Genomic DNA, 72,089 nt, shown 5'->3' on the forward strand with positions numbered 1-72,089 from the left:
TGGCTTCTACATTTCTTATAGTATTCTTAACCTCCCGCTGTCTATTTTCTACCTATCATTTATGCTACTTATTCCCTGTACCTTTTCCCCCATTCCTGCCCTGCCTTTCCCCATTGATAACTCTCCAGGTGATCTCTGTTTCCATGATTCTGTTCCTGTTATAGCTGTTTGCTTGGTTTGTTTTTGTTTTTTTAGGTTTGGTTGTTGATGGTTGTGAGTTTGTCGTCATTTTACTGCTCATATTTTTTGTCTTATTCTCTCTCTTAAATAATGTCCTTAAACATTTCATATAATAAGGTCTTGGTGATGATGAACTTCTTTAATTTGATCTTATCTGGGAAGGACTTTATCTGCCCTTCTATTATAAATGTAAGCTTTGCTAGATACAGTAATCTTGGATGTAGGTCCTTGCTTTTCATGACTTTGAATACTTCTTTCTAGCTCCTTTTTGCCTGCTAGGTTTCTTTTAAGAAATCAGCTGATCGTCTTATGGGAACTCCTTTGTAGGCAACTGTCTCCTTTTCTCTTGCTGCTTTTAAGATTCTCTGCTTATCTTTAATTTTGGCTAATGTAATTATGATGTGCTTTGGTGTGTGCTTCCTTGGGTCCAACTTTTTTGGGACTCTCTGAGCTTTCTGGACTTCCTGGAAATCTATTTCCTTTGCCAGATTGGGGAAGTTCTCCTGTATTATTTGTTCAAATAAGTTTTCAATTTCTTGCTCTTCCTCTTCTCCTTCTGGCATCCCTATGATTGAGGTGTTGAAATATTTCAAGTTTCCCCAGACTTTCCTAAGGCTCTCCTCAGTTTTTTGAATTCTTGTTTCTTCATTCTGTTCTGGTTGAAGGTTTATTTCTTCCTTCACCAAATCATTGATTTGAGTCCTGGTTTCCTTCCCATCACTGTTGGTTCCCAGTACGTTTTCCTTTATTTCACTTTTCATAACCTTCACTTTTTCCTCTATTTTGCAACCATACTCAGTCCATTCTGTGATCATCCTGATTACTAGTGTTTTGAACTTTACATCTGACAGGTTGGCTATCTCTTCATCACTTATTTGTATTTTTTCTGTAGCTTTGATCTGTTCTTTCATTTGGGCATTTTTTTTTTGTCTCAGTGCACCTGTTATGTAGCAAGGGGAGGAGTGTTAGGTATTTGCCAGGGCAGGGCAACACATGTTGTTGTGCTGTCTGTGGGGAGGGATCTGAGAGGGAACAATGCCTCCTGTTCAGCACTCTGCCAGCTTTCGATCATTTCTGCCATTACTCACAAGCAAATTGGGCCCTTCTGGTGCTGATTCCTGGGTGGGTGGGTTTGTGTACATTCTAGGACCCTGTGGGTCTTTCTAACATACTCTCCTGTAAAGCTGGGAGTTTCTCTCACCACCTCAACCCCCACAGGTTTTTTTCAGTCAGATGTTTTGAGGCTTCATTTCTCTGTGCTGGAACCCTGGGTGGTTCTGTCTGTCTCACTCCCTAGTTGTTCCTCCCAGTTCATCCATACACAAATGTGGGACTGCCCACTCTGCCAGCCCCCACCTTACCCTGTCCACCAGCCAGCTTGCAATGAATCCTCTCCACCCAATTGCCCATCTCCGTCCCTCCTACCAGTCTGAATGAATGTTTCTTCTTTAACTCCTTGGTTGTCACACTTGCATATGGTTCAATTTTCTGTCACTTCTGTTTGTTTTTCATTTTTTAAATTTGTTGTTTGTCCTTCTGGTTTCACGAGGAGGCACAGTGTATCTACCTATTCCTCTATCTTGGCCAGAAGAGTATTTTTGTATTTAGTTTCATGGCAGGACAGTGCAGTTCTAAGAGATGCCCCAGATATAACCTTTATTACAGACATACTACCTCCATTGGTAATTTCACCTTGGTAATCAGGATAAATTCAGTACAGTAACAGATTTTGATTCAGAAGTATGAGGAGCCCAAAATGGCCAGGTGGCCATCTTACTTACTAGTTTAATGTAATCATTATTGTGTCTCCCAGTGGAAGCATTTCTCTTTTTGGAACAAAGACCTGAGGCTACAGGACATAAAGGTTATTTCAGGGGAGGCATAGAAGCTTTCAGTTCATTTAAATGTAGTTTAGGCTAGAAATTTGAATCCCCATCACCATCTTTCTCTTTCCCCACCTTCTCCAACACGGCTGGGATCAACGAGCCAGTCTTATTATATTCCTTAGTTTAACTAAAATGTTCCAAGGTATCAAAACCATGATCATGAGAACCTTGCCTTTTGTAAATATTTTGTTAGTGGTATCCACTGGTGATATTCTGTGTATCCTTATTGCAATATCATGCTCTGGACTCCTGTGCCCTCTATACTGTTGGTAACAGGGTCAACAGGACCTTTTCAGCTAGTAATATTAGAGAACCAATTCCAGAAAATACAGAACAAATTCACAAACTCATCTTTCAGACTCTGTTCCTCTAGAACCAATCTTGGTACCAAAATCTGTATTAGTCAGGGTCTTATCTGAAAAACAGAAGCAGTAGTATATATTCCTGTGGAGGGAAAAAGACACACCCAGAAGGAGGTGCTCACTGAGCCAGTGGGCAGCTCTCCTGCCTCACTTATCTCCCAGCTAAGCAGCTAAGCTTAGGAGGGACACATGGAAGTCAAGCGGGTGCAGTTGATGGAAAAACTGACTGAGTACAACAGGGCCGAAAAGGATTCCCAGCACCAAAGGTCTGGAATGAGAAGGGGAGGAGAATCAGGTACCCACTCATCAATTTACTGGAGGAAAATCTCATGAAAATTTGGAACCTTGAGATCTTCACAAGGAAGAAAACATTGAGTCAAGCATGGAGTGTGGGATTCCCAGACGAGACTTACAGATAAATGGAGTGTGGGCGTCAGCTACCCAATTTACGGTATGAGCCCAGGAAATCTCCTGACATAGTGCTCTGAGCCCTTTGTTCTCTGGAGGGCCATCCCACTCCCAAGAACACGCACCCCTCGGCTGTACAAGGCTTGGGAAAATCAGACTCACAGATGTTCAGGAGGCCAAGGAACTGTCAATACTAGAATGGGTGGGTATAGGGGAACTGGAGGGCCAGGGTTACTATCTTGTCCAGACTCCCTATTTGCTGGATCTGTAATGGTGACAGATGGCCAGACCACTCAGGAACCCAACATTACCAGCCATGCTCTGAGTCCCTCAGCCTGCCCAGGAAGGTCCAGGGAGCCCCCTCTCTCCTCCTACTCCCCCTTCCTAGCCTGTCACCCAGTCCTATCCATCTCTGGCCTCAGTTCCCTCTCTAGACACAGATCCACTGCTTTATGTCCAAGCCACCTCATTGTACCTGAGTTAGCTCAACAACCCCAAACTGGCCAACCTGCAGCCACCTAGTGCCTGCCAGTAGCCCTCTATCTACACTGCACCCCCCAAAATTCTTTTCATAATTAAAATATTTTGTTAAAAATGCAATAACAACTTGTCATGAAATTTTATAACACCTCAATTCTACCACTGTTAAGTCATTCCATACATGTTTATTGAAGACCTAATAAGTGCAATTTACTATCTACACGTCTCAGGGGAATGAGACAGACATTAGCCTGCCCTTTCATTCTATGGGGAAGACTGATAAGAAACAAGTAAACAGTTAAGCAAAATAATGCTAGTACATTCTAAGAAGGAAATAAACTCTGTTTTATAAGAGAGACTAATAGGGAGGGCCTGCTTGGATGAGTGATCCACATGGCCTCTTGTTGGAGATGACTTTTAACGTGAAATCTGAAGGATGACAAGGAGATGGTTATGTGAAGAGTAAGGGAAGAGCATTCCAGGTTGAGGAAACAGCAAGTACAGAGGCTCTGGGGTGGGAAACAGTGTGGTGTCTCCCAGGAGTTGCCTCTTGGTAGGACAGTGGCCTGAGAGGACATTGGGGAGATCACTCAGAGGGTGGTGTGTGCTATGATATTTTGACAGGGTTATTGTAAGGATGAAAGTAGATAATATATGAAAGCTCTTGGTACCATGTCAGCACGTAGCAAATATTATAGAAAATAAATGATAGTCAAATTGTACAAAATCTGGAGTTAGAAATTTGCAGTGATGGTCCTAACTATAACATTTATTTGTTTTGTGATCTTAAAAAAGTCGATCAGCTTCACTGGGGCTCAGTTTTCTCATCTGTAAGATGAAGTTAATAACACTTGTAGAGTAAGGGGGAGTTGTGATCGTTTTTTGGAAAAGTACAAGCATTAGGCAAATTTTGAGGAGACATTTCTTGTAAAATTAGCTGCAGGACAGCATGGTGCATGGTCCTGAGTACTTTCTCAAAATTGTCTCTGTATCTCATTTCAGGTAGGAGGTAGTGATACAGAACATCCCCAGCTGAAAATAAAAATGATAGTTTTGTGTGTTCCCTTGGATAAGAAAAAAAAAAGCAAATATTTAGTTTTAAAAGCCTTTTCCCTGGTAGATAGCCTGTAGAGGAGCAAAAATAAACAAAATATGATAAATAGCATCAGCATAAAACCCAAGTTTATCAAATGTAGAAAACAAGAGGTTCCTGGGGCCACTGACCCACAGGAGTAATGCTTCAGGGGCTGCTGTGGGGATTGACACCACACCAGCTCCTGTGCCTTTCTGTTGCCTATAAGCTGAACCAGAAAAAATCTAGGAATAAAAATAGTGATGTCCTTCTAAAATATGGCAGCGAAAACTGTCTCTAGTCTGTTTATTGTGGTGACTTATGCAGTCCAATGTTTTCCTTGGTCCCTCCTTCCTTCATTCATTAGTCAGTGTTCATCAGGTCTCATGAGTGGACACAGTCCTCTGGTCCAGGCTATGGGAAGCATGAGGACATAGAACACCTAGTTACCACTTTCATGGAGACCTTGATCAGAGTGGCAGGATAGCAAATGAGTGAAAAAGATACTTACTAGTTAATAAATAAGAACCAAGGCAAGCACAACTTTCTAAGAGGTAAGCTGACAATTGACAGACACTTGCACATTTTGTTTTGATCACTTTGTTATAAGTTTCTCTCGCATTATGAAAAATTCTCCATGAATACCATTTCAATGACTGCTACATCTAGTCACACGGTTTACCCAACCCTTTCCCACAAAAGCTGCCCTGGATAGTAAGGCTTGCATTTATGCCACTATGTGGAGTTCATGAAATACTCATCTGCTACTCAGAAACACTGGATAAAGCACATGAAACATGACATGCATTCTAGGAATTTTGGGGACTGGTAGTAGGGTCTGATATCTCAACCCCCAAATCATCTGTTTATGTTAATGGTTGACAGCAGATCTCTGAAGCCAGGCTACCTGGCTTTGAATCCTGCCTCTACCCCTTGCCAACTGGGTGACCTTGGGCAGGCAGCTGACCTCTCTGTGCCTTTCTTTGCTCACCTAGAGTTGTGGGATATAAAACAGTATTTTATGGAATTGTTATAGGAGAAAACATAAATCCTTTGTTCAGTGCCGAGAACATAGTAAGTGCTCAGTAAATTTTAGCTATCACCAAGCGTTATGAGCCTACCTATGTAAAAGGAACAGAGGACTCCACTGAAAAAGAGTTACAACTAAAATTTACATCCGGATGTTCTGACTCCAAAGTCCACTGCTGCCCCTCATGCTGATGGTGAAAAGCTGGTGCTGAACCAAGTAAGGGAGAGTCAGGGTCCAGGGGTCCCCGGGGTTAGAGCCAGAGGGGTGGAAAATAACCACAGAACTGGGGGAAGGAATGGGTGTAAAAGGTTACATACCCAGGCCCTTGTGTCTGGACAGGAGCCCAGGATCTAGGGTAGAAAGTGAATGAGTTGTGTTGTGTGAAGAGTCATCTGTCACAAGGTAGGGCAGGGAGGAGGGTGTTGGGAGTAAGAGTGTAGACAGGTGAAGGAGCAGGTCAGGAGGAAATGGGTCCCCTTAGGAGGCTGGCAGCCAAGGGATTTTTCCAAATATATTTTGTTTTAATACCCAAATTATAGGCCTTGGATTTGATATTGAGGGAGAGAATTATAAAAACAGTGAGGGAAACAGATTAACTTGCCCCACACCTTTCTCTTGTATAGATGATCATGACAGCTTCAGTGCCCATCCCCCTGTCTGGCACTTTCCACCTGATGAACTCTTATTAATTCCTGAAGACCCCATTCACTTCCTTTAGTTTTTTCTTCCTCTGAGTAGACCCAGACCACCGTTCATTCCTCCAGTAAAGGCCTTATCATATTTGATTGTACTGTTTTCCGACCTTACTAGATTGTGTACTCTAAGACATATTTGTTGAGTGACTAAATGATTGAATGCATAAATGAACATTCCTATGATGTTTTTGGGAAAAAGATTATTTTCCACCTATGAAAGGAGAAACCGAGGCTGAAAGAGTATCAGTTGCTGACTTCATATGCAGTGGGCCAGACCTGGGGCTGAATCTCCTGAGTGTAAGACTGACCAGCACAATCCCCTTCAGTCATAACTGAAAAGTGGACTAGGACAAGTGTGGGGAAAACTTTCAATGCAGGTAGGCAGGCAGTTTTACAGACAACACAGAAGGATCCTAACCCCAGCCCAAACTCTCAATGACCACTTTCCCTATCTGTAACTACTTTGTATCTCTGCAACAAATATAATAAGGAAATAACCACACCTACAAAACATTTGGTGAACTGTGATTTCTGAAACTCAGGATTCATGTGTGATTTGCTTGCAGCTGGGTCATGACACCCAGCACACCGGCTGGCACATAATAGGTGCTCATTACACATTTTTTAGGAACTCATGAGTAGAAAGTTGAAATGTATACAACCATTATCACTGTCAGCTAAAAAAGCTTTCCTTCCTATTCCCCAAGTTGGAACCAGCCCAGTTAATCAGCTCTGGTGGCTCTAAGTTCTGCCCTCACTCTCTACCCTCCCCACAGGTGGGAGGGACAATATTTCCAGACTTGCTTGATGTGGTCAGAGACAGTCAGCCATCCAGAAGTCACTGCACCATGAGTGTGTCTGTGCTGAGCCCCACCAGAGCCCTGGGCAGCATCTCTGGGCTCCTGCAGGTGGCCTCCCTGCTCTGTCTGGTTCTGCTGCTGCTCAAGGCAGCCCAGCTCTACCTGTGCAGAAAGTGGCTGCTCAAAGCCCTCCAGCAGTTCCTGTGTCCTCCTTCCCACTGGCTGTTTGGGCACCAGCAGGAGGTAAAAGCAAGTGGGATGGCAAGGTGGCCAGGGGATTGCCAAGCATGGTCATGGTCAGCAAGTTTGTGGGACAAAGCCTTGGTGTGTGAGAAGCATGTGGTATTGAGGACAAAACCCAGTTAACCCCTCAGGTGGTGGCTCTTCATCCCATGTGCTGGTGTGCTCAGTCTGCCAGATCCCCCTTCCTTTGGGAGATCTGCAGGCTATTTTGGCAGCCAAGCACTTTGAGAACAATATCTGTTACTGAGTCTCTCTGCTACAGGATCACAGAACAGAGCTTCTAGATGCTTCCCTGCCTGTGTCCACTCATTTCCATCCCCTCTGACAAGTGCTAAGCTTCCTGGGACATAAATGTGGGTCTCATGGATCTCTGCCTGTGGGGTTTCACAGAATGTGGAAAAGTTAGATAGGGATTTAAAAAGGTGTCAGGTCATAGGAAGAAAGACTCACCCACAGGGTGTCTGTGGAGAAGCACAGGAGTGGGCACCCACCAGCTTGGTTGGCCTGCGACTATGTGGTTGTTCAGGCTGGTGATGGCAGTGTTAAAACCCTGACAAGTTACTGGCACATATAAGCAGGAAGACTTCCAGGATGGTCCAAGGTAAGGAGTACTGGCATTTGAGTTGCACCAGTAAAAAGAATGTCTTTCCCTCCCAGCTCTCATACCCCAAACCGCTGCCCTGTTGAGCTCCTTTTGGCTGAGGATATCATCCCTCTTTCTGTACCCTCAGACCCAGGACAGTGCCTGACACAAAGGGATGCTTGACTCAGTTGTGCAGACTAACAGAGAAAGGAGCAGTTTGCAGGATGGGTGACAGACAGTGCTACCCAACCAGCTGTGTTAGCACTAGTCCCTGGGGGAAGGGTGCAGAGCAAGGTGAGGGGCTTGCTTGTAGGGAGACTACCCTAGGGTTTGTGGATTGAAACAAGCCTGAGGAGAAAGGGAGGACAAGTGATTATCAGCAGAGTGGAGCCAAAAATGGGAACTCCTCATGTCAACCACAGAGGGACAACCAAAGCCCAGTTTGTTCACGCAAACTCTGTACTAATGACTTCCAAATTATTTATTGATTTGGAGAACTTGTGACTTGTGTTGATGCAGTTCTCACCTTTCTGAGATAGGATTTGACAGAGGGCACCAATACACTTTACTCCTGTGACTTTCCCACTACACTGAGGGCCTTAGATGACATATAGACTCAGAAAGAGAATATTTACATAGTCATAAAACAAATACACTTCATGCAGCCAAATTTTCCTTGCCTTTATAATACATCCTGATATTTTCATGTATTAAATATCTCTGTTATTGGCTAAATCATGAATTGAATGCCAGATGTTCCATCCACACTGAAGCCAATCTTTCAGACTAGATGACAACTGACAAGGTGGGCAGGTAACATATGGACGATGTTACCAAGCTACCTAGATTCCTATCCCAGCTCTACTACATATTTCAAATGCCTTCCCTATGACTCAACTTCCTCATCTGTAAGTTGCACATGATAATGATACTTATAGCACACAAGTGAGTTATTAGAATGGTGGCATTGTGCACAGACCAAGGGCCACCATTACACTCACTCTAATTGTATGAATTTAAAATAATTTTAATGCTTAAGAAGGGCAACCATGTGGAAGGTACAAACTCTCTGCATTAAGTAGAATCCAATAGGGACCATAGGAAGGGGAACTAATGTCTTTGGGATTCAAACAACCCAAACTGCCTCATTTCCTTCCATGTCCTCCCACCAACACAGGCATACCTGCCATGCCAGCGGAGCCCACATCTGACTGTTGCTTATGTGGCCAAACCATTACCTGTCCATCTACACTCTTTGTATCTCCCTTTGGGGAAATTGCTTTGTGGCTGCAGTTCCCAGGATCAGTCAGGTGAGGAAAACTCCAGAGCAGCACTACCTGTGTGGAGTGGGTGAAGCCTGGGGGCCAGGTTGGCACTGGGTATTTGCCTACAGGTTTGTGACCCCTGTCACCATGGGCACCATCCTCTCTACAGGAGTCTCTACTGGCTCTGGCCACAGACACTCAGGGACACCTGGGAGTCCCAACTGGTGGTCAGGAGGGCAGACACACTAGTGGATGCCCAAATGGGCTAGAGAGAAGAATGGAAAGGCAGAACAAAGTGTAGCCCCTCTCAGTCCCCAAAGGGATCAAAGGAGAGAGCCCAGGAGCAGAATTTTTGGGAAGCTTGGGCACCAAGCAGTTGGAAAGAAAGCATGCTACTGTGCTGAAACAGGGTCTCCCAGATCCCTGCTGGGCCAGTAGGAGGGGACCCTAGAAGACCAAGTAGCATAGCTGGGGTGGTAAGAGGCTCCCACTGGTCAGTCCCCACCTTGAATCAAAGGTGAAGGGCAGTGCCAATAATGCACATGATTTGGAAGCATAAAGCATCCACCTTAAATACTTCAAGCAGGACATTTCTCAGCTCATGGTGGGACTGTCTGCCCAGCGGCACTGCCACTTGAACATAAGCTCCATGAGAGCAGACCTCCAGCAATTAGGATGACAATTGACCCAAAGCGCTCAATACATAGTTATGAAATAAGTGAATGAGCGAATGCATCTACTCATCTACTCACTTGTGTATTTGCTCATCACTATAGAGAAAACCTTTTGGGATGTCTTCGCAGCCCACCTGCTCTGAGATTCCTTCCCCACAAAGGGTGGACCCCTGAATATCCTATACAACCCCAGCCACAGTTGATTATAGCAGGTGAACACCTTGGTCATATTACCATCAGATTCTCCTATGGGATTCCTAGTGCCCCTCAGACATGACATGTGTTAGAATGGTGCCAATCAAGAAGGGTACAGGTGCTCTTTCCTCCACATGCCCTCAGCTCCTTGAAGATGGGGACTGTTGTCTGTTTATCTGTGACTGTATTGCCAACTTCTAGAGAATTCTCACGTAGACCCCACTAAACACTTGGTAAGAGAATGAAAGCATGTATGTACATAGGAAGAATGAGAGACTCAGTCCTGGCCGCTGTCCAGTTCCCAGTTCTGCCCCTTCCACACCCTGGCTGCCTGCTGCCCTAAGCTCTGTGAAATAACCTGGGGCCCTCAGCCTTCTCTTTGTCCCTTTTCTCTTTCTTAAATTAGCTCCAGATTATACCTGTCACTTGCAACAAGAATTTTAAACAAGATTCACTCATTCACTCTCCTACACATGCTCATTCATTCCTTCTCACACTTTTTTATTCTTATAAAAATAAGCCATAATTCCTAAAAGCCATGCTCTAAGGTGAGTACCCCAGAAATAGGGGAGGGGCCGAGCTGTATACCCTTGTGTTCCCCTGGCAACATGGGAGTTGCATGCTGGTGCTTGCTGGAGATTGATTTTTAAGAAGGGGCAGGGCCCAGAAACCCAGCCTCCTCCTTTGATCTCCCCTCCTTCCTGCCTTGGGAGGAAGTCCTGGGCCCTGGACCTTAGGGAGTGTAGGAGGGGGAGGGGACGAGGCTCCGCCTGTTAGGAGCAGGACCACGGACCCCCAGCTTCAACATTTAAAGCTCATTACAACACAGCACAGTACTGTCAAGGGCAGACCCTCATCCTCCCACACCGAATTGCCCCCACCTCATCAAAGGCCTCGGGGCCCAACATGAGTCCCATGGTGGGGTAGGTGGGTGTAGAGTTGGCCAGTGCCTGGCAAGGGTTGCCAGTGCAAGCCCTTTCAGTGGTGGCAGGAAGAAGACAGTCACTCCAGGAGTAGGAGCCCTGAAGGCACACACTCCAAAAGATCCCTGAAGCTAAACAGTGAGTAGGGACCAACTAATCCATCTATGTTTATGATGCTTTCAGGTGCGAGAAGAGGTTCCTGGCACAACCAAAAACTGAGCTGGAAGAGGGTGACAGGGAGATTTTTCTTAGCGTGACTTAGACAAGACTTAATATGCCTTCTTTAGTTGTACAGATTCTTGTTCTTTGGTTATTTTCCATTCTTGAATTTATGTAGTAGTTGCCATGACAAATATTTAAATAGCCTTTTCTTAATTGTTAAATAAAACATTCCTTTCTTTCCCACCAAACTCTGTCTGCAGTTTTGCCTCATAGGCAGTGAGCAGGAAGACCCACCCCATGGGTTGGGTAACACTACCACACTCTACCACACACATGCACCAGAGCTTAGGATCAGGGGAGGCAGCAGGGTGTGCTAGAGAGCTGGAAGCATGAAGTGGACTCATTTCTGGTGCTCAGCCTCTGTTCTCCCCTCCCACATGGAGCCTCCCCTTTCCCTCAGGCTCCAGACCTGTCAGCTCTGTTTCTCAGCAACACAAGCCCTCAAACAGAGTCAATACTACCTATAGAGCCTTGGTCAAAAGGGCCCAGAATCAGGAGCTCACTCAGGCTCCTCCCTGATGAGCATCTTGGCAGGTTCCTTCTCTTAATGTTGAAGAGGGATAATGGCCTCCTCCAACGCTGCCTCACAGGCCTTCTGAAAGTCCAAAAAGGAGACTTGGGTGCAACCCATGGGCCAAAATTATTCATGACCACTGGACTCAGTTCCCAGGTAAGAGCTGTTGAACCAATTTCTTCACTTGTGCAGAGAGGTCTATCCAGGGCCAGGACACAGGGGAATGTTGGTGTCATGGTGAACACTCTGACTAAGGTTTCCAAATTCCAGACTTAGGTGGGGAGTGAGTTCTAGGTCTTAACAGGATTTTGTAGGAGTGAGCAGGGGCCCAGGGCCAAGCTTCCAGTGCCATGGAATCCATAGGATGAAGGATGTGTCTGCAGGTGGTCCTTCCTCAAAGAAACATAGAAATATCCCCATGTCCCAGGCCTGAATTCTCCCCTCTTCCCTTTCCCTTGGTGTCAGCTGGTCTCTCTCCATGCTGTCTCATTCCCGGATTGCATCTCACTACTGGTGTTAGACCTTTGTCAGGGACCACTCTGTGTGGTTCCCAAGACTGTAGCCATGCAAGAGCAAGCCCTGCAAGAGGCTAGAAAGGTTCCCTGGAAAACCAGGTAAAAACACACATGGCAAACATGATGCCACTCTAACACGAAGGGTTTCCATGGGTTTAGGCCTGGTAAATACATTGTATCCTTTGAAGCTTGTTCTACTTTGCATAGCCCTGTAGATACAAACCAGATGTCTAAGTTCAAGGCATAAGGAGTTAACTCCTTATCTCATGAAATATCTCTTAAAGACCCTCTGGTGTCAGCATGACTACAGACCCTGACCTATGAAAGATCTCTCTGTTCTTTCAATTGTTACCTATAGATAATACCTGTTTTTGTCTGACTATAGCCTTTTGACATTGATTCATGAGTTATCCATGTATGCTGTATATACCCTACACATACCATTCCCAATAAAAAGCCTTTTGGGAAAAGGACTCCGAGCATTCTCCACTAGAGGGAATCGCCACCCTCTTTCCTGCTGAACAGCAAGATTGTGTCCGGGATGACTTATTCACCATCCAAGGCAGATGGGAGGATTCTGCAAACTGCAATTCCTCCCAGACCTTGAACCCTATTGGTATATGTACCCATCAAAGAGATGCTGCAGAGATGACTGGGGAAGGACCTCTGATTCATCATATATACCTCAGCTGAAATTTGCCCCCAAACTCCTTCTTTATATCTCATACTGCACCCTGCCTCAAGGCCTGATTCAGGCACCACCCTTCCCTAAAGCTCCCCTCTAGTGTCATTCTGCCACTTTCACCAGCCAAATTCCATACACCCAGGGCACCGGGTGACTCTGACACAGACATGGATGATGGCAGTAGAGCCACAGAGTCCCATCTCAGGAGGGTAGAAATAATACCTGAGAGTTCATATTCTATATTCCTTCACCTTGACAGTGGTTACCTGGGTGTGTACTTTAGAAATTCATGGTTTTGTACACTTTTGCTTTAGGCAAATATTCCTTATGCTATTTCCCAAACACATATGCAAAGTTAAAGAAAGACACCCATCTTAGTGAAGGGCCAACCCTCAAAACCACCCCTCTGTCATGTGGACTGGGCAAGTGCCTGATCATAACCAGGAATCCCAAGAAACAGCTTCCATTGTCTTCACTGTATCACTGAGACTGTAATGTAAGTTTCTTTTACATTTTAGAAAGATTGTCTATTACAAAAGGAAAAGGAGGAGACTAGAAGCAAGTGGGTTCTCCCATGTGTTTTCTGAGTGAATGAGTCAGCTCTAGAATACATGCACAGTAAGCATTCACAGACACACCTGTTCTCTGGACCATCCTCGAAGTGACTGTATAAGGGATGCTGACTCCCCTTCTATCATACAAGCCTCCCAAGGACAGGGAGCCACAGCTGCTCCACAGCCCAGCCTGGAGGGGGCTGTGCCCCAGGACAGGCCACAGCCTGGGCTGTCTGGGGCTTTACTCTTGGCAGAGCAAATTCCCAGAGCCTGGGCCCAGTGGGCTCAGGTGAAGGTGGATGCCATTCTTGGAACGCAGGACCAGCTGGGGCAGCTTGATAGGTGGCCGCAAGGGGTCCAGGGTGAACTCAAAGTCGAGCAGGCAGAGAGCTGTGACCACCTTCATCTCATTCATGGCAAACTGCTGCCCAATGCAGTTTCTGCAGTGAGCAACACAAAGAGGCATCAGGAATGGGGTGTCTGAAGTGGTGAAATCCAGTGTTCTCAGTGGCCAACAAAAATCAATAACTATTTTTGCATGACTAATTGGCTAATCAATTGATTGCTCTGGGCTTAAGAAACAGATCATAGGGTAGGGTCCTAGACTACTGGTAAGTAGATTCCCATTGAGGATTCTGGCTTGGGGGTCCCTCTTGCAATGACTCAGACACACCTTCCCCTGCTGGGGACATGAATGTGCTAATGGAAAGAAGAAAGTCCTTAGAACTTACCTTGTCTTAGAATCACCACAACCCAGCATGGCCCCCCTCATCACAGAGTTCCCCAAAGTGATGATTCCCCCACAACAGACTCCACCCCACCTCCCCAGACATCAGGGACTGGAAATGTGGGGCTTCTCCTTACCTGGGCCCAGCAGAGAAGGGTATGAAGGCAAAGGGGTGGCATCCTGCCACATTCTCAGGAGAAAAGCGCAAGGGGTCAAAGACCTGAAGGACAGGCCAGGCTTAAATACATGCTAGGTCCAGAGGTAGGGTGACTCCTCACAGCCTCCCTTCCCCTCTGACCACCAGGCCCAGGAATGGGATACCTCAGGGTCAGGCCACACAGCACTGTTCCTATGGAGAGCATAGATGTGCAGAGAGATCAGGCTGCCTGTGGGCAGAGCAGAGGGAAGGTGACCAGGTGGTCCTGGGCAACCAGGCCCACCTCCTCACAGGGCCAGGATCCCATCGTGTATGCCTAACTAGACACCAGCCTCTGCCTCAGCACTGATAGTGACAGAAGGTTCGTGACAACCCTCAACACATCAAGTGCTTTTGATCATCATCATGCCTACTCCCCATAGGCCAGCACTGGGCACAGCACCTGACACAGACATTTGTGAAATGGAACAGAAAGGGACTGAACCTACCCCCACCACAAGGCAGGACATGCAAGGACCATTACACGCTTTCGGGTCTCAATGAACTGACTCTCAAGGCAAGTTATTCATAGCATTCTGCTATCAATAGTGACAGCTACCAGTCTCTGCTTACAGACCATGTGCCCAGACCTGACCTTTCTTTATGAAGCCCCAAAATGGAGTTCTACAGGTTGGCACTGCACACATCATAGTCTTTGTGAATGATGCCCCCCTGAAGTTGTTCAGGGAACAACTTTCATGGTTATACAGGAAAGTCCTGATGATTTACTCCTGGCAGCAACCTTGTAAGGCAGGTCTCTCCTCAGACCCATTTTAGAGATGAGGAAAAAGAATTTAGGGGTAGAGGGGTTTACCCATATTATAGAGCCAGGATTGGACCCAGGCCAGCACAAAGCATGAGTTCTTTGCCATGAGTGCAAAAAATTCAGCCAAAGGCACAGAGAGTGGCAGGGAAGCATCCTGAAAGACCCAAGTGTCAGCCCCAAATGCACCACCCTCTCCCACCTGCAGGTAGAGTGCGGCCATCCACAAAGGTGACAGGCTTGCTGAGCTGGCAGGACACCTGAGGCACAGGTGGGTAGAGGCGGAGGCTCTCCTTGATGCACATGGTAAAGTAGGTCATCTTGGCCAGATCATCCCTGCCAGTAACACAACCAGACTTTTCTGAAGATGGGCTGCAATGGGGGTCCTGTGGGAAGACAGCCTCCAGCCCCATCTTCCTCTTCACCACCATGACACACCTAAGGCTCAGAGGAACACAATTGAGCCAAGTGTTCAGGACAGACTCAACATAAGGTAGCCACCCGAATCAGGGACTCTGACTCCACTTTTCTCCATCCTTCCCTCATCCTCACTGCTAGGAAGGGAAATCATAGGACCCTAGAGGAGCGAGTGCACCGAGTCATCAGAAACAAGGTCATTCTTGTGTCTCTGCAAGCCTCACAGAAGCCCTGCAAGAGACAGTCCCTTAGGTTCTGCTCATTTTCCCCTGTTAAGCTGGAATGGAAAGGAACAGAGGCTAATAGTGATTGCTGAATGCAGTAATGAATGCATTAATAATGACAAGCTCAGGTAAATATATATATCTGTATCTCTGCTGCCATTTGCCACTAGGAAGCTCAGACCCAAATGTGAGATCCAACTATAACTACTAGGCAACACCTTATTCCATAGCCCCTAGGTTTTCTGCCCAGTACTTTTTTTTTCGCTTGTGCTTTGTTGTTTTATTGAATCCATCAAGTTGCTTCAAGTTCTAGGTAACTTGACAACAGACAACATGGGCACAACCTTTGCCCAGAGCTGAGCAGGACAGCCTCGGCTACCCACAGCCTCACTCACCACTGGAAAGAGTCCCTGTCCTCCAGGATCTGACAGACCTCCTCCCGGCAATGTTGCTGGTGCTCCGGGTACAGGGCCATGCAGTAGAGGAACCAGGAGATGCCACTGGTGGTGGTGTCATGTCCTGCAAACATGAATGTGTCCACCTCAGCCCGGAGGTCTCTGTCAGACAGCTTGAACCCACTTTCATCCTGGGTTAGGGTAGACATAATGGAGCAAGTCAAGGCCTTCCGGGTAGGGACCAAAAAGTGCTCATAACAGCAATTGTAAAATGAAGGTCCAAGGGAGGTAGAGAAAGCTCTGTGTCAGATGGGAGGTTAGGACCTTCCCCCAGATTCCTATCTAATCTCCCAAACTCAGCCTGCATGACTCTTACTCCAGGAACTCTTCCCTGATCCTCTGAGCAAGTGACCTGTGACATTAACCAGGATAGACTCTGGATTCTGCTCATTTGTTACACAAACTGCCCCCAGACACAGGGAGAAATTTTGTCAGAATCCACCTCCTGTCCTGTCCACTAGACTGTAAGCATCTGGAGGGAAGTGCCAGGTCTTTCTCCCCGCCTGCATCCCTACCGGAGGAACTAACCCAGCATATGGCTCTATGAGTCAATGGACTGTGTGACTAAATGAATTAATAAATGAATGAATGAATGAAGTCTATGATTCTAAAATTTAGGTCACTGAGACTCTTCAGAGTCTTAGACATCTGGAATTGCCCTATGGGCCATCTGGCTTATTACTAGGATTCCTGCTATTATCTCTCCCCACAGCCACAGCCAGCCAAGCCCTGCACCATCCTACCCATGAGCCTTTGCTGTTGTGTCATGGACAAAGAACAGGCCATATTTGCTGGAGAAACAAGAAGAAAATGGCTAAACACCCTGCTACTGTGCAGTGCTCCCTGACCCTGAGGGTGGCCTGAACACCCCCAATAAACCAGTTCACAGGAAGAGGTGGGCAAGTATGCACTCACCCGAGCCCCAAGGAGAATGTCCAGGAAATCCATGTGCCTCCGTTTCTGGATCTTCTCCTGTTCTTTCTCGTCTTGCAGGGCTGCCTTCCATTCCTGGATGACTTGGTCTAGACCAGGAATACTGTGTGTCACTGCCCAGGGACCCAACCTCTGCCCACAAGGGAACAGAAGTTCTATAATGACAGTGTCCCAGACTGGGCCAAAGGAGTGACATTAGAGCTCTGACTTCCTTTGGGTGGTCCGTGTGGAAAAAGCCTACCTGTGTGGTCATGGGCCACCTGGCAAGCCCTCAGGAAGCGGTGGCCATGTGCAGTAAGCCTGTAGATGAAGTCATTATGGTACTGGAAGGACTCGACACGCTGCTGCATCAGCAGAGTGAGATCCTTGACTGCCTCATAGTAGTTACTGTTCCTGCACAGAGATGGAGGGGGAGGGGCACTCAGACCCTGACCCACAGCACAGCCCCTCGCTGCTTCATTCCAGGAATCCCACCCCAAGTCAATGCTTTCTCCTTTCCTCTCTCTGCCATTAAGCAAGAATCTGTCTCCCCACCTTGGGCAAGTCCTGCTCCCTCCAGTAGGGGTTCCCTAGGGCAAGACCCTGTCTCCTTTCAGACCAGGGCCCAGGAGTCCTTCCAAGTCTCCCTTCTGAGCTGGCCTGGGTTGAGACAACCATCAGCCCCAAGTGCCCTCTGACCTGTGGCTCAGGCCGCTGTGTACTTTGCCAAAGGTGCACTTTATGAGTGTGTCCAGCGCCATGTGGCCCACATTGCCAAAGATGTCAAAGCTCTTATTCTCACAAGCCTTTTCCTCCCATTTTTCCTGGAGCCCAGAGAGGGTGAATAATGTAGTGTGGTCACAAGGCTGCCTGTTCCAGGCACCAAGACCCTGGCCTGCTCTCTGTCTTGCTGAACTATGGGGTGGGGGCAGTCAGGGCTTTAGGCTCAGAAGGCAGGAACAGGAGGCAGGTTTTCGACAACATGCCCAGACACTATTCCTGTGGCAGGGTGCCTGTATATAAAGGAATTGATGGGCCAAGAGGTAGTGAGCTGCCCAGCACACTGTGTGTGTAAGTCAGGCCTGCAGTAATGCAGCAGTGGAGTGCCCTGCAAGGGCAAATACCACCCTGAATAAACTGTGGAGATTATCTGGGCCAGAGATGTGGAGCCTGACCCTGACCCCTGGCATCCCTTTTAGAGGAAGAGTTGCCAATGGCATTGTTTTGGCAGCTGTTGTAGATAGTGAGGAGAAACTTTTTAGACAAGAATGGCCTTATAGTCCCAAATATAGGCATCCCTCAAATCTGCTCCAGTAGGAGACTTATTGGGTCTCACAGAGGTCCATTTTTCTGTGGGGAATGCCTGGGTCTCCTGGGGCAGACGAGGGCCAGGGATGTCTGGCCACTTGGAGCTCCACACCTACTCAGTTCCCAGTAGGCAGCAGGTGTCAGGTATAGCAAGGCTTGGCATTGCTATGGGAAGGAACGACATCAAGGCCTCACAGATTCCCCTTAGTGTCCTCCCCCAGGGAAAGCTGTGCTCAGAGGGGCTGTCTGGCAGCCACCGTCTCCAAAATCTTGGGACAGGGAGCTCACAAGCATGGCATTTGTGGATTCAGCAAACACCGTGAGGTAGGGGTTCAGCACATCATAATGGAAGCCAGGTGTGAGCAGTTTGTGGTGCTGGAACCACTTCTGCCTCTGGAGGACCAGCAGGCCTTTCCCTGGGGAAAGGATGGGAGAGGGAGGGCTAGTCAGTGCACACAACCTACCCCTTCTCTGGCAGTCCAGGGCTAAGCAGGCCCATCCCACCCAACCTTACCCTGGTCCTCCCCACCCAACCTCAATCCCGACCTACCTCTACCTTCCAGCCACACAGCCTCCGGTGACACCAGCCTTGGGCCCATGACCATACCCTTCCTCAAGCCCTTTCCCTGGGCAGCACCACCTGTAATATCTCCTAGGATCAACTCTATAGCCAACTCCTCCAAGAAGCTATTCCTCACACACACACATTTCCCACACCCCTTGCCCTACCTGTCCTGGGTTAAAGACACACCCAGTAGGAGAAGGTACCAGGGCCCCACTTCCTTGGATAACTGACTGAGTGGAAACAGGCCAGGGAGGGATCCTATCACCCAGAACCAGGAGCACGGAGGGTGACCACTCACCAATCCATGGGAGGAAAAAGTCATACACATCTGAGGCCTTAGGTTCTGTAGAAGACAGAGGGGATTAGATTCAGCCACACTTGGGAGATTTCCGAAAAAGGCTCATTGATCAATAAGATGAGAATCTTAGTTGCCCAGATGTAGGTTGCAGGCCAAGACTCCTACCCACATGGTAGCATGATCTCTCAGTAAGTCCTGCCCCCTGCCAAGAATGCTTACCCCCTCGGCTGTACACGGCTTTTGCATATTCAGGCTCATAGATGTTCAGGAAGCCAAGGAACTGTCCATACCAGAGTGGGTGGGCGTAGGGGAACTCATGGGCCCAGGACACTATCTTGTCCAAGCTCCTTGTCTGCTGGATCTGTAATGGTGACAGAAGGCCCAGTCACTCAGAAACCCAGCATTACCTGCCACAGTGTGTCCCTCAGCCTTCCCTCGAAGGCCCAGGGAGTATATATCCCTCCTCCTATACCCCCATTCCCAGCCTGTCACCCAATCCTATCCATCTTTCGTTCAGTCCCCTCTCCAGCCACAGAGCCACTGCTTTCCACCCAAACCACTCTCTTATTGTGTTTGGTTTCACACAACAACCCCAATGTGTCCAACCTATGGCCATCTAGTGCCTGCCACTAACACTCTATCTACATTGCCTCCAGAAAGAGATTTCTTTACAGCATTAAAGCTTTTCATTAGGATGATAATCCCAGCTTCTTGTTTAAAAGGGAAACCACCATGATTCCATCCTGTTAAGTCATTTGACACAATTTTATTGAGGACCTACTAAGTGCAAGGCATTGTCTAGATGTCTCAAGAGAATGAGACAGACATGGTCCTATCCTTTCATTCTATGGGGAAGGCTGATAAGACACATACACGGTTAAGTAAAGTCATTGAGACCATAGTAAGTTCTAAGAAGGAAATAAACACCAGGCTACAAAAGAGACTAACAGGGGGACTTGCTTGAATAACAGCAGGCCATGTGGCTTCTTGTTGGAGATGACATTTAAGGTGAAACCTGAAGTATGATAAGAGGCTGGGCATGTGAAGAGAAAGGGAAGGAAGTTCCAAGTTGAGGCAACAGTAAGTACAGAGGTTCTGGGATGGGGAAAAGTGTGGGGTCTTCCAGCAGCTGCCTCGTGGTGAGACAGTGGCCTGAGTTGAGGTTGGAGAGATCACTCCAAGGCTGGTGTGTGCCCTCTGGGAGTTTTTCTAACCACACCTACACACCTGGAGGTGTTCATATAAAAATATAGTACACTATAAATACCTTTTCAAACCTGCCTTTAAAAAAATTAACGTATCTTGTCTTACTTTCAAACTAGTGCATTTAACTGTCTGTCAATATTTTTTAACAATTACATACTATTCCACTATGTGTACGTATCATTACGTATTTTACCCATTTTTTTCTATTTTGGCAGGGTCTTCAGACCTTTCAGTGACTCTCCCATTTGTCTCAGAATGAAGTCTGAACTTTGTCACTTGCAGGAAGCACAACTAACACTTATTAAGTGCTTGCTTTGTGCCAGGCCTTCTTCTTGGCACCTTACATCTTGACCTCATCCAATGGTTACAGTAACTCTATGAAGCCCCTTTTGAGGGAAGAGGACCCTAAACTACAGAGATCTGAAGTTCCTATCTAGGGCCTACACAGCTTGTAAGGGAGGTTGGATGGGAACCATGAAAAATGACTGCATGGCCAGCAACCTTCAGAGTTTGACAACCTGGTTCGAATACACATTTCCCTTGTTGTTTAGATGCATGAACCTGGGCAAGTTCTTTAGGCTCTCTGAATCTTACTCACCTAGTCTGTAAAATGGGGGAGATAATACTTAGCTGACAGTATTGCTTCAGCATTAGAGAAATCATTCAGGGTGTGTGTGTTACTAGGTTTGTCAGGTGGCATTCAAGGCCCTTAAGGGTTAAAATATGCATTGAAGGACCTAGAGCAGAATTCTGCACAAGCTGAGCCCTTGACCAGTAGTTCCCTTCCCTTCAAACCCACCTCTCCCCAAATTCATCCTCCACACCTCCTCCTTGCATCTCCTGACACATCCTACTCCCAAATGCACCCAGCTACACTGAAGAATGTGCTCTGAACATGCCCTAAGATACTTCCACCTATGGGTAAAGAATTAACCAAAACTTCTTCCCTGTCACATGGAAGCTGACCTTGGCTTATACTCTCTAACTTTGTTTTATTGGACACTTGATACCTGTAAGATGTCAATGGTGTTGCTAGGCAACGTGGCTATAACAAAAATGAGCTCAGGTTGGTAAATAACATCTGGACTAGGAAGAACCATGAGTGAACAATAAACACTTGATGGAAACACAGGTTTTTGTTTTCCTGAATGTAAGGCATGGCTCTTGCAGGAACCCTGGGATAGTCAGTGAGAGTCTGTGGGACTCAGGGAGTCTAAGACAAGGTGGACACACACACTCCAATGTGGGTCTCATTTCCCTGCCCCTGGTCAGTCCCTTAGGAGCAGGTGGATGTCTGATGGCTGATGTGGATGTTGTGAGGAATGCCTGAAGTGCCCTTGCTGGCAAGCTGCCCATATCCTTGGAGATGTCTGATGCTAACTGTGTCTATGGCAGTTTTATGTGTGTGAATGTCTGAAACTAAGAAGATCTCCTGGCATGTGGCATCATGTCTGTGCCTTTGCTGATACCATTCCTTGCTCCACATATACCCTATAGCTGAGTACTGCCTCTTCCTCGACATCCAGCCTGAATGCCCCACTCCAGGAACCTCTCTATCCTCGACTGGGTGAAATCTGCCTCCTTTGGGCTTCTCCAGCATTGCTAGTACCTTACCCATGCTCTGCTTGGTGTTATAATTGCTTGCTTACATGACCAAAAGTATTAATAATGTTAATATTGGCATTCATTGAGCATTTAATGTGGTCAGCCACTGCACTAATCTTGATAAATGAATTCTTTCATTTAATCCTCAGAAAATCCTACAAGACAGATACTATCAAAATTCCTACTTCATAGATGAGGCAGGAAAGCTCTATCACATGGTTGGTTAGTAATAGAAGTGGGATTCACACCTAGGACCCCAGACTCTGCTCTGGGCTGTGAGTTCCAAGTGCACAGATCACATCTGTGGCATGTCCAGGTCACTGTGGAGCTCAGCACTGGGCCTCAGCAACAGTATATACTTGATAAAGTGTGTGTGGAACAAATGAACTGAGTAGAGGAAATGAAAAAGATGAAAACAAGAAAGGAGGAGAGACAGCACAGAAAGCATCTGGCTAATGTAAACACTGGCCAGGGTTAGTCAGTCTCATGAGGAACAAGACTGAAGTCTTGCTCAAACAGCACTGCAGATGTTTATTTGTTTTTCCCAGCTGGCTTTAAATGCCTGCACTGGCTAATCCACATTTGCTACTTTTTTCTACATTCTCTCTTTTTTAAAATATTAGATTTATTTATGTTAGAGAGAGGGGAAAGGAGGGAGAAAGAGAAAAAGAAACACATTGATATGAGGGAGAAGCATGGATTTGTTGCCTATCATGTGCACCTCAACAGGGGCCTGGCCCCAATCCAGGCAGGTGCCCTGTCCGGGAATGGAACAGTCAACCTTTTGCTTTGTGGGATGGCACCCAACCAACTCAGCCTCACCAGTCAGGGCTGCATTCTATCTCTTGACATAGGAAATGGAAGGGAACAGATATGTATTCATTATCTCTTATGTATCAGGTATAATGTAAGTAAATACACAGATTGCCTCATGCAGAATGGATAATTACTCCCATTTTACAGATGAGAAAACTGAGGTTCAGATGAGAACTGATTTGCCTGTTGCTTGTAGGTTAGTACTGCTCTGAGTCAGGTGAGAACCCCCACATTTCCTACTGCACAGTGAAGTCTCTCAGAGCTGCTGTGTTCAGCTGTATAAATTGTGCACCTCACAGTCCCAGGGTTTTGAGGTCTGTGCAAGTGCTTGCCCTGCTGTTCCATCATGGAAGGTTCCCTTGCATGGTCCTCACCCTCTCAACTAATCCATATGTCTTCTAGGAAACCACCTTTAGAAGGATACTGAGCATTTGATAACATCTGACCCAAGCTACTTTCCCAAAAGCCCTGGACACTGGGCTTGGTCACTTTGGTCCCCAGACAACCATCTTTTGCTTTCCCTGGGGCTCTTCTCCTTCCAGGCCCTCAGTAGGGTCCACTGAAATCTCCCCATTGATCTTTTCACTCATTGCCTTGAAATTACCATCCTGAGTTTAACCTGGGGCTGGGGTAAGGGCACTATAAGTGTTCTCACTGCCCTGATACACACAATGTCAAAATGTTTATCACTACACAAAAGCGATAAACATCCTTTCCATCTACCAGTTAAGAGGGGCCTTCTGCTGTCCTTGACCCCTTATCTTCCTCCCTGCTGATTGGCATTCCTAGAAGTACCCCCCATCATCCTGAGTGTCTCTTATTTTTTGCATCTGACCTCCTGGGTTTTCCTCACCAACTTAATTTCTAATCACCATGACTTCTGGTCTCCTCTCCATCCCTCCCAAGTCCAGGAAGCCCAGCTGGACAGGGGCAAGGAGAGGTTTAAGTCACAGAGAAGCCAGACTCACAGGATCTCAAAGGTACAAGGACCTCTGGGCTGACCTGGTTCATCTCAGCCCACTCCCTTCCTCCTCAGCCATGAGTGTACCCCTCTTTGGCATCCCCACCCAGGACAGGAGTCCCTGACCTCATGCTGACCATGTGCACAGCTTGATCCAGCCCCTGCCTCCCCATGCCCAGCTTTCTCCTATGTGGCCTTGATTGTCCCAGGAGCCTGGTAGGAGTGAGGAGGGTTCTCAGCACCTGACCCCACTACTGGAACTGCAGTCCCATTCAAAGCCCTAGTGTGTCCTCTGTCTGGGGGTTCACATGACTGTCTGGCCACCTCTTCTAAATTACACAACTGTTCCTCAGGAAACCTTAGTAGTGCCAGAGTTCATTGACCCCTCCATGCCCTTCCTGATGCCAAGAGCCTCCACATACTTGTGTTGGAGGCAATAAGCAGAAAGCTAAGCCATGTTCTAGGCCTTCCACATACTCTCAAAGTGGGTCATAGTGGGTGGAAGGAGAGTGGGAAGGTAGAATTTGGGGATGAAAAAGAGCAAACTCTGATGTGAGGGTAGGGAAGCAAGGTGCCCATCCTAGAAAACCCAGCTTCACTGGAGGAGGAGAAAGTGGAGGGGCTGTGAGAGAAGAGAGATTCAAAGTCTCCCAAATGCCTCTCATACCACCATTAGGGTCCGGCCTCAACTCTCCCATCACCTCCTTCTGTACTTAGCAAAGCCTCTCCCAAACCTCTCCTGGTTCCACCACTTGTCCTCTCCATCACTTTTTCTCCTCTATCAATACCCCTCCATACTCTTCACCATCCACTGCTCATTCAGTGATGCCTACTGTGTGCCAGGCTTTGTGCTAGACCCTGAGGGTACAGGGTTAAATCAGATCAGATCTCTATGCTCTAGGGGTCATGGTCAATATTGGGAAAGATGAACAAATAAACAAAAATGACACCCCCCATGAAATAAGTGCTGAGATACAGAGTAAGAGGCTGATGCGAACTCCTGGTTAGGCACCCAACCCAGCTCAGGGCAGAGAAGGCTCTGGTCTCAGGTTTCCGCTCTACACAGTAAGCTTCTTGAGAGTAGGGCCTGGGTCTGATTCATCTTCCTGATACATCCTTTCCTTTTCTGGGTGTCTCCAAGGTGCACATAGGTTTCTTTGCCTTCTTGAGAAAAGAGTTTATGTGCGGGCAAGAATAAGCCTGGGCAATCCTCATCTGAAGGTGAAGTTCATTTCCAGCATCAATCATGGAGGAGAAGCAATTCCCCAGACTGTGAGTCAGGGAAGGTACTCAGGAGGTACAAGTAATTATGTCTCTCTCTGAGCCTTAATCTCTGGCATCTATACCTGGGCTCCCAAACCTGGCTGCTGCAAAGCAATACTGTCATAGAAGTTTTTTTAATTCAGGCTTCTACTTGCAATATGCTAAGTAGTATCTCTAGGGGCTTTGGGCCAAGGAATCTACTCTCTCTGGTTTAGATCAGAAACTTCTGGTCTAGATTCCCATGAAGATAGGGAGCTAAGAGGTGTTCCTGACAAAGGATGTGAAGGAGATCTATCCATCCTCAGGTGAGTGAGCACAGTAAGTGAGGATTTGAACCCAAGAAGATGCCACAGGTCCTGAGCCAGACCTTAGGCATGGCCAGGAAAACCCCACCTTTGGGGACACCAATGGCTTAGATAGCCTGGGTGGTCTTTGGTGACAGCACTCATCTTTGCCTTCACTTTCATTTTCTGCTTTAAAATGTAATTGTTACATTGGACAGAACAAAGAGAAAGCTAATTAAGCTTTAAACAAGATTGAATAATTTTATCTGACTGTCCAAGAATTTTGCTCTGATTCTAATTCCAAGCCCTTAGCAAAGTCTTTGTCTGAACCTTGGACATCAAAACAATAGGAAGGAGTCTGTGGCCTGCTTGGGCACCAACTTTAAAGTGCCCCATCCCAGGCCAGCTCAGAAGGTGGATTGAGGGGGAGATCAGGTGGCGAAGCTGAATGAAAACCATGGCACCCAGGATATCAGTTCTGTGCCCTGCTAGGAGACTTACTAGGGTCTCCTTCCTTGGCCCCCAAGAGACTGGGATTGATTCTCTGAAGAAGCCATTTTCTTCCTCCATTCCTCCCCTTTCATACCACCCTGCCACATACCTCGAGGGCATGACCAAAGAGCCAGTGGGTGGGGGGGGCCCCCGGGAAGCTGTCCACAGCCCTGGTGAGAAATTGTCTCCACATCAGCAGACCAATGAGCTTGAGGAAGCCTAAGACCATGATCAGTCCAGAAGCCCATAGACCCAGGCGAGAGAGGCTCAGGGAGAACAAGACAGGCCCCCATGGCTGGAGTTGCAGCCACCTAAGCTCCTCCTGCTGCTTTCTGGCTCACTTATACTCTACATGCTGGCACCTTGCCTGATCCTGTCCCCAGACAAACCAGCAGCAGCAACACAGAGTGGGCAGAGCTTCATAAGGCAGAAAGAGCAGCCCCAAATGTCACAGACAACAGCAGAGACAGCCTGGCTCACTCATCTCAACACAGCTGGAGAGAAACCAGGTGTTGGGCTTCTAGGAAATCAGAAAATGGGTATCATGCCTTGGTTCCTTGGAGGAGCAAACACAGGCAATCCTTGGTATAATCACTAAAATAACAAGTGTCTTTTCATATAAGCACTTTGTTGTTGTTCAGGAGGCTTCTACACATTGTCTCATTTAACCCAAACTAAGTGGTCATAGATACTCACTTTATACTATGTTCCAGATAATGAAACTGAGGCTCAGCTTTGCCTGAGCTTTCCACTTTCCCTTTCAATATAGGCCACTGGGAGGCTTCCACTTATACCAGGTACATGATACTTTGAGTCCTTTTTTGAGAGGCACTGTCAGGGACAAGGTTCTAGCCTCAGAAAGGACAGCCTGGGTCAGAAAAGGGCCAACTTCACCCTAAGACAATAGTACAAACTTGAACTAAAGTACATACAACACTACTTTCAGGGAGATGAGGAGAATCTGATCTGACTGAATCAAATTCAGTCCCTCCTGGACTGATGGAACAAGCCACTTGGGCTCAGAGAAGGTCAGTGAATTATCCAAAGCCTCATAGCAAGGCAGGTGTATCCCTTAGTTGCCCAGCCCACATTCTGTTAAAGAGCAAGGATTACCCAGGCTTCAGCCTTGCCTGGGGAGAGTCTGCTATTTCTCCATCCAGTACTGGATTGTAACAGTCAGGGTCCCAAAGGAAACAATTCACTGCAGATGTTTCAGATGAAAAGACATGCATTCAGGGCTCTTTTCAGAGGCATAGAGAAACTGAGGAATCAAATGGTGTGGCTTCCAGAGACTGGAAACAGTGGAAAACCCACTGACATTACTAAGCTGAAGGACAAATGGGAGAAAACAGCATTCTTGAAGCCTGGTAGGGGCAAATATTGCCAGAGAAATGATGCTGGAAGGGAAGGAGCAGAGAAGAAATGCTGCAGCCCCTCTCCCCTCCCACCCTCCAAGCTCCCAGTGGTGTCTCCTATCAGCCAAACCCAACAACAAGCAAGATGGCAAGGGAGCCTGGGGGAGTCAGCATGCAGCAATCAGCCTCCCAGCAGGGCAGAGAAGAGCAAAGGCTGGGTTTGACATGGAGATGGCAGGGGAAAAACCAGAAAACAGGCGGACCTGGAACTTGGATCTGTGAACTCAGATTGCAGGTGCTGACTCAGAGAGTGTTACAATGCCAACATGGCCTCCAAATCCTGTGCTGGGGAAACACCCTACCCAGTCCTTCCAGAAGTAGAGAAACCAAGGTGGCAGTACAATAAAAAGAAACCCAAGAGAGCTCTGAAATCGCATGTTTGTGTTTCTGTGCATTGGATCAGATCATGGAGAACTCCACTTAACGTGCAAATGATGCAAGGCCCTGGCCCAGTACCCCAGGTGGTTAGAGGGGGTCATCCCAGGACACCAAGGTCTGGGTTTCGATCCCCAGTCACAGCACATACAAGAGACAACCAATGAATGCATAAATAAGTGGAACAACAAATCAACGGCACTCTGTCTCCCCCCAAAAAAAATCAATAAAAAAATGCAAGTCATTGAAGTCAGAGAGTAAGGCTGCAGGATCTGGTATCAGAAGACTTCCATAGTTTATGGTGAGTTTATTTGTTAGTGTGGACTCAGCCTGATGGCATCATGGAGTATTTGGGGGTGAGCCTGAGGGAGTTCCTACCTGATGAGGAGCCATGGCTCCTGGCAAAAACCATTGAGGATTCACTTGGGAAGAGTCTAGGGCTAGCCTAGAAAATGGTAAGTGGACATAACTGTCCTGAGATACACACTTAACCCAGGAGAAGTTGCTTAATCTCTCTAAATCTCTGCTGCTAATCTGTCCAAAACAGGTTGTATTAGTATCTACTTCAAAAGGTTTTTCAGAAGATTAAAGAAGTTAATGTGTAAGCACCCAGATTCCACATGGAGTGTTCAGTACAATTAAACTAAATATTCACAAAGCTGTTTTTGGATAAGCAATGAGCAATAAGAGGAGAATGGGTGAGATAACTTCTAGCCTAGATTCTGGGGTTTCTTTGTCTTCCAGATAACCTGTCTCACTGAGATACAATTGCTTTAGAATAATCCCAGCTGCCCTGACTCATATTGTACCTCAGCCTGGGTATGTACAATGGGGGCGGGGAGGAGGCTCTGGCTGTGGAATGTGGGTAGGGCAGGGTGGGATCAGGAGGCCCAAGAGCCAACATGGTTCCACTCAGGCATTACCTAGAAAGGCAAGCGAAACTTCTGCTTTGGTGGTGTCCTGAAGGACTTTAGCTGAGGGGTCAGGATCAGGTCCCTGGAAGAAGCACTTTGGGGAGGGCAGGTCTTTGATACCTTTGAAATTTGGTGCAGGATATAAGGTGGAGACCTAATTTTCCCTTTTCCACGTGGACAGCCAATAGTCACATCACCAACTGAATATTTCCTTTCTCCCTAGTGATCTGTAATTCTGCTGTTATCATCTATGACATTTCAATATCACTGAAACATAAAAGCAATGCTAGGTATTTACACACACACCATATTTCTAAAAAACTATAAAACCTGTATGGAAGGATGCTCATTTCAGGTTAGGCTGTTGTGGAGAGAGGAAAGGAAGAGAGATGATCAGGGTAGGATTTTAGCTGTATCTAACATTTAATTGCTTTTAAAAGAGAAAAAAATCATCTGAAACAATTATGGCAAAATATTCACATCTATTAAATAAAATCTGGAAGGTAGGTACATAGGCCCTTTTCTATTGTTTTCTGTATTTTCAGTTTGTTTGAACCTCAGTCTCATAATTTCAAAGCTAAACTGAAAGTGTCACCTTGGCAGGGATGATGTGTGCACTAGCTCTGTGGCAGGGCTGAGGCCCTGCAAGTGCAGCCTCAGATGGGACTCAGTGCTCTGACAGGTTCAGAAACAGGTGTTCCTGTGCTGGCGATGGCAGCAGCAGGTGTTCCCTTGAGCTTCTGATGATAGTTATGGTGTGTTCCTGGCTCCAGGAGGGGCCCACCTGAGCTAAACTCAACCAGAAGTGATCTTCTGACCCCAGCCAGCTCCTGGGGATTATCTGAGGTGGTCACAGTAGCAGGAAGCCCAGAGAGCAGCAAAGGGCATTCTCAGAGACTAAGAAGTTAGTCCTGCCATTCATTGAAATATTCAAGGAGATATAAAGAAAGTAATGCTACTTCTACTTGGCTGTTTGAGTGGAAATTGCTTAGAAGATCTCATTCCTGGATTCAAGGCCCTTGGCTGAGAACCACTTTCTCAGGCTGAGATGACCCAGAGGGGCCTGGGCAGAGCTGGGAATTGAGCTCAGAGTCCTGGCTCCCAGCTGACCCACTGCTGCCAGCTCATCAAGTACCCAACAACCCAGTTCCCAGAATCAGAAAGGTTCCTGTTTTTCATTGGGGAGGGATTGTTGGCTAGAGTTGACAGGTCAGCACTAAGGAACAAAGAAAGCTCCCTCAGCCATGAAGCCCTGGCAGTGTTCTTCAGGATGGGAGGACCCTCCACCAGTGTGCTCTGCCTCCAGTAGCACAGGGGAGAATGTCCCACCCTGACTCCCAGCTCCATGGCCAATGATCACTCCCTCAGTTCCCTGCAACCTGGGCTGCCAGAACTCTGGAATTCTAAACAGACTGCCACATTTTCCTTTTAAATGAAATTGCCCCATTTTTAAGATATTGGCACCTCATGAAATGGAACAAAGAGCAAACACTGTGGAGGCTAACCCTGGGACAGATGGTGCTGAGGGTGCCTGGTCCCTGCCATCTCCCTGCAATGGGCTCCTTACCTACATGATTCCATTAAGCTTAAACAAAGCTTTTAAAGGTTAAAAATATAAGCAATATAAACAGGGGGAAATTAGTGAAAAGGTCTAACCTATACTTGATCAGAATTCTACAATAGGAAGAGAGAGAGCTAGGAGGAGAGAATTGGAGGAAATTATTTTTAATTATTAATAAGTGGGAATTTGTAGAGCTGATGAAAGACAATATTTTTTTAGGATGAGGAAGGTAATAAATTCTACATGGGATAACTGAAAAAAATCCACATCTCAAGGCACCATGGTGAGTCTGCAGAACAGCAAAGACAAAGGTGAAGACCAAGAAAGAAATTCAATTAGAGACTTTCTTACCTACAGCAACCTTGAAGCCAGAAAATGTAGGTTAATACCTTCAAAGCCTAAGAAAAAACAACTTTCAACCTAGATTTGTATGACCTGACAAATGATCTTCCAAATATGAGGAGGAAATAAAGACATTTTCAGACCAGGAAAAGCTGAGAGTTTGTCACCAGCAGACTCTACCTGAAGAAAAGTAGAAAAAATACACTTCACAATTGAGGAAGGTAAATCCCACAAGGAAGGTCTGAGTAGCAATAGTGAGTAGAAAGTGGCAGACACATGGCTAAATCTAAATAAGCATTGGCTGTGTAAAATAATAACCATAAGGTCTTGTGAAATGTTTAAAAATATATATGACTAAACTAAATGCTAGTAATGTGGGCAGAAGGAGGATAAGATAAGAGTGTTCAAAGGACCTTGAATTATTCAGGATGGGAAAGTCTTAATTTTACTTTAACTGGGAACTTTGATATGTAAAGTATACATATTAAAATGACCAGGAAGGGACTTAAGAATATAATTTAACAAATTTTAAACTTGTAGCTGGGAAATCAGAGGAAATGTTCAGTTAATCTAAACAATAGGAAGAATGAAAAGAAAAATAAATATAGAAAAACTGAGAAAAAACACCTTTTATAGAAATAAAGATTAGAAAGACTAAACAAAACGGAAGAAAGATGATATGACCCCATGGGGGAGGATACTGGAGGGGGCAGTGTTGCACCCTCTGAAAGGGGGAGTGTGGGTAACTCTTCAGTGCACACTGAAGACACTTTTGGTGACAGTGCCTGAGAAGCAATTAGGGCATTGCCCACCCCCCCCCCACAAACACTGAACAGTCTCCAATTGTCTCCCACAAACATGTCCTTCAAAAGTACAATTTAAGTGAAAAGTAAAGGACTTGTTATGTAAGTGAAGAAAACAAATACTCAATGTATCCCCACTCAACCTCCAAAACATATCACCCACTCCAGCCAGTGTGCCTGTGAAGATAAGATCCTAAGATTTTATTTGCATATGCATAGGAAGAAGGTGCTCCATGAAGCTGAGTGGATCTTTCATTGGGTTTCTCTTGGTCCTTAGGAAAAGGTGGAGCCAACTGCAGGGGCTCCACAAAAAGGCACTGTGGGGGAAAAAATCAACATGCAGGAAGCACTGCCTGGAGAGAGGGAAGGAACAAGAGAACAGGAACTCACAGTTATAGAGCTCATACAATGCCAGCCCCATTACACAACCATCCTGCTGGGCAGATACCTGTGAGCTATGAGATGGTGAGCTCCCCATCACAGGAAGTGAGTAAGCAGAGCCGGGGTTCCCGACGTGGGGGTAGAGGAAGAGGGTTGAATCAATGTTCTCAGAAACTCTTTCCTCTCTAATTCAGGGAACAGAGCTTCACTTCAGCAAAACAGGCCCAAGGGTGGCCCCATCTCCAGGAAGGACAACCAAGGATGCTGGAGCAGGTGCAGGTCAGGGGAAGTGATCAAGTGGCCTGGCTCTGGTTACAGTAACACCACCCTGGGGGTGGGCTCAAACAATTAGATACTATTTATGATTAGGACAGCTTCCAAGACCTTTGAGAGCTCACTCAGTCAGTACCTTGGCCTCCCTGCTCAGCCTCCTGACCTACCATGGGAAGGCTTCCATTTCTGGCACCAGCAAACACAGAGGCCCTCAGGTCTGCTGATGGGGAGCTGAGTGGGTTGAGGAAAAGAGACGTGCTCAGACAAAGGTCCTGTGGATTGAGCAGGGATAGAGACGGGCAGAGCCTTGCTTCAGACACACTTCAGGAAAACAACTCAGAGGCCAGAGCACAGAATACAGTGGATGGAGGAGGGAGGGAGAGGTGAGGAAAGTAAACAGTGAAGGTCAACAGTGAACCCCTGAGAGTGTTTGGCTTTTAAGGTGGGGAGACTGAGCATTTTTTAATGCTGAAGGGAAGAAGCTGGTAGGGGACAAGGTTGAGATTGCAGGGCAGGGAGCGGCATAAGAGGTGGACCCAGGTACCAAGCATGTAGGAGGTGAGAACTTCAGTGTAGGGGCTGGCCATGTCCAGGGGAGAAGGGACATGAAGTGGGGTTGGGATGCGGAGCGGCACAAGAAGGACATTGCTGGATCCTCCTCAGGCAGGAGGAAATTTGAGGGCAGAGGGGTGGCTGCCCCAAGTAGGAGAGTTGAGTAGGAAATGGTGGCCTTCCAGAGAGGCATGGGAGCAGTCAGAAGGGACATGGGGCAGGGCTGGGACCCAGCATACTGGGGGAGCTGAAGGAGAGCAGAGCCAGTCAGAGCAGGGAGGGCAGAGTCAGTGAGGACTACACCAGCTTGGATAGAAAACTGGGTCCTATGGCCAGCACTGATCCACTGGGAGGACCCTCTCAACCCTACCAGAGTGAATCCCTCCCTTTAGAGAACTCCCACAGGACTCTCTTGATAATTGCAATTCCTGGAACAATGCCTGGAACACGAAGTCCTTTAGACATGTCGATTTTTTTTCAATTTCAATCCACACCAGAGGATATGTTTATTGATTTGAGGTAGAGAAAGAGAGAAAGAAACATCAATGTGATAGAGAAACATCCAATATTGTATACTATGTGCCCTGAACCTTGAGACAGAAACAGCCTTCAGGGTCTGAGAACACTGTCCACCTCCACCTCCTTGCTCTCTCTGTCAAAGAAATCCACCCCAGGAAACAACCCAGCCACCTGGCCCAGACAGACATGGGCTGGGACTCAGCCTACAGGCCAAGCATTAGGCCGGGCTCCCCTCTGAGGCACCAGAGAAGCTACAGATCAGAACCATCTGTGGGAAGAACGCTTGATACGATCTGGGGAGGCAGATACGGAGCCGAGACCTGAAGGATAAGTGAGAGATAACCAGACAGAACGGAGTTGGGGAAGGGTATTTCAGGGGGAGGGAACAGAAAACCAAAGACCTGAAGGTAGAAGAATAAAGGTGATGTTCACAAGTTGCAAGTTCAGGGTAGGTGTAATGAAGCTGCCAGGAGAGGCAGGGTTTAGGAGTAAAGGAGAAACAGATAGGATGCAGGGACTGAGCAAGACCAGAAACCCTCCCTGTACAAGGAAGAGAATGGCACTGGCTCCTTCAGAAGGGGAGAGTGGAATGAGCAAATAACAGGAGAGGGAACAGAGAGAAAACTATTTGAATCATGGCACTGCCTTGTGTAGAAGCTGCCAATGAAATTGCACCTCTTACTCTCAGGTTGGAAGCCAAACCTTTGGTCATCAGGCCTGGCACAAGCTGATTCCTTCAGGTCACTCTGGTGTTCCCTTCCTGCCTGCACCCTGTAGGTCCCTCCACATCTCCTGCTCATAGTCCCCAGGACAACCTCTGCAGCTTCTCGTGTTGTTCTCTCTTCTTGGAATGCACTTGCCAGCTTACATGTCACTTCTTCCGGGAAGTTTTCCATGGTGCACCCTGCAACTAGTCTCTTTCTATGCTCTGCCCTAGGTGTCCAGTGCTGGCTTCCACCATAGCTCTGGTTACACAGTTTATAATTATATAACAGGAAGGGAGAAAGTGCCATTTTTAAAAGTTATCTGCAATCTTGGCTTAGGAAAAAGGTAAAAGAGTTGTCAGGGAAAGAACATATTTAGATTGGAGAAAGGCCATAAAAAGTATCCTTTCATGAAATTCTCCTGGATACAGGTTAGATGCAAGCTGAGTGGACAAAGACACTTTAAATCTCTGTGTAAGATGCTACTTCCCAGTACTCTGCTATCTCTGTGCACTGCTCTCCTTTCCCTCTGGGTCTCCTCCCTTCCCAGTTCACACTCAGGAAGCTAGACCTGCAGCTCTTAGCAATCAGAGTTAAATTCTCGATTTGGAGATTCAAAATCCCAGTCATTGAGTTGCAAAAATTTGGGCTTTTGAATTTTAAAAGCCGAAGCCCTGGAGGATTTGGAGCACACACTCTATAACATAAACCATTGTTTTGGAGAAACACATGATCAACCAGAGCGACTCTCCTGCAGCTGAGACCAGAACTGATCTAATGAGAGACAAAGTCATGAGGAAGAGATGACTCCAGTGAGTCCCTGACAAAGGTCCTTGTGTTACTCATGCTGGGGACTCAGAGCCAGAAAGGACAGGTGTCTCCCTAGGGTCAAGCCCACAGAAACAACAACACCCATGTGGCTCTGGAAAGGTGATGAAGAAGGAGCAGCATGATGCATCTGGGCTGATGGGTCTTAACACCCCCACAGCACAGGAGCAAATGAGTGTTCTGTGCACCCAGGTGGGGTTCAGGCATGGCTGGGAGAAAGTTGAACCTAGAGAGACCTTATGGTTGGTAATTAGGAAGATACCCAAATCCATGTTCTGATAGTAAGGGTGAAACAGAACCACTAACGAGTCTGAGTGTGGCCGTGAGAACAGACACCCTACACCCAGCCTCAGTAGCATTACAGTGACTCATAGACTTGGCACACACCTGGCAGAGGGAGCAAGGGCAGCCTGAAGTGACTGAGGTGAGTACATTTCTGCCTCCTGTGGGAAGAATGTTGCAAAAAGTAAATAACTTTAAATGTAGGGAAATAACATTTCATCTCTTTGTTGGGTGGCTCTTATGAAAACAAGAATTAATGTAAATAAAGAGGGTGAGGAGGACAAGGTTGGGGTAGACAGAAAGGCACCAGATGATGGCAGAAAGCTTCAGGCCAAGGGTGTCCAGGACCAGCAAAAATCCCACATGGTATGGAGTACCTGTGAAATTGGCCAAAGTGAGCTCAATATGACTCAAGTTTAAGTCCTCATTTGCCCGGTTTGATGCAGCATCCCTCTGTGGCCCCTGATCTTCAACATCACCCCCCCCCCACACACACACACACACACACTACTCTTGCATCTGTTATGCTGCATGGAGCTGAAGGAGGAAGGGCAATGATGTGTGTAGAACCAAGCAGCCAAGAAAGAGGACAGCACTACCGGGACATAGAATGATGGGAATCGGGTAGTAGCTGGGTTCGAGTCCTCTCAAGGGCTTTCTCACTCACATGCCATTCACATTACCCCTGGACTTCAGATGGTGCTATTGGCGAGAACGTGGCACATAGCCTTTCTGAGTGTCCTGGGCTTCCCTCACAACACAGCAAGTCCCTTTCGAAACCAAGCTTCCAGAGAGAGAGCCTGACAGAAGTGCCAAAATCTTGTAGGATCCAGCCTCAGGCACCCAGCAGCATCACCTCCACCTCATTCTGTTTACCAGAAATGAATCACTAAGTCCTGCTCACAAGCTAAGGGGAGAGGAGTTAGACTCCACCTCCTGATAGGGAGACTATCACAGAATTTGCCCACATGTTTAAAACCAACACAAAGACCAAGGGTATGTGCCTTGACTTCACTCAAGAAGTTAATTCTGCAGACAATTGTCACCTGGGCCTGCTAAGGTTGATGTACCAATCCTTTGGAACCAGCAGACCTGGGTGCAATCCCTAGTATACATTTACTGACGCCATGCCTTCAAGCAAGTGACCTAGTTTCTCTGGCTGGAAAACGGGGATAAATGACCATCCCTTCAATGCACAGTTGTTTTAAACATTAGAAATAAAAATAATTGTGGCACACAGTCAGTGTTCAGTAAATTGCCATCATTATATTTGCTGGAACTCTTCTGAGGCTCTGATGTAAAGTGAGGGTGAACTCAAATGAGTCCTGGGCTTTACAAAGTTCTGTATTTTGATGCTTCCATTGCTGGCTAAAATAGGCAGAGGCCACCAGGAAGAGATTCAGAGCATTTTAGACCAGACAGAGCTCCCCTTCTACACACTCAGGGCAGGAACCCCCCATGTGAAGCTTCCCACAGAGGGACGACACCAGGCTCAGGGGGAATCCCACCAGAAGCTGCAGGTACAGTGTAGCACGTAGGGAGCCACTCACCAGCCGCATGAAGATTGGATACATCAGCACCTCTCTGAGCCTGTTTCCTTGCCTATAAAATGGGGTGATGATCCCTGCCATGTTTCACACTGTTGCTGTGAATCCCAAATGAGATCACATCTGTGGAAGTTTTAGAAAACCTGAGCTACACCACAGGTGTTAATGGCCAAACATTTCCCGCTGCCCCTTCCCCACCATTCTGGGTGCAGGGAAAAAAGATACAAGAAGCTGGCCTTGCCCTTGAGGAGCTCCATTCTGGTGGGAGTGACTGCCACACTTCAGGCAAATATGGGTGGAATGGGTTGGGTACTGTGTGCCTGGAGGAGTCAAGGAAAACACCTGCTGCTACAGTTAGCCTGTTCCCAGGATTCAGCTGTTCAGCTCTGAAAAGGCAGAGGCTAAACCCAGGTCCAGGATGACCTGCAGGCCTTGGCATAATCTTGGCATAATCCTTCTTTCTGCTCCTCAAGCCCATCTCCCCCAGAGCAGCGAACAGGGAAATGTGGAAGGAGGTCACTAAAGGCAGCTGGCTAAACCCACGGCTGTCTCTGAGTATAAACCCACCTTGGACTCAGGTAAGGCTCTCAAGACCTCACTACACTTTCTAATGCCTTCTCACTGTACTTCCCAGACCAACACCTGAGGGAGTTGTGCTCACCTCCAAAGCTTTGATTTGGCTTCATCTCGCTAACCTTTCAATCACCATAGGTGGATGTCCACCAAAGAAATTTATCCTAGGCCTCAAAACCTACAAAAATTTTGGAGAACATTGATATTGACAAAGAGTCATGGACACAGAGAGAGATTCAGACAGATGGACAGTTACAAACTGCCAGGAAAACAGAGATATATTTGGTCCATCCTTAGAATTTAACAACAGGAAAGAATGATTGCCTAACCTAGAAAACTATATATATGAGCATCTTCCAAACTGACCTACCAAAAATGCTGATTTCTTGCAAAATATTATCCAATTTTCTATGAAATAGGATCCCCATGATCAGTTAAACTTGGGAAAGTCTGAAGAAAAAAGAATTTTGTTGCAAGATGCCTCTGAGCCTTGAATATTTAATGCCTTCAAGAATCTTCAAACAGGGTGTGGGGAGTAGTATATGAAGCATTTCTCAGGTGTATTTGACTCAGGAACTGCTTATTGAAGACACTTTTATTAACATCTATGGTCAAGTTTCATGAACTAAAATGCTGATATCCCTTTGGCTGGAGTGGCTCAGTGGACTGAGCACTGACCTGCAGCTAAAATGCTGGTATCTGTGCAGTTCCCTTATGCCTTGGCTTCTAGGGAGCTCAGTGCTAACCATAATGCTTATTTGCAATTGCAGGGAATATGTAACTTAGGCTTGAGGTAAAATTATCTCCCCCAATAATATTTCCGGGCCTCTGGACAAGACATAGCTGTTTTCCATAGCAATAGCAGACAGATGTTGGTACAGAGGGGGGAAACTTTCCTTCCACACATGACTGTCCTTAGGTTCTAGACCATTCTCATAGCATGAGCTTCTAAGTCTTAGGTCTGGTTATTCCCAATCATAACAAAAGCTGTATAACCTTAGGATGAAGAGGCAGCTTTAACTAGGCTTTTTCAGCCTAAGTCCAGAACCCAAGAATGGGTCTTTGGGGGCACTTGCTCCCACCTTCAGGAATTCCTAGGCTGAAGGCTCAAAGTTCATGTGTTATCAAAGTTGGGATTGGGGAGGGAAAGCAGGCTGCTGGGGTAGATGGAGATGCAGTGATCTTTGAGGAATCAGAGCTACCTGGTCACTCCTTGGGCCCATGCAAAAGTTTTAGCTTAGCCCTGGCTGGTTTGGCTCAGTGGATTGAGTGTAGGTCTGTGAGCCAAAGGGTCACCAGTTTGATTCCCACTCAAGGCACATGCCTGGGTTGCAAGCCAGGTCCCCAGTGAGGGGTGCTCGAGAGTCAACCATACAATGATATTTCCCTCTCTTTCTCCCTCCCATCCCCTTTCTCTAAAACTAAATAAATAAAATTAAAAAAAGCCTTAGCCCATCTCTCAAATGGCCTGCATTGGTAAGGGCCATCAAAGAATAGTAGCCCTTGTGATGGTATTACTAGATTCTGAAACCCTAGCATATTACTGCTGCCAAGGACAGCTGGAGAGACCCCAGAATGCAACATGGGCCTCACTATGTTGGAGTGAAAACACTGGGTTTCCTAAGGAGACCCAGAACTGGTAGTCTTGGTGCTCAAACCACTTCCAAAAAAGAGGAACCCCTGGAGATCTTTCCACACCATCTGGAGACTGAAGGAGGCATCCCTATCCACCTTCGCATCCATACATTTATTAACTTACTGGGGAAACAGTAAGAATTGTGATTAAGAGAAAATTATCAGAAGTTAGGGATGAGTCCAAACCTAAGCTCTGCCTCTTACTTAGCTATGTGGGATCTGGCAAGTTGCTTAACCTCCCTGAGACTCTCTTTCCTCTTTAAAAAAGGTACACAATAATTGTACCCATCTGGTAGTATTATTGGAAGGATTATGTAAAATGCAGAGCACAGTGCTCAATACATAGTTATTATTATACATGAATATTCATCTTGGCCAAGACTTACTGAGAACCATGGATTTAAAAGCCAATCAGTTTGTGCCCTCAAACAACTCCCTGGCTAATACAGAAGACAGGCAAAGGATTAGACAATAATAATACAGTATTGTTGGTGCAAATGACTGAGGGAAAAATTCTGGGGTTGAGGAAGCATAAAGGAGAAATTTCAGCCCTAATAAGTGAAAAAAAAACTTTCAGGCATAAATGATCAGAAAGGCAGAGATAAAGCCATCATTACATTCAGATGATGTGACTGTCCACGTGAAATGAAAAACTCCACAGACAAATTGTTAGAATTATTAGGCGAGTTCACAAGGCAGTTGAATATAAGGTTAAAATACAAAGGTCATTGCATTTCTGTACACCAGCAACAAACAATTGCTTTAAAAACACAATGTTTTAAAGATGTTATCTATAATAGCATACAAATTATATAGTACTTAGGCATAATTGTACCTAAAGTTGTATAAGGTCTACATGCAAATAATTATAATACTTACTGAGAGATACTTCCTCAAGCAAGTGACCAAACCCAATGTCACCAGCACTTCCACAAAAGACATCGTGTGCTCTCAGATGTGACACACTGAGAAGGACATCTCAGTGATATTGTATTCCTGCCCAAAATGTTTACACTGAATCTAATGATGAGGAAATGCTCACACAATGACTGCTGGTGGAAGTGTATGTTGGCACAACAATTTGAAACTAAACTGAAGGACACTTTGCAAAACAACCAGCCTCTACTTTCAAAAATATCATGAAAGATACAATTCATAAAAGTCAGTGACAGGCTGGAAACTGTTCTAGATGAAAGGAGAAAAAAGAGACAAGTCATCTAAATACAGTGTGAAATCTTTGATTTGATCCAAATTTGTAAAAACTCAGCTATGACAGACATTAAGGAACAATTGGAAAATTTTTAATATGGGCTGTATATTACAGCAAACTAGTGTACCCGTGTCCGACTTCCTGAATGTGGTCATTATGTTGAGCTCATAAAGAAAGTTTGTATATTTGGAAATTATATGCAGAAATATTTGGAGGTGAAATTCCATCATTTGAAAGTAAGTTACTCTCAGGTGGTTCAGAATAAAAGAACATGTTAATACATAACTATGGAAAGCTAAAACAAGTGTGGAGAGGGTATGCAAATATTGCTTTGTCACTCTTGTGGATATTGTATATGACCCTGACTCCAAAAGTAGCAGTTGGGAAAAAGCTTTACTGAGAGATATTAGAGAGAGTATCTCTCCCATGTTTCTAAATAGAAGTAGTGCTTAATATGGTTAATTGTAGATTTAACACAATCCCAATCAAAATCCCCACAGAGCCTTTTAAAAATTACACTGGCCAAGTTTACTGTAAGTTGATATGGAAGAAGGAAGGGACAAGAATATCTTAGATAATCTTAAAGAAGAATAGGGAGGAAGCAGTAGCCCTACTACTTATCAGAATGTATTATGAAATCATGGTAATTAAAACAGTGAGGTGGTAAAACCAGCCAATATGAACTAGAATAGACATTCCCCAAAAAGACTTATAATATGACAAAAATGAAAAACATGAAACTGGATCCATATTCCCCCCCCAACACATTAGTATATTCAAGGTGGACTAAGAACCAAAATAGATCATATAAAACCTTAAAAACATTTAGTATAAAATATAGGTTAATATCTTTATAACTATGACCTGGAAATAATTTCTTGAACAATTTATAAAAAGAGCCAACAATAACAGAAAAAGAGAGACTGACACTGGACAGATAGATGACTAGATCTGGAACTATCTCTCTATCTGTCACCTATCTATTCATTATACATGATAATATTATAAAGAATTGACTCAGAGTTGGTGGAAAACAACAATGAGATAGGTGGGTACAACGTCCACTTCCCCCTGTGCATGGGTGAAATACCTAGCTGATCTTCTGTGAAACAGAGTGAACAGCCAACAGTATCCCAGCATATATGCAGATTGGAGACCAAAACTTGTAGAGAACATTGAAAACTTAGATAGTAAGGAGAGTGCTTCGGGACAATAAAGTCCCTGGGACCAGCGCATGGATGAGGATGGCTGCAGCCCCAAGCCCAGCGCCTGCTAGGTCTGTGGCAGGTTTCTTGGGAAAGGGCCAAGTCAACAGCTCCCTCCCCTGTCAAACAAGGTTTGAACAGTACCAGGAGGGACTTGAATGCTTGAAGTCTCAAGAGGGGAATAAGGACAAAGTGGTAAACACACAGGGATTGTATGTACCCACTCCAAGTGTGAATGCTGGCTGGGAAGAGTTGTGCAGTGACAGACCTAGGCCCAGATAGTCCCCAGGCTGGTTGGAGAACTGGGGTGTGTTAGAGGCCAGGTGCTTGTTTGGAGCAGCAGGCTAGAATAGGAGGAATTTTTCAGAAAGAAAAAGAGAAAAAAGAGGCACTCAGCTGCTGTTTGTGGAATTCTCCTATAGCAGCCACCCCTGCCTCCTGTGCTCCTACCCCTGCCCACAGCTGTGCTTCTACTGTGGTGGTGGAGGCCAGGTGCTCACACCCCAAGCCCTAGGGATGGTGCATATCTGAACCCGCTGCCCAGTAGTTGCCTGACCTGCCCCAGCAGCAGAGGCCTAGCACCCATTCCCAAAGCCCTGGGACTATTCTCTCCTGACCCCGCCACCCAGATGTACCTCCCACCCATCCCATGTGCCCAGAGGTAAGCAGCAGAGAAGGCCTATGCCCACTGTGGTGCCCCTGCTCTACAGGGCCTACTGGGTCTCTCAGAGGAAGGCCAAGACATACCTATAGAGGAGGTATACAGGGCTCAGGGAGTCAGCATTCCCCAGAAAGACTTAACTCAGTGGCTGGGGGGCGGGGGGTGTGGGTCTCAAATACTTTGAAGGGATTCTGAGAGTCCCCAGTATCCAAGACGGCAAAGAGCATTGTTGTATGTGCGACAATGTTGTATGTGCATTGGTCCTAACTGGTGCACTACAAGTACAGCCCAACTGGTGGACTGAAAGCATAGGCTGGGCACAGAAGGGCATTCTGGGCCTGCGGTAAACTGAGGAACTGGGCAGGAGGCTGACAACTTTGAAGGATGCTGCCACTCAGGAAGGGAGAAAAGAGAAACCAATACACCCCTCTGCTTGCTGCAGCCAGGAAGACCAGCAAAACTGGCTTGGCCAGTTGGAAGCCAGCAGGAGGCACTTTATTTATTTATTCATGTGTTTATTTATTTATTTATTTATTTAATTCCTTCTTCTTTCTTTCCTCCTTTATTTATTCCATCTTTCTTCCTCTCTCTCTTTTCTTTCTTATTTCTTCTTCCTTCATTCCTTTTTCTTTTTTTAAAATTCCCACAAGTGAGACAATAAAACCTGGAGCTGTGAAAGGACAAGAGTTAGACCCAAAGAGGGATCATCCCAACAGCTGAGACAGTGAGACAGCTTTCACTTTGCTACTCCAGAGAAGTTGCAAGTTATTGTATATTTGCATTATTATTTTTTCATTATTCTTACATCTTTTATTTTATTAGTATTTTTGTTTTTCTCTTTCTGTTTACTCTTTCTCACTTGGTTTGTTAAATTGCATTGTTTGGCTGGTTTCCCTTGTTCTCTCTTTTATAGTGTATTTTTAGTTTTCTGACGTTCACTTCCCTTGTGTCCCAATAGCACACTACTCTAGGTCCCGCACTTCCTATTCTTGTTATTCACATAGATTCTGTCATATGATTGTTGCTTATTTACTATTGCAAATAATTGCTGTTCCATACAATTGTAAATACTACACAGCACCCCTCCAGGATCTTAGCTCACTTTACGGTTTCCAGGACTTTATTACTGTTGGGGTTAACTCTATTCTCTCGCACACTACACCTATCTCCTATCTTTTACTCTCACCTTATCTCATAATCTGACCTTCCACAAGCTCACTGTATTCTAGATACAACTCACAATTTCTTCCCCCCGCAACAAGAGTCTTATCTTTTTCTCACCCTTTCTAAGAAGTGGTTACTTGGGTGAAATATCCCAGTTCACACTATACATATCCAAAGGATCTATTATCTCTTCTCTGTGGGTTGGTTCTTTAAATACATAGAATATATTCCCACTGTCTTAAACCATTTTGCCTTCCCCCTCCAACTAATCACAAAAAAAGAGTAGGTTGGAGCTGTGAACACCAGGATACCTGCTGGAAAATGAAACACACTAACAAAGAAACCACCAACAGATAACAATGAAAGAAAGTGAAGGAGGGAGTGGAAGATACACTAAACTCAACCCAGGAATGATCTGGAAGTACAACTAAATGATGGAGAAATTCCCTAGAACAAACAACTGAAGAAAAGCAAGAGAGAAGCCTCAAAACCTCACACACACAGAACAACCAGCTTCAACACAACGTGTCCACACCTCCACACAGAATACAAGAATTGGTGGATGGAGTGACCCTCAGTTCACCAGCTGGAGGGAAGAGCCCACCAAAGAAAGACCCAACAAGAATCAAAACCCAAAGATATACAGAGAGCCAACATAAACAATAGCCCAAGACCAGTGAGCTCGGGAGATCAAGGAGACTATACCCTGAATGTCACAGGTCTTCTACCAAAGAAGTTCACACCATAAACCCAGGGAGTCAGAACACACCAATTTAAGAAGCTGAGGCTAACAAGAAGAGTCTCACAAACAATGGGAAGACAAAGAAACAATCCCTAAATTCAAGGAAAGGAGGAAGCCTCAGAAAGAATGCTAAGTGAAATAGAGGCAACTCAACTATCAGATATTGATTTCAAAGCGATGGTTATCAGGAAGCTCAATGAGCTCATAGAGAATTACCAAGAACTACAGGGAAACTACAATACACTCACTGCAAACTATATCAACATGAAAAAGGAAATAGAAACTATCAACAAGGGCCAAGAGGAAATGAAGTATACAATTTCTGAACTGAAGAACACAGTAGAAGGAATGAAAAGCAGGCTCGATGAAGCAGAGGATCAGATTAGTGACTGGAGTACAGGTAGAAAAAAACACCCAGAAAGAGAAAGAAAAGGAAAAGGGACTCAGAAAGAATGAGGAGGGGTTAAGGGAAATCCAGGACAACATGAAACGTAAAAATATCCATATAATAGGGATACCAGAAGGAGAAGAAGAAGAGAAAGGGATAGAAAAGCTGTTTGAGAAAGTAATGATGAAATATTTCCCTAACTTGATGAGTGAAAAACTCACACAAATCCAGGAAACACAGAGAGTCCCAATCAAAATGAACCAAAAGAGGTCCACTTCAAGACACATCATAATTAAAATGGCAAAATTCCAAGACAAAGAGAGAATCTTAAAGGCAGCAAGGCACAAACAGGAAGTAACATACAAGGGACCCCAATAAGACCAGCAGCTGACCTCTCCATGAAAACACTCCACACTCCAAGCTAGAAGGTAATGGCAAGAAATATGTCAAGTCATGAAAACCAAGGACCTGCAACTGACACTGCACTTTCCAGCAAGGTTCTCAATTAAAATGGAAGGCCAAATAAGGAGCTTCCCACAAAAAAGAAGCCTCAAAGAATATGCCTCCTCCAAACCAGCTCTGCAAGAGATGCTACAGGCTCTGCTTGAAGAACAGGAAGAAAAACAGTGACAGAGAGAGGAAACAGGTACAAAATATTGGCAATGAATAAATACATATTATCAATAATAACCTTAAATGAAATGGATTAAATGCCCTAATCAAAAGGCATAGAATAGCTGAATGGATACGAAATCATGACCCACATATATGCTGCCTACAAGAGATCCAATTCAGAACAAAGGACATACATAGACTGAAGTGAAGAGTTGGAAACAAATATTCCAAGCAAACAAACAGGGAAAAAAAGGCCGGGGTAGCAATACTCATATCAGAGAAAATAGACTTCAAAAAAAGATCCGTAAAAAGAAACCCAGAAAGTCACTTCATAATACTCAAGGGCAGAATCCATCAAGAAGACATAAATATTGTAAATATATATGCACCCAACATAGGTGTGCCCAAATACATAAAGAAAATCTTGCAGGACTTCAAGAAAGATACTGACAGCAACACAATTATATTAGGGGATGTTAACACCCCATTGTCAAAAATGGACAGATCCTCCAAACAAAATATCAATAGAGACATTGTGGCATTGAACAATGCCCTAGATCAAATGGATTTAACTGATATATATACACATCCTTTCATCCCAAGGAAGCAAAATACACATTCTTTTCAAATGCACATGGAACATTTTCAAAGATAGACCACATGATAGGACACAAAACAAGCCTCAACAAGTTCAAGAAAATTGAAATCATATCAAGAATTTTCTCCAACCAAAAGGGACTGAAACTAGAAACCAACCTCAAGGAAAAAAAACCCCAAACACTCCAACTCATACAGATTGAATAGCCTGCTATTAAACAATGAATGGGTCAAGAATGAGATTAAGGAAGAAATCAAAGAGTTTCTGGAAACAAATAAAAATGAACTCACAATAATGACAAAACTTATGAGACACAGTGAAGGCAGTCCTGAAAAGGAAGTTCATAGCAATACAGGCCTACCTAAAAAAGATGGAAACATTTCAAATAAACAACCTAACTCTACACCTACAAGAATTTTTGGAACAACAAAGACACCCCAGAGTAAGTAAAAGTAAGAAAATAACAAAGATCAGAGAAGAATTAAATGACATACAGTCTAAAAGCACAACTCTAAGGATTAATCAGCCCAGGAGTTGGTTCTTTGAGAAGATAAACAAAACTGACAAGCCTTTAAGCAGACTCATTAAAAAGAAAAGAAAGAGGACCCAAATAAAAACAATCAGAAATGAAAGAGGAGAGATTACTAGTGATACCAAAGAAACACAAAGGATTGTAAGAAGTTACTATGAAGAATTATATGCCAAGAATTTGAAAACCTAGGTGAAATGAACTAATTTCTACAAAAATATAATCTTCCAAAACTAGATGAAGAAGAAGCAGAAACCTCAACAGACCAGTAACAGCTGATGAAATTGAAATAGTAATCAAAAAGCTTCTGACACACAAGCCTTGAACAGGATCGCTTCACAGGAGAATTTTACAAAGCATTTAAGGAAGAGCTAACCCCCATCCTTCACAGTTTATTCCAAAAAATGCAAGAAGATGGAAAACTACCAAACTCTTGTTGTGAAACCAGCATCATCCTAATCACAAAACCACATAAAGACATGACAACGAAAGAAAACTTCAGGCCAATATCACTTATGAACATAGACACTAAAATCCTGAACAAAATATTGGCAAACCACATCCAGCAGTATGTTAAAAAGGTCATACACCATGATCAAGTAGGATTCATCCCAGGGATGCAAGGATGGTACAATATTCCAAAAACAATAAATGTAATCTATCACACAAACAAAATGAAAGACAAAAATCACATGATCAAATCAATAGATGCAGAAAAAGCATTTGATAAGGTACAGCACCCATTTATGCTAAAAACTCTTAGCAAAGTGAGAATATAGGGAGCTTTCCTCAACCTAATAAAAGCCATATCTGAGATACCTAAAGCCAATATCAAACTCAATGGGCAAAACTTAGAGCTTTCCCACTAAGAACAGGAACAAGATAAGGGTGCCTGCTTTCACCACTCTTATTCAACATAGTATTGAAAGTCCTAGCAAGAGCAATCAGACAACAAAGAGAAATAAAAGGCATCCAAATTGGAAAGGAGGAAGCAAAACTGTCATTGTTTGCGGATGGCATGATGTGTACATAGAAAATCCTATAGACTCCACCAAAAAACGACTTGACCTAATAAGTGAATTTGGCAAAACAGTGGGATACAAAGTCAATATTAATAAATCAAAGGCATTTTGTACACCAAAAATAAAATATCAGAAAGAGAAACAAGAAAAAAAATCCCATTTCAAATAGCAACAAGAAAAATAAGTTACCTAAGTATAAACTGAGGAGGTAAAAGACCTGTACTCAGAAAACTTAACAACACTAAAGAAAGAAATTAAGGAAGACACAAACAAATGGAGGCATGTACCATGTTCATGGACTGGAAGAATTAACATCATCAAGATGGCCACAGTACGCATAGTGATTTATAGATTCAATCCAATCCCCATTAAACTACCAATGACATATTTCACAGATACAAAACAAACATTTCAGAAATTTATATGGAACCATAAATTACCCTGAATAGCTGCAACGATTTTGAGAAAAGAGCAAAGTAGGAGGGATCATAATACCTGACATCAAAGTATATCCCAAGGCCACTCTAATCAAAACAGTCTGGTACTGGCATAAGAACAGACACATAGATCAATGGAACAGAACAGAGAGACCAGAAATAAACCCAAGTCTCTATGGTCAATTAATATTGGACAAAGGGGGAAGAAGCATAAAATGGAGTGAAAATAACCTCTTCAACAAATGATGTTGGGAGATCTGGACACATACATACAGAAAAATGATACTCGATCACCAACTTTCACCATACACAAAGACAAATTCAAGGTGGATAAAAGAATTAAGTATAAGTTGTGACACCGTGAAAGTCCTAGACAAAAACAACAACAGGAATATTTCAGACATTCAATGCAGCAACATCATCATTAATATGTCCCTTAAAGCAAGGGACATAAAGGAAAGAATAAACAAATGGGTCCTCATCAAATTAAAAGGCTTCTGCATGGCTAAAGAAAACAGCATTAAAATGAAAATACAACCAACCATATGGGAAGATATGTTTGCCAATGACACCTTGTACAAGGGTTCGATCTCCAAAATATATAAAGAACTTACACAACCTCACTGCAGGAGGACAAGCAACCTAATTAAAAACTGGGCAAAAGACTTGAATGGATACTTCTCCAAGGAGGACATACAGAGAGCCCAGAGACATGAAAAGTTGCTCAGCATCATTAGCCATCAGAGAGATGCGAATTAAAACCACAATGAGATACCACTTCACACAGGTCAGAATAGTGACCATAAACAAATCAACAAACAAGTGTTGGGGAGGAAGCAGAGAAAAGGGATTCCTAGTGCACTCTTTGTGGGAAGGCAGACTGGTACAGCCACTGGAGAAAACAGTATGGAATTTCTTCAGAAAACTAAAAATGGAACTGCCTTTTGACCCAGCAATTCCACTGCTGGGATTATATCCTAAGAACCCTGAAACACCAGTCCAAAAGAACCTATGCACCCCAATGTTCATAGCAGCAAAATTTACAATAGCCAAGGGGTGGAAGCAACCTAAGTGCCCATCAGTAAATGAGTGGATCAAAAACTATGGTACATTTACACAATGGAATGCTATGTAGCAAAGAGAAAAAAGGAGCTCCTACCCTTTGCAACAGCATGGATGGAGCTGGAAAGCATTATGCTAAGTGAACTATGCCAGGCAGTGAGGGATAAATACTATATGATCTCACCTTTAAGTGGAATATAACCAACAAAAGAAAAAAAAACAGACACAATATAACCAGAGACATTGAAATTAAGAACAATCTAACAATAGCCAGAGAGGAGGGGGAAGGAGGGAAGGGTTTTCAGAAACTACTATAAAGGACACATGGACAAAACCAAAGGAAAGTGTGGAAGCAAGGGAGGGAGGTGGGTTACACTGGGATGAGAGAGTTGTGAGGGTAAAATGCAGACAACTATAACTGAACAACAATAAAATGATTTTTTAAAAAGAAAAAGAATAATAAGTTGGACTACATTAAAATACTTACTTCTGTTCATAAGAGACATTTTAAAGAAATATAACCAATAATTTACATACTGGGGGAAATAATCATAACAGATAAGTAACAAAGGATTTAAACCAAAAATCTACACAATGCTTCAAGTACTTAGAGAAAGAAAAACACTTAAAGAGGAGCAAAAGTCATGATTAGGCTTTTCACAGAAAAAAAAATCATACCTTCAATTCACATTCTCTCAAACTCATTAGTAATCAGGTCGACAAAACTGAACAATATTATGTTATCCTAATGACCCCTATTCAGTTTACAAAGAGTAAAAATTCTAACAATAGCAAATATTAAAAAAGGCAAGTCAATCATTCTACTATACATTATTGGTGGGACTGTAAATAGGCACAAACATTTTGAAAAACAATTTATTATTATCTTGTGAAGTTGAATTTTCATATACTCCACAACCAAGAAATTACTCCTTGAGAATGTACATATGTGTGTGTTAGTGTGTGTCCAAGGAGACATGCATCAAGAGACAACTACCACAATATTTTTAGCAATATTTTAATTGTTTATAATCTGAAAACAACTCCAATTCCCACTGACAGGAAAATGGATAAATGACTTGTGATTTATTTGCACAAAAGTATATCTTAGGCATACCAGCAAAAGTGAATATACTATACCCATATTACAGTTTGACTGAAATGTGAAAACATTTATATTGAAAGAAAAAAATGTTTCAGAAGATTGCATACAGCATGACACTTTTTATAAATTTCAAAAAAACTTGAAACATGGTATGTGTGTGCTGAAAATCAAAGAAATAATAAGTACAAATTTTACAATGGTGTTACTAAAGATAAAAAAGGAAATTGATACTTAAATATAATTTTTACTGATATATTCTTGGGTTGCATTGTAAGTGTGTGTGTGAGAGAGAGAGGGAGAAATAGGAAGAGGGAAGGAGAGAGAGAGGGAAAGAGGTTGTGCAAGGACTAGTGAAGACATTGTAATGAGTCAAGATTACAGATAAACCAATTTTGGGCAACTGGTATTAATTATGAGGAGGAGGTGGAGGAATAAGAAAAGGCACCTAAGCAACATGGGAGAGATCAGGGAAGGCTTTCCAGAATCAAGTACACCTAAGCTGAGCATTGAAGAGCACCTAGGATTTACCCAGGTAAAAGAGGCATATAAGGGCTTTTCAGAAAAAAAGTGAACATTCAAAGTCAAAAGACCAGAAAGTTTGGGCATACGGTTGCTAAGGATAACTGTTGAGCAGAAAGGGAACTGGGTCACTATGAGAAAAAACACTAAAGAAACATGTAGATCCTGAGCCACATGCAACAGCTCAATCATAGGGGTGGGGTAGGGAATAGGAAAGTGACTAGGTCAGCTTCTCCCAATTCTCATTCTGTCTAGCCAGTGAGACTCTATCAAAGCCACTACTCCACCCTCCAATCCCAACTTCAGGTTACAAGACTCTGGGGGCAATTCTGTCTGCATTGTCCCATCTATCTGAATATCCCCCATATTTCATGTAATATGTGTAAAACCTTTGTGACAAAAGCAAAGAACTGTATACATGCAAGTTAATATAATACTGACTCAGTCCTTCAAATCTTCAGAAGGAAATGTTGAACTCCACATGAGGACTGCAGAACATCACTCTAAAATTCCACTTCTGTGAGATGTGAGGGTTGCAGAGACAATTAGATAGGTGGGAGTATATGCAGTTAATTTCCTCTGGGGTCTAGGCAAATGAGGAAGATCAGTAACTCCACTGCAATGAGTCAGATGATCTGTGTCCAAGGAGCTGTCAGGTAGATAGCAGAGAGCAGCTGATGACCAGATCTGAGATCTTGCCATGGCTGGAGGCCACCTCATAATTCACCTGTGGTCTGAATCCCAATTCTGCCACATCCAAGCTGTATGATCATAGGCAATGTGCTCAGTCTCTCTGGAGCTCAGGTGCCTCATCTGAATAATGGGAACATGAGTGCCCTCCTTTGAGGGGTGTTGTGAGGGTTCAGTGAGTTAATGCACAATCCCCAAGGTCCCATGGATGGCACCTGATAAATGTGAGTTTTATCTTGAATTGCTCTAAAAAGTAAGCCTTCAATTCTGTCTTGCTTCTCAGTCCTGGGACATTGTTATCTACTCAATGTGTGCACATGTGCTTTGCCATGAACATCCTCCTCTCTTGCAAGAATCATTCCACTCTGATTGACACTCACTGTGGCTCCCAAGCTTTTGGGGCACTCACCTGCCCCCTGCTGCCATGTGTATAATCAGTCTTCTCACTTCTCCCTGCCCTACAAGAATCAAAATCTCCTTTTCTTTTCTTGGTCTTCCCCACAATCAGAAGGTGTGCACCAACCCAGAGGAAGGATGGCTGTGGGAGGGAGGATGGGCTGATTTCTCCAGGCCAACACCTCCTCCTGTTTTCAGCCCCAGGAGTCTTGGTCCCTCATGGATTGGAAGGAGGGGCTTGACCCTATCTGTCCTTACCATGGTCTTCTCTCTGCAGGTGTTTGACCCTTCCCGTTTTGCACCAGGTTCTGATCTACTCAGACATGCTTTCCTGCCCTTCTCAAGAGGATCAAGGTGAGAGGTTCTGTACCTGTGAGGGGCCAGAAGCATCTGTGGATGCATACTCCCATGTCTGTGACTTCCTACTTTTATATGTGTGTCTGCAGTTATGCCCCTCTATGTCAGTGTGTTAGGAAGGAGGCATTTGTCTATATGTACAAATGAAAGCTGGCACTTCATGCACAACGCAGGCAATTTAACCACTGATTTCCTCTCAAATGCAGTTGAGTGTCCTTACTTTTATGACATTTGTCAATGTTGGACTATGTAGACAGTGGGACTATAGTATATAAATCCCACTTCAAATAAAGAAGATTCCAACTGGAAAAGTTGTCATGGTTATAGGAATAATAATATGCAGTCAAACTTTTGGTGGGATAGGCTGCAAAAGCAGAGAGGCACACATTGTTCAGAAACTGTGCAATCAGTGCCCTTCCATTTTCCCACCAACATGACAGTGCCAGTGGTTCTTCTAAACATCAGTTTCTCTGGTGTTTTCCTCACTTCAGGAATACAAGTTCTCAAAGCTAAAATTTTTTCATGAAAATTAAACATTGGATTCCTTTTCTTAATTATCAATATTATTCAAAGGTGTGCAGTTTCTTTTCTCTTCCCACAGCACAGGCCAGGCCACACATGTTCTACTTCACTCATCTGCCACTCATTGTATCTGTGATATTTGCGTGTGTTTGGAACTCCAGCCACCTTCCTGTTCTTACTATTCAGCTCCTATTCATTAATGGTGCACACCAAGGTGTTTCATCTTGAGCTGGACAATTACACCCCAGAAGGGCTGCTATTGGAAAATCTGCAAAAGTTACAGAAATCCTCCTGTGAAAGAGTAATTCTGAAACCTTTATACTTGGTGACCAGAAACAAGCTTTTTCTGAATCTATAAGTCTGAATTCCTCAAATGGTGAATCAACTTTCACAGAATAAGCTTTAAGCAAATTGTTCTTCCACAGGTTGATTGGCTCTAGCCTTTGGTTTCTCCCAGGACTCAGTCCTTCTTCATACACACATGGCTGCAAGTCATGTGGTTGCCACTAGAAGGCAGGAAAGCACTAGGCAGCTCAATTCCTAGATCAGAGCTCACATTTACTCCTATTATTTTCTCAATTTTAATTTGCTTTTACAACTCAATTAATTTCATTCAAGGATAAATGTATTTCTTAAGACTGTCTCTGTGAGCCAAGTTTTGTGCCAAGGGATGGGAAAGACGCCATCCCTGCCTGCAGGTGTTCACAGTCAAGAAACATTCTTCTACTGAAGACAAACTTCATTCATTCATTGTCTTTCACTCACTCATTGACTCATGGAGTGGATTGTGGAATCCTCCTGCAGCTCAAGAAGCTCCTCTATTACTTGTTGGGAAAACAGCAAGCTCCGGGAACCTCTTCCTGCCATCCTGTCTCCCTATTATGTGCTGTTATATCCTGCCTCTCTCACTCATTCCTGTTTCCCATCAGCCCACCTGCCATTCTAGTCGATCTCCTCCCTGTGGTCCTTTGCCTGCCTGCCCATTTCTTTTTTTCACTTTCTGTTGTCTTCTCTTTCCCTGTATTAATTTTGTTTAGATACTGTAGTAATTTACTATAGCCTCAGGGATGAAAAACACCACAAATTTCTTCTCTTAGGATTTGGGAGTCGTAAGTCTGAAATGGGTTTCATGGGGCCACACCAAGGTGTTGGCAGGGCCATGCTACCTCCAGGGCTCTAGGAGATTATCCCCTTGTCTTTCTAGCATCTAGGGCTGCCTTATTACATCCCTTAGCTCATGGAGCCATTCTCTCTACACAAATCCAGCAGCACCTTCAAATGTCTCTCTGCTTCTGTCTTCACATTACCTTGTCTCTTAGGAGGACAGTTGTGATTACATGGCCAACTCAGGTAAAACAAGACATAGTCACACCTTGCAGGGATTATACCATGGACATCTTGGGAGCCATCATTCATTCTAATTGGTCCCTATGTGATTGATATGGATCCTTCTTTGAGTCTCCCTTCTGTCTGTTTACTGTCTACCCATTTGGTGACATGGTGAACACTGTGGCTAAGGTTTCCACATCCCAACCTTAGGTGGGCAGTGAGGTCTAGGTCTTATCAGGGCTTTTCAGGAGTTAGCAGGTTCCCATGGCCAATCTCCCAGGGCTGTGGCCTTCTTTGGAGAGGGGAAGCATCACTAGCAGGAAGGATGTGTCCATCACTGGTCCACCTGCAGAGCAACATAGGAACACCCCGATGTCCCAGGTGTAGAATTCTCCTCTCTTGCCCTCCTGCAGTGTCAGGTTCCCACTGGAGCTCACTAATGGCCTTAGACCTTGAATCCTAGAAGTATAAGTAGGCACTAGGCTGCTGCTACAAAGTTATTGGGAAAGAAATTCAGGCTCACCAGGTGGGCCCAGCTCAGGTTCCCTCTAAACACCTTCTTTGCAACTCACACCTCACCCTTCCTCAAGGCCAGATTCAAGCACATGCTTTCCAGAAAACTCCTCTCTAAGGCCATTCTGCCTCCTTCCCCAGCCAAAACTCATACACCCAGAGCACAAGGTGATAGTGGCATCTCCTGGTTTCTCTATTGCATGGCCCTATACCCGGAGCACCAGCATCTTTGTCCAGAGGAGGTCTGTCAGATCCTTGGGGGCAGGGACTCCTTCCAGTGGTGAGTGAGGCTGCAGGTAGTCCAGGCTGTCCTGCTCAGCTCTGGGGAAAGGCTGTTCCCATGTTGTCTGGTGCCATCACTGATGACACAGTGCCATCCTGGAAACAGGTGAGTACAGCAACCACTGTCCTGTTACCTACGGCATAACAGGATGTACTCCTGAGCCCATTCCCCCACAACAGAGCATTTTCAGATGTTAGTAATGTAGAGAAGGCCATGAACAGATGGCTGATTTCCTGTGTGTTGACTCTGACGGTAGAACCTGACCACCCTTCTTTCCTCCTGGACAGAGCAGGGAATGCGAGCAGTCAAAGAGTTGAAAACTGAGGATGAACAGAGTTGCAAAGCCAAAGGAGCTGATCCCTTCCAACCTGCCTCGAGTGGTCATGTGCAGCCTCCAGACCCCTCTGGAGAAGAAAAGGATTTTTTACAAACTCTATCACTCAAAAACTTTCAATTATTCTGTCTCTTGGTTCATGTTGAACTCGTTACCACAACACCACTAATGGTGACCTTTCTTTGCATCAGTCTCTCTTGAAACCTCCTACAACTCTGCCCTCACATCCCTGTCTCCCTGCCTTTTCCCCTCTCATCAGTACCTAGGATAGACACCCAGCTGCAGTACAGAAAATGCAGTGTTGGTGGGAGGAAATTTAGATTCATTTGAGGGAGGCACACATAATTTCAGGGTCTATGATATGGTGGATGAAGTCTCCATTACTTGTTTGCATGGGTTGGATGTTGGAAGCCTTCTAGGATGTCCACCTAATTTTTCAGGTGCTGTCAGGGATGTGGGTGGGAATAGGAGGGGGTGGAGCCAATTTGCTGCCTTGAGAGTTTTTAGAGAGATTAAGTCACATAACTAGAAAGCTAGAGAAAAGTAAAGAACGAATGACCCCAGGTTGCAGGCAGAGAAATCAGAGGAGGTAGGAATTAAGTTGGCTTTCTGAGGAGAGGCTAAAGTCAGGTGAAGAGAGAAATACCTGCACATTTTAGGTTGGGTAACAATGTGAACAGAGCCTGGAGGCAAGGAGTTAAAATTTTCATTTTATTTTTACTTCATTCCATCTAGAACTTGAAAACTTAACTGATACGTATTCAATGAAACAGTAAGCCACACATAAAAAATGAAGGCTGAGGGGGGAAACCAAGGGCCTATGGAATAAGGTATTCCCAGTAGTTATTCCTATTTCTCACACTTACACACTTCACAGATCCCTTGTCCTGCCTGTCCTGGGGGGAAGACACACGCAGCAGGAGAAGGCACCTGAGCCCCACATCCCTGGATTACTGTCTGAGAGGAAGAAGAAACAGAAGGATCCTGTCATCTAGCACAAGGACAGGGAGGGTGACCACTCACCACTGCACTGGAAGAAAAAGTCACATACATTTGGGGCCTTCAAATCTGCAGAATGAGAGAAGATCAATTTAAGCAGGGACTGTGGGATTCCCAGAGTAGACTTATTGATTAACAGGATGTAAATATCAGCTGCCCAGACTTAAGGTGCAGACCCAGACTTAGGGTGCAGGCCAGGACTCCTCCCCACATGGTGCCATGAAACCTTTGCTTTTGGTAGGTCTAACCCTCTCCTGAGAATGCTCACCCCTTCGGCTGTCCACAGCTTTGGCATAGTCAGGCTCATAGATGCTCAGGAAGCAAAGAAACTGTCCGAACAAGAGTGGGTGGGTGTAGGGTCATGGGCCCAGGACAACACCTTGTCCATACTCCCTGTCTGCTGGATCTGTAATAATGACAGAGGCCAGGCCACTCAGGAACCCAGCATTACCAGCCATACCCTGAGTCTCTCAGTCTGCACAGGAAGGCCCTGGGAGCATCAGTCTCTACTCTTACACACCATTGCCAGCGTGTCACCCAGTCCTATCCATCTCCAGTTCAGTCATCTCTCCAGCTTTGGTTTCAGTGTCCTAAGTCTAAATAACTGTTCTATTGTACTTCAGTTGACTCAACAACCCCAAATAGGTCAACCTGTAGCCCTCTGGTGTCTGCCTCCAACCCTCTATCTACACTGCCACAAGAAAGAAATTTCTTTTCAGCATTAAACATGTTCACTAGAAAGATAATAACAATTTGTTTTGCAATTAAAAAACACCTCAATTCCACCTCTGTTAAGTCACTCTACACATTTTTGTTGAGGACCTACTAAAATGCAAGGCCCTATCTACATATCTCAAGAGAATGAGACAGACATTAGCCTGCCCTTTCATTCTATGGGGAAGACTGATAAGAACAAACAGTTAAGTAAAATGATTCAGACAACAGTAAGTGCTAAGGAGGAAATAAGCACTGTTTTACAAGAGACACTAACAGGGAAGACCTGCTGGAATAATAGTAATGCAGATAGCCTCTTGTTGGAGATGACTTTTAAGGTAAAACCTGAAAGATGAGGAGGAGCTGGTTATATGAAGAGTAAGGGAAGAGTATCCCAGGTGGAGGCAACAGCAAGTACAGAGGCTCTGGGATGAGAAACAATGTGATATCTTCCAGGAGTTGCCTCATGGTAGGAGAGTGGCCTGGGAGGACATTGGAGAGATCATTTAGAGGGTGGTGTGTGCTATGACACTTTGACAGGGTTATTCTAAGGATAAACGTAGATGATATATGAAAGCACTTGGCACCATGTCAACACATAGTACATATTATAGAAATACATGATAGTCAAATTGTAGGAAATCTGGAGTTAGAAATTTGAGGTGATGGTCTTAACTATAACACTTACTTGCTTTGTGACCTTGATAAAGTCAACAAACTTCACTGGGGCTCAATGTTCTGTCTGTAAAATAAGGTTAATACCACTTGGTGGAGTGAAAAGTAGTTGTGATCATGCTTTGGAAAAGTATATGCATTATGCAAATGTTAAGGAGACATTCCTTGGAAGTTTAGCTACAGAATAACACTGTGCAGGGGCCTGACTATTTTCTCAAGGTTGTCTGTATATTTCATTTCAGGTAGAAGGTAGTGATACAGAATATCCCCAGCCGAAAATAAATGGAATAGTTTTGTGTGATCCCTTAGATAGGTTTTTCCTTGGTAGTAAGAGTCTTTCTGGAGGAGCAAAAATAAACATGGTAAGTTGCATCAGCATCAAACCCAAGTTTATCAAACATAAAAATCAAGGGGTTCCTGGGGCCACTAACCTACAGGACTAGTGCTTCAAAAGGCCGCTGTGGGAATTGACACCACACCATCTCCTCTGCCTTTCTGTTGCCTATAAGCTGAACCAAAAAATCTAGGAATAAAAATAGTAATGTGCTTCTAAAATATGACAGCCAAAACTGTCTCTAGTCAGTTTAATGGGGTTACTTATCCAGTCTAAGGTTTTCCTTCGTCCCTCATTCCTTCATTCATTAGTCAGTGTTCATCAGGCCTCATGAGTGGGGACAGTCCTCTGGTCCAGGCTATGGGAAGCATGAGGACATAGAATACCTAGTTACCACTTTCATGGAGACCTTGGTCAGAGTGGCAGGATAAAATGAGTGAAAAAGATATTTACTAGTTAATAAATACGAACCAAGGCAAGCACAACTTTCTAAGAGGTAAGCTGACAATCAACAGACAGTTGTGCATTCTGCTTTGATCACTTTGTTATAAGCTTCTCTCACATTATTAAAAATTCTCCATGAATACCATTTTGATGACTGCTACATCTAGTCACATGGTTTACCCAACCCTTTCCCACAAAAGCTGCCCTGGATAGTAAGGCTTGCATTTATGCCACTATGGGGAGTTCATGAAATACTCATCTGCTACTCAGAAACACTGGATAAAACACATCAAACATGACATGCACCCTGGAAAGTTTGGGGACCACCAGTATGGTCTGATATGTCAAACCCCAAATCATCTGTTTATGTTAATGGTTGACAGCACATCTCTGAAGTCAGGCTGCCTGGCTGTGAATACTGACTCCACCCCTTACCAACTGGGTGACCTTGGGCAGGCAGCTGACCTCTCTGTGCCCTTGTTTGCTCACCTGGAGTTGTGGGATTTTAAAAAAGTGCTGTATGGAATTGTTATAGGGGAAAACATAAATCCTTTGCTCAGTGCCAAGAATACAGTAGGTGCTCAGTAAATGTTAGCTATCACCAAGCATTAAGAGCCCACCTATGTAGAAGAAACAGGGGACTGAGACTGAGAAAGAGTTACCACCAAAATTTACACCCAGACTTTGTGACTCCAAAGTCCACTACTGCCGCCTCATGCTGATGGTGAAAAGCCAGTGCTGAGCCAAGTAAGGGAGAGTCAGCGTCCAAGGTTCCCTGGGATTAGAGCCAGAGGGGTGGAAATAACCACAGAATTGGGGGGAGGTTGGGAGGAATGAGTGTAAATGATTACAAGCTCTGGTCTCAATCTGGACAGGGGCCCAGGATTTAGGGCAAAAAGTGAACAACTTGTGTTGTGTGAAGAGTCACCTCTCATGAGGTAGGGAAGGGGAGGAAGGTGTTGGGAGTAAGAGTGTAGATGGGTGAAGGAGCAGGTCAGGAGGAAATGGGGCCCTCTGGGAGGCTGGCTGCCAAGGAATTTTTCCAAATATATTTTGTTTTAGTACCACAATTGTGGGCCTTGGATTTCTTATTGAGGGAGAGAATTGTAAGTGAGGAAAACAGATTAACTTGCCCCCACACCTTTCTCTTGACAGATGTCTCCCTGACAGTTTCAGTGCCCAACCTCCTCTCTGACACTCTCCAACTTCTGATGAACTCCTATTCATCAATGAAGACCACATTCTCTTCCTTTAGTTTTCTCCTGCTCTGGGTAGACCCAGACCACCACTCACTCATCCAGTAAAAGTCTTAAATCATGTTTTATTGTACTGTTTTCTGACCTTACATACTAGGCTGTGTACTCTACAAAGTATTTGTTCAGTGACTGAATGAATGAATAAAAGAATGAGCATTCCTATGACGTTCTTGGGAAAAAGATTATTTTTCCACCTACAAAAGGAGAAACTGAGCCTGAAAGAGTATCAGTTGCTGACCTCATATGCAGTGGGCCAGACCTGGGACTGAACCTCCTGACTGCAAGTTCAGTGCTGTGCTGACCAGCACATTCACCTTGCATCATAACTGAATGGTGGACTGGAAAAAGTACTGGGGAAAACTTGTGATGCATGTAGGCAGGTAGTTTTGGAAACAATAGAGAAGGATTCTAACCCTACCTCAAATCCTCAATAGCCACTTACCTATCTGTATTTTGTTCACATCTCTGAAATGAAAATAATAATGAAACAATCACACCTACAGAACATTTGGTACACTAACTGTGACATCTAGAACTCAGGGTTCGTGTGTGTTTTTCCTGCAGCTCTGTCCTGAAACCCAGCATACTGGCTGGCTCATAATAGATGCTTTTACATGTTTGTTAGGAAACTGATGAGGAGAAAGTTGAAGTGTACACAACCATTGTCACTGTCAGCTAAAAAAAGCTTTTCTTCCTATTCTTCAAGGTGGAACCAGCCCAGTTAATCAGCTCTGGTAGCTAACCTCTAATCTCTGCCCTTAGTTTCTACCCTCCAGACAGATAGGAAGGACAATGCTTCCAGACAGGCCTGATGTGGTCAGAGACAGTCAGCCATCCAAAAGCTACTGTACCATGAGTAGGTCTGTGCTGAGCCCCACCAGAGCCCTGGGCAGCATCTCTGGGCTTCTGCAGGTGGCCTCCATGCTCTTTCTGGTTCTGCTGCTGCTCAAGGCAGCCCAGCTCTACCTGCGCAGACAGTGGCTGCTCAAAGCCCTCCAGCAATTCCCATGCCCTCCTTCCCACTGGCTGTTCAGGCACCAGCAAGAGGTAAAATCAAGTGAGACATAGGAGTGGGAAGACCAGGAGGGTGGGGGATCTCCAAGCTCGGTCATGGTCAGCAAGTCTGTGAGACAAAGTCTTGTGTGAGAAGCACGTGGTCACGGGGACAAAACCCAGTTTACCCCTCAGGTAATGGCTCCTCATCCCATGTGCTGATGTGCTCATTCTGTCAGATCCCGCTTCCTTAGGTAGCTCTGTAGGCTATTTTGGTAGCCTAGCACTTTGAGGACAATGGCTGTTTTGAGTATCCTTGCTACAGGATCACAGAACCGAGCTTCTAGATGCTTCCCAGCCTGTGTCCACTGATTTCCATCCCCTCTGCCAGGCCCTAAGCTTCCTGGGAGAAAAACATGGGTTTCATGGATTCCTCCCTGTAGTGGTTCAGAGTCTCAGTGCAAGATCCTGTGTTACTGCTCAGGTTCCACACTCATGAACTCAGCCCTGGACACAAGAGACATGACTTCAAGAGCATAGGTAATAGTAAATGTGGTAAAGTAGTTAGAGTTTATTTCGAGTTTTTTAAAATTACTTATTCAGCAGTGAAGTAGGATCCAACAAACTTGGCCCCCTAAGCTGCTATCCCTCACTCCCAACCTTCTTTATAGGAATTGTCCAAAATTCATTCATTCATTCACTTATTTATGCTAACATAGGTTCTGGCATGAACAATAAATCCAATTCCTGTTACTATTTCCTATTCCCCTCCCTGTCACTGACTCCCACTCCTCAGGCACCTATCCCAGTCTCTGGACCAGATTTTATTTGTCAGGTTAATGCTTAAGACAGAATTAAATGGTCATGATTTTTCTGGAACAAGTACTGGCCCCTGGAATGTTCCATTTTGTGCCACCCCTTGCTTCAGTCCTTTTTTCCCTATACTGTTCCACCTCTTTCTGCCTCCATCCATCAGCTAGAAGTTATTTGATAGCAACTCAAAATAATTGTTTATACAATTAATGCACACTGGCAAAGAAATTTTTTAAAATATGAGGAACTGGTAAAATTTGCAAAGCAGAGTTCATGCAGAGGTCCAAGAGCCTATAGTTCCTTTATTTTCTTCCTTGATAGCCTGGAGGAAAGAGAATGTAAATGTTCAGGAAGGAGACATAGAGCCAGTCTCTACTCTCACTGCTGCATCCTGGACACTGGCCAGTGTTGGGCACTGCCAGGAAGCAAACAAGGATCCAGAGTAAGCCTTTCCTTGGGAGGTTCACAATCTGGTGGAGGGGACAGAGAGCAAGCTATCTCTGAGACAAAGAGATGTCTTGCTCTAAGCCCCTTCCCTCCAGACTGAGAATTCTAAGGTTCTTTCTCCTTCCTTCATGTCACTGTCACTGGATGGGTTGTGGGTCCAGAGTGGGTGTGCTGTGTGCCTCAGGCCCACAGGTAGTGTTGGGTTCCTGACCTCATGTAGGAAACATTTCACAACATGAGTTCAGCTTATTTTGAGAGTTGTTTGTGAAAGCTGGGGACAGTGAAACAAAGGAAGGGCTTAAGGTAGAAGAAGCAACAGGAGAGAGACAGTCAGAGTAAAGGGAGCCCTGGAGACAGGTTTAGGGGGCTAGCCCAGGAAGAACTACTGCTGCCCACTGCTCCTCTGGTTGCAAGTCTCATGGGGTCACTTAGAATTCAGAAGAAAGACAGCAGAAATACCAGGAATGGGGTTGCTCCAGAGAGAGAGCAGCATGGCTGCTTTGTGTTGAGGCTTTTTCTTTCTTTGGCCAGCAGGGTTTCTAGCACAGGTCTCAGGAGGGTTTTAACAGAATATTCATTAGATTTTCAGATGTTTCTTTCAATATACTGTTCATCACAATGGGTATAGAGGGGTCAGGGGTTATTTTGGTCACCTGCACTGTTAAAGAACATCTTTAAAGAGGGACCAGGACCAAGGCTGGGCCTCCCCAGGAGGGTCTGGATTGTGTAAGCCATTTGTTCCTAAGTGTCCTTTGTCAGGGAAAATGAAGCCTTGTGATTCATTCACTGGCTATAAATTGCTCAAATTATTTGTCCTTGTTTAATTATTTTTTCTCTGTGTCCCTTATTTCATTTCTCAAGGAATTTCCCTACCGTCTTACTATCCTGCTTCATTCCCCCATTAGAGACTTCAATCCCTGAAGTCTTTTAGGGTTGATGAAGGAGGACAGTTTGTCTTCAACAACTTATTTATGCTAACAAGGTCATGGCTTCCTCTTATGTAGGATATGGACGTCTCTCCCTGCCTGATCCAAGGGGGACAAGGGAATAGGATCTGAGAGTGGGGTAGAGAGGCTATTGGCTGACTCTTCTAAAGTAGGGATGGGCTGGAATCCCTGAAGTGTCACCATCTTGACTTGGATTTGTTGTATCCTAGAGGTGACAAATTTGACAACATAGTTAGTGGAGCGGAATACCTGGGATTTTATGTGATAAGCATTAAATCTAACATGGACAGAAAAATTTCTTTCCTGGGAGAGGAGGCAGAATGTATCAACAGGATAATAGAAAGAGTATCAGAAATATGAGAAAGACAATTATATTAAGACCTATCTATTAAATTACTTATCTGTAACAGGGTGTTGTTTTTTTTTTAATCCTCACCCAAGGACATTTTTTTATTGCTTTTTAGAGAGATAGAAAGGGCGAGAAACATCGATGTGAGAAAGAAGCATGATTGGTTGCCTCCAGTATGTGCCCAAAGTGGGGATTATACACACCTGGATCAAGCCTGCAGTCTAAGCATGTGCCCTGACCAGGAATCGAATCCACAGCCTTTCAGGTATGGGATGGTGCTCCAACCAATTGAGCCATACTGGCCTGGGCAGATTGTTGTTTTCAAAGAGGAGTCTGAGGTCCTGAATGGGTTCACAAGAATAGTTCTCAGATTATGGTTTCTATGGGGCCTCGCCAGAACCAGGTTTAATTTGAGACAAGTGAACCCACCTGGTCATCCTTTTGAGCTTTATTGCAGTTGGGGTGCTTATTAGGACCTAATATTGACTTTCCATCTGAGTTGTAGTTGGGACTCAGGACAGTTTTCCCTCCTGGTTTTTAAGTAGATCATGTCTCCAGGTTTAAATTGTTTGTGTTGATAGTCTTTATTGGGGGCAGGCAGAATTTCATTTCCATATTCCTGTAATGTTTTTTGCACCCATCTTAGATTCATGGTGTAAGACCACAGCTGGAGGATTTCCTCATCTATTAGCAGGTCAGATCTGAGAAAAGGGCCTGCCATGAGTGAGTTCAAAGGGGGCTAACCTGAAACTTTCCTTTAGGTGCAGCTTTCATTCTCATGAGACCTAAAGGTGACACAGACACTGATGACTTTGAGGTTTCTTGGCATAGCTAGACTAGAGTCCTTTTTCAGGTTTGATTAGCTCTTTCTACCTTATCTAAGGATTGAGGTGTCATGATGAGTGTGATAGTTGATTCCTAAAGCTTCAGCTGGCTCTTGTATAATCTTGACTACTACAGGGGTTCCATTGTCATTTCATAAGCTTCTTGGTAGATCAGCCTAGGTGAGAGTTCTTTTAGTAAGTAGTTGGCCACCTCAGTAGCTCTTTCTGTCCTAGTAGGAAAGGCTTCAGTCCATCTGGTGAAAGTGTCTGCAAATACTAGCAAATATTTAAATCCAGCTTTAGGTGACATTTGGGTGAAACCAATTTGCTTATCCTCTCCAGGGTATGTCCCTGGCAGTTCTATTGATGTCTGAAGGGGAAGAGGAAGGGAGGTGACTCTGTGGGTTATTTTTAGAGCAGAGCATACACCCTAGGGTTACTTCCTTAACGGTTTTATGAAATTTTGTGTCACAAACAGCCAGGAGACAAGGGTATTCAGAGCATCTCTCCCCAAGTGGATGTCATTGTGGAGCATTTTGATGTTTTCCATGTTAATAAAAGTGTATTCTTTGACATCAGCCTGCCTGGTCTCTATAAATCCCATTCTCTAGAAAACCCATTCTCTAAGGCCCATGAGACCTCAGTGGGGTAGGGGAGCCTTCGAGGGGCTGGGGGAGGTTAGGGAACAGAGCTGTCTCTAGGATGATTGATGAAGACTGAGCCACTATCTTAGTTGCCTGGATTGCCAGAGTATTGCCTTGGATTCTATCTGTGTTCCCCTTTTGGTGGCCTTGAGAGTCTACTACTGGTACTTCTTGGGGGAGTGCACAGCTGTCAGTTCTAAAATTTCTTTATGGTCTTTTATGGAGGAACTTTTTTGCTGTTAAAAGTCCTCTTTCTTTTTTTTAAAGATTTTATTTATTTTTATTTTTAGAGAGGGAAGGGAGGGAGACAGAGAGAGAGAGAGAAACATCAATGTGCGGTTGCTGGGGGTCATGGCCTACACCCCAGGCATGGACCCTGACTGGAAATTGAACCTGCGACACTTTTAGATCACAGCCTGCACTCAATCCACTGAGCTTCGCCAGCCAGGGCTAAAAGTCCTCTATCTTTCTAAGTAGCAGCATGAGCACATATTAGATACCCATAGTTTGAGTCAGTGTAGATATTAACTCTGAGTTTTTTCATAATTTTAAGGCCCTAGTGAGTGCTATGAGTTCAGCTTTTGGGGCTGAAGTAGTAGGGGTAGGGGTTTCACCTCTATTACTTCCTGAAGACTAACTGTGAGGTACCTGGTCTTTCTGGCTCCACCTTGTATGAAACTGCTACCATTCATTATCCTTTTGCTTCAGGGCTAAGTAAAGTTTCATCTTTTAGGTCAGGCCTGCTTGAATATACTTGTTCAATAGTTCCTATGCACTAGTGTGTCGCCTGGATTTGTGTGTTTGTTGGTAGTTGGGTGCCAGGATTGACAGTTTGACAAACCTTCCGGGTTAATTCAGGAGAGTTGGGGAGGAGAGCCTAGTATTTACTTAGCCTTCACCCTGTGAGCCATTGATGTCCCTCTATTTCTAACAGAGCTTGTAGTTGATGAGGGGTTTGTATTCTCATGGCTGCCCCGGGGTAGGACTATTGACCCCTCCTGCAAGGAGAGCAGTGGCATCTATGGCTTTTAAATAATGTGGGCAGTTGGCTGCTATAGGAGCTAATTATTTTGAAAAGTAAGCTCTGGCCTTGAAGTCAGAGCTAATTTCTGGTGAACACTCCCAGTGCTGTTTCTTGTTTTCCTGCTATATGTAGGGTTGATTTTTTTCTGTAGATTTGGCAGCCCCAATGTAGGTGCACTGCTGAGCTTGACTTTTAATCCCTCAAATGCATGGTGGTATTCAGGGGTCCAGGCTATAGGTCCTTTGTCAGCTCTCTTTAAAGCCTCATATAAAGATTTAGCAATTAGCCCAAAACCTGGTATCCATAGTTGGCAGAAGTAGGCTTTTCCTAAAAATCCTCAAGTTGTCATTTACTTTGTGGGACTCTGAGAGCCACTGTGGCCCATTGTTTTTTGGGTGACAGGATCTGTGCTTCTGGGGTACCTAAGTATGATAGGCATTGAACCTGCTGGGAGGTTATTTGGAGCTTTTTGGAAAAGACTTTATATCCTCTATCTGTGAGGAAGTTTAAAACCAGCATGGAATTTTTATCTGCGTACTCTTTGTTAGTACTAGAAATTAATGTCATCAACATATGGTAGAAGGGTCCCACTGGTTAACTACAGTTCTCTTAAACCCTTGGCTGAAGTATTTCTAAACAAATGGGGACTTTCCCTAAAGCCCCAAGAGAGCACAGACATGTATACTGGCAAGTTTTCCCAGTTTGGGGGTTAGTCCATTCAAGTACTAGCTAGTACTAGAAGTCAGGATGAAGGGGGATACAGAAAATCACCCTTTAACTCTAACACAGTAAAATATTTGGCTTCTCCTGGAATGTAAGTTAAGATGGTGTAGGGGTTTGAGACTACAGGATGTACTGGATAGAGCCTTATTTACTGCCCTTAGGTCTTGTACAAACTGGTATTCTCCATTTGGCTTTTGTATTGGGAGAACAGGGGTACTACATGCGGACTAACTGGCAGGCCTGAAGAGCCCATGCTTTAAATATTTTTTGATGAGAAGCTCAACCCCTTTTTATGGCCTCATGTTTTAGAGGTATTGTCTTTTGTTAGCTCCCTACCCCTGATTTTAGAGATATCTTGACAGAGGGTTTATTTGATGCCCTGCCTGGTATTCTAGTTTCTAATGCCTCGAGGTTGACGTGAAGAGGACAGATTCTGAATTATTAATATTATTTTCTGGTTCAGGGTGAGAAGTTATATTGGCCACCAAGCATAATAATGAGGGTTCATTATCTTCCATGGCAAATGCTCGCTCCTAGGTCTATGGTAGTTCCTAGACTAGACAAGCTGTTCCTCACTAACAAGGGGATGTGGCACCCTGGAACTACAAAAAAGGCATGACTAAATGTCAGATTTCCATGACTGTAGTCAAGGGCTTGAGTGAAATGATAGTGTTGAAGATGCCCATTTACTCCAGTGATCAAACAGATTTTGGAAGAAAGTGGCCCTGGTGAGTGAGTCAGAGCAGAGTAAATAGTTTCATTTGTAATGTAATGGGCTTACTTGCCACATCAAGGGTTATATGAGGCTCCTCTGGCATAATGGTCAGATGATCAGTGGGAGGCAATAGGAGGCTGCAGTCCCCATCAATTCTCAGGTGTTTCAGCCATCACTGGTTTGGAGGCACTAGGTTCCCTTCAGAGCCTAGGACACTCACTTTTGCAATGACCTTCCCTCTTGCAGAAGGGGCATGGTTCCAAAGGCAGTGGAGCACAAGTCAGTTGTGGGCAGTCCTTCTTTATGTGTCCTTCTTGTCTGCAGGAATTACATTGCCCTTTTAATGTTTGTTGTAATCTGGGGGCTGAGTGACCTTGAGGTGGTGTAGGACTTAAAGCTATGGCTAAAAAGTGATTATTTTTTATTGTGTGACTTTTTGCTCTTCCTCTGCCCAAGCAGCAGTCATCTGCAGATCACTTTGTAGTTTATGCTGTGTGACTTTGGAGAGAACTCAGGTGGTGCCTGACCTTGGTTGTGCCAACAGCAGTCAAGGCTCAACTACAAGAAGAGGGTGTGCACAGCCCACACAGTAATGAGTATCCTGCCAGGGAGATTGAGGAGGCTGTGTCACTGAACCTTACAGGAAACCTACTACATTTAAACCACTCTACCCAGTGCAGGAGATGTAGGAGCTCTACCTAATACATAGAAACAAACACAGGGAAACTGCCAAAATGAGCAGGCAAAGAAATGTGGCACAAATTAGTTAACAGAACAAAATGCCAGAAAAAGATCTAAACGAAAATGGAGACAAGGAATGTACTAGATACAGAGTTCAAAATACCTTTATAAGTTTGCTCAAGGAACTTAGTGAGAACCTCAACAGCATAAAGAAGATCCAGTCAGGAACTAATGATACACTAATCAAAATAAATGACAATTTATAGAGAATCAACAATAGAGCGATGAAGCCAAGAAACAAATCAGCGATCTGTGATATACGGAAGCAAAAAACAACCAATCAGAGCTTCAGAAAGAAAAATGTATAGAAAAATGAGGGAGCCTCTGGGACAGCCTCAAGTGAACCAACATTTACATCATGGGGTTGATGGAAGGAGAATAGAGAGAGCAAAAAATGAAAACCTGTTTGAAAACATAACGACAGAAAACTTCCCTAACTTGGTATAGGAAATAGACATACAAGTTCAGATGGTGTAGATAATCCTAAACAAGATGAACACAAGGATGCCCACACCAAGACAATCATAATTAAAATGCCAAATATAAAACACAAAGAGAGAACCTTAAAAGCAGGAAAAGAAAAAGCAATTAGTTTCCTTGTGAGTTCCCATAAAACTGTCATCAGAATTTCTCAAAAGGAACTTTGCAGCCTAGCAAGGACTGACAAGAAATATTCAGATGATGAAAAGCAAGGACTTATCACTGAGAACTCTACACAGCAAAGCTGTCACTTAGAATAGAAGAGCAGATCAAGAGTTTCCCAGACAAGAAAAAGGTAAAGGAGTTCATCACCACCAAACTGGTAGTATATCAAATGCTAAAGGGTCTTCTTTAAGAAGAAGATGATCAAAAATATAAAGAATAAAATGGCAACAAATACATATCAATCAACAATTGAATCTAAAAACCAAAACAGCCTTTTTACCCAGCAATTCCACTGCTAGGATTATATCCTAAGAACACTGAAACATCAGTCCAAAAGAACATATGCACCCCAATGTTCATAGCAGCACAATTTACAATAGCCAAGTGTTGGAAGCAACCCAGGTGCCCATCAGTAAATGAGTGGATCAAAAAACTGTGGTCCATTTACACAATGGAATTCTATGCAGCAGAAAGAAAGAAGGAGTTCCTACCCTTTGTGACAGCATGGATAGAACTGGAAAGCATTATGCTAAGCAAAATAAGCCAGGCAGTGAAAGACAAATACCATATGATCTCACCTTTAACAGGAACCTAATCAACAAAACAAACAAACAAGCAAAATATAACCAAAGACACTGAAATTGAAAACTGCCTGACAGTGACCAGAGGGGAGAGGGAAGGGAATTTCAAGGGAAAAGGGGAAGGGTTTACAGGTACAAGTATGAAGGCCACATGGAAAATAACAAGGCATGGGTGGAAGTGGGAGGGAGGTGGGGAGGGGTCTGGGGTGGGCTGGAATGGGGGTAAAAGGCAGAAAACTGTACTGGAACTACAATTAAAATATAAAATAAAATAAAATAATAAAATAAAATAAAATAGCCCTGACCTCTGTGGCTCAGTAGATTGAGTGTTGGCCTCTAACCAAAGGGTTGTCAGTTCAACCCTTTGGGGTTCAATTCCCGGTTGGGGCACATGCCTGAGTTGTGGGCCAGGTTCCCAGTGAGGGGTACATGAGAGGCAATCACACATTGATGCTTCTCTCACTCTCTTTCTCCCTCCCTTCCCCTCTGTCTAAACATAAATAAATAAATAAATAAATAAATAAATAAATAAATAAATAAATAAAATCTTTTTAAATGTATAATACTTAAAAACCAAAATGAAAACTCAAGTAGAACAGAAAGAGAATTGTAGATACAGAGAACATTTTGATGGTTCACAGATGAGGGGGTGAAAATTATGATGGGATTAAGTACTAATTGGTAGTTACAGAATAGTCATAGGGATGTAAAGTACAGCATAGGAAAGAGAGTGGCCAAAGGACATATATGCATGACATGTGGACATTGCCAAAAATGTGGAGATTGCTTGAGGGAGTGGAGTGAAGCAGCTGGGTGGAGGTAGGTGAAGGGGGAAAAATTGAAACAACTGTAATAGCATATTCAATAAAATATAATACAAATAAATTTTTAAAAGTACATTGAAGTTATCTGATCAAGAACATACTTTGCTGATGGAGCATAAATTAATCATTAGGTTTTGGCTAGAAATAATGATTTCTACAAAAATTAATTCAAGGGTTACAGGGTTTGCAAAGCAGAATTGCAAATAAGCAATACCTACTGTATTCCAAAGTACTTTTGGGAAGAATCAGTCTTGCATTCTTAGCCTTTGGATTTTCTGAGACAACAGAATTTCAGTCATCCAATGGTCTGGATAATGGATGTTAGGTGATCTGGAGTTATAAACATTCTTTTCTTAATCCTTCAGAGGGTAATCAGAGGGTTATATATAGGGCATATGGATGTTACAGGTATAGATATGGATAGATATAATGATATGGATATGGATATACAGAGTTCAAAAGTTCAAGTTCCTAGGCAAGCTAAAGCAGGAACAGAATTATTTCTTTATGCCTTAACCTACTTGACTTTAGTAATTTAGTAGCTTGACTAAACAGTGACTTCCCTTTATTTCTGCACTTTATTCCTCAACTTGTATAATATTAAGTTAAGTAAATCTCAATAAGTTAAATAAATGTCTTCATTCATCCATTATATTTGTTTGAATTGGGTGCAATGCAGAAAATGATAGTTTTACTTGAGCAGCAGTAAGTAACATAATCATTGGGTATAATGGCCTTTGCTAAGCTACACTCTCATTTGTAATAATAATAATGACATCAAAATAATATTGAGCCAATAGATATATATCTTCACTTTCCCAGGTAGGCATTACTAGACCCATGTTATAGATAAACAAATTGAAGCCTAAGGAAGCTAAGTAACTTGGCCTAAGTCTGTCCTCTGTACCTCATGGTATTTCTAAGGTATCATACATCCCCTCTCCCACCAGTCCTTCTCACTACACAGACACACAAGTGAGTCATAAATTTACCAAAACTTGATAGTATGAATCTACATTCATTATTGACTAAATATTAACATCTTTCCCTGAAGAAATGCAAAAGGGAAATAAGCCTGAATTATGCATTTTGAAGTGTTCACTATTACCAAATTTAGATCATCTGTTTCTAAGTAGTTTTGCACATGACCACTATTCATATTTCTTTAAATGACTTAAACTTCTGAAGCTTAGAATAGAGTTACCTGCTCCAGCTAAAACAAATTCTGGACATTACTCTAAATTTAAGAAATATACCCAAGCCCCAACATTTTTGTGAAACAGGACCCAAACTTCTCTGTGGACAACAAAAGACACTATTTTTCTAAATACAAATACCACATAACTTTAATAATAAAATAGTATCCATTCTGACAAACCCAAACCATGTGTAAACAAATATGGAACCTTAAAACTTTAAGATGAAACTTGGCAAAAATAAAGGAAAGGAATTGCTCTGTATTTACAAGCACATTTAAAAATTTTTAATAAACTTAATATATTCCTCTTTGTGATTTGATATTAGCCAAATTATAAATAATTCCATTTCTTCAGTTGCTTGAATTTCTATGGTTAATAGCACTAGCTCTATTAATCATGGTCATGTTACTTCAATTTTTTAAATTATTACTATGAAGAAAGATATTCTACTATAACAACAAAAATGGGGATTATAAAAACAAAATGAGTGAAGAACCGGTTTTGCAAAACTTACATGTATATTGATTGTATTTATGATAATGATCTCAGCATATTTGCAGAAGTATTAATTGTTCAATTTTATATTTATTTATTCAAATAATTAATTGCATTGGTAATAGTTCTGATGGTCACTTGATTTTTTCACAACTTTTATATATTTTTTACAACAGACTTTCACCCACTTGAAATAACTGGGTTGGAGGAAGAAATGCAAGTATGTCAGCATCTGTAGTTTAGTTTTGAAATGCTGTAACTGCTAAGTAATCTCTCTGTCAACTGCATGACAAAAATGATGTTTAAGATCCTTTTGCCAATAACCTGCTATGGGTTGGGAGCATATCAATCTGGAAATGCTCATCCAGTGGGAGAAATGGCCTTTCTGCCCTACCCCTGTTCTGCATTAACTCTTTCCAAGACAAGAGATCACTGAGCCAATAATCAGAGCAGGAAAAAGTGTGGATTAATATCTGCAAAAATTATCCTTCTTTGTTTTGGATCAACTCACAGATCAAACTTGTGATCAGTTTTCTGACATGTGCTGCCTTTGTGAATAGAACATAAGTCCTGGACTTGTTGTATTTAAGCAAGTGATAACTTCTCTAAAGCCCAGTTCACTCAGTTCCAAAAAATGGAAATGACAATAGCACCTACCACCATCAGTTATTGTGAGAATTAAATGAGGTAAAAAAATGCATAACACTGAGCACTGTGCTGAAACAGTGAGTGCACACATGTTTTTCAATACTGTAATTATCAGAGAAACAAGTGCTCCAGCCAGGAACACTTGGGGAGGTGAAATGAGGGGTATGCCATTCACCCATTCAGTCACAAACAAACATACATTAAACAAATAATATGTATACTAAACAACTATATTCCATCAAAAAAACATATGTGTAAAGAGCTAGAGACACTGTCACACAGCTTACTATCTACCACATATTTTCCACCACGTGAGTGTATATTAAGTGAATTATTAACTATGGTTCAAAGTCTTTCCTTAAATGCCTTCCTCTCTACATTTTCCAAAACTCTGAATGAACCAGCTACAACAAACCACCATTGAGAAAATGACGAGGTGGCTTTCCCTCCAGAAGGAAGCTGAAAGCTTGAAATTATTTTTATGTACTTCTAAAGAACTAAAAGTTATAGTCAAAATCTTTTTGACAGAAAGAAAGATGTTCAAAGGTACAAAAGTGGGTTAAGAAACAGAATCGAGTAAAGGCTTTAATTACTTTTTGTTTCAGACAAAGTGACTTACTTTGGGAACAAATGGACTTTCAGACTGTTGCAATTTTTTTAAAAACCCATACCTGGGGGGCATCTGGTCAAAATGACCAAGTAGGTAAAATGGTACTCATACCCTTTATAACTACAACAAAATTACAGTTAAACTACAGAAGAACCGTCATTCAGAACTGCCTAAATTCTAGCTAAACAGAAGTCTTGTGACTCAAGATATACATAAGAAGCCACATCCAAACTGGTATGAGGGGGCAGAGATGCAGAATGAGCTGGCCCCACACCCACCTGT

At 44.0% G+C, this 72,089-nt stretch overlaps 1 protein-coding gene across 1 annotated transcript; it reads right to left on the minus strand.

Moving 5' to 3' along the window:
• Window positions 1-13,304: 13,304 nt before the first annotated feature.
• LOC123825174 (cytochrome P450 4B1-like) lies at window positions 13,305-33,809 on the minus strand. The gene is made up of 14 exons (XM_045848500.1): window positions 33,616-33,809; window positions 27,947-28,013; window positions 25,888-26,073; window positions 19,371-19,512; window positions 19,152-19,196; window positions 18,577-18,704; window positions 17,680-17,804; window positions 17,243-17,394; window positions 16,984-17,090; window positions 16,009-16,199; window positions 15,175-15,308; window positions 14,335-14,399; window positions 14,151-14,233; window positions 13,305-13,726 (listed from the first exon to the last, which is right to left on the minus strand). Exons 1-14 carry the CDS (start codon window positions 33,807-33,809, stop codon window positions 13,528-13,530), a joined length of 1,818 nt encoding a protein of 605 aa, XP_045704456.1. The 3' UTR covers window positions 13,305-13,527.
• Between the last annotated feature and the right edge of the window lie 38,280 nt (window positions 33,810-72,089).

Source organism: Phyllostomus hastatus, unplaced genomic scaffold (assembly GCF_019186645.2).
Source record: "Phyllostomus hastatus isolate PE091 unplaced genomic scaffold, TTU_PhHast_1.1 phas_contig_1291, whole genome shotgun sequence".
In the NCBI taxonomy this organism is placed as follows: Eukaryota; Metazoa; Chordata; class Mammalia; order Chiroptera; family Phyllostomidae; genus Phyllostomus; species Phyllostomus hastatus.

Coding starts and splice junctions, on each gene's coding strand:
- LOC123825174 (XM_045848500.1), bottom strand. CDS start 33,809: ATGGAAAACTTCCCGGAAGAAGTGACATGTAAGCTGGCAAGTGCATTC. Junction 26,074..27,946: donor GAGCCATGGCTCCTCATCAG/GTAGGAACTCCC, acceptor CTGCAACTCCAG/CCATGGGGGCCTGTCTTGTT. Junction 15,309..16,008: donor GACAGGGACTCTTTCCAGTG/GTGAGTGAGGCT, acceptor TGTTACTGGCAG/GGATGATCTGGCCAAGATGA.